Genomic DNA, 72,089 nt, shown 5'->3' with positions numbered 1-72,089 from the left:
GCTGATGTTAGGAGTGAAAGCAAAGAAGACATATTTGGAGGTCCTGATGACGTGGAAGAAGGTCTCAATGGGAGTAGGTAGAAAAGTAGTTATAAGCTGGAGGGCTTCCCTGGTGGCGCAGTGGTTGAGAGTCCGCCTGCCAATGCAGGGGACGCGGGTTCGTGCCCCGGTCCGGGAAGATCCCACATGCCGCGGAGCGGCTGCGCCTGTGAGCCATGGCCGCTGGGCCTGCGCGTCCGGAGCCTGTGCTCCGCGACGGGAGAGGCCACAGCGGTGAGAGGCCCGCGTACCGCAAAAAAAAAACAAACAAACAAACAAACAAAAAAGTAGTTATAAGCTGGAAAGAAGAGGTCCAAGGCCATACTAACGGAGTGGGTGGCTGATGGGGTGCAGAGGACAAGGGTCTAAGTTATGGGGTCAAGAACCCAAGGTTAAGGTGTTAGATGGGTCATCGACTTGGCTACTGAAGTCCCCCAGGATATTGGCAGGACTTATGGTGAAGAGGAAGACTGTGATTGTGTACTAAAGTCCTTCATGAAGGGTGGTGATTGATGTGTAACTGCAAGGGTGGTAACTGACAGCTAAGAGGAAGGGGAGAAGCTGTCATGCATGATGTGAGGGGAGGTGATAATTTTTGGCAAGTGATGATGGGGAGCACAGAGGACAAAAACTCCCTGTCCTGATTTTGAGCTACATGACAGTGAGAGAATGAACAGTCTCCCCTTGTGAGGGGTGTGGGAAAGTATTTGCAGCAGGGGTCTCCCTTAAGGCAAGGTAGAGGAATTAAGCAAAGAAACAGATAAATTCATAGAGGATTTGGTGTATGGAGCAGTATTTCCATAGAGCTCAGTTCATGGGTTTAGATGGGGTAGGGTAGGGATGGGATGGGTCAAGGGTCCAGAAGTACCAAGCAGAAGGGAAGAGAGAATGGATGGCCAGAGATGCGTTCTTTGGATATTCCTGGTGAAAATGCAAGCTGGGCTTTCAGTTAATCCCTTTGAAAAGAGGGGGCAGTGGGCTTCTAAGACTTCTCTTAGAAGATGTTGGGCTGAGCAGCTGCAATTTCTGCGGTCACTTGGCCTTGGGTGGTGTTCTTCTAGGCTGCAACCCTGCAGCCAGGGCATTCAACGTTATAACCAAAATTCCTGGCTATGATTGGTTTCAGCTTTTATATCCTACCACCATACTTGCTTGTCATAGTTGGCTGGGTTCTATAATAATGCAGTCATACACTTCCATAATGTTTAAAGCTTTTAGAACAATTTCCAAGGTACTTTCAGTCAAGTACATGATCCCATATAATGCCATGCATTTTACTTTTATAAAAACAAAACTTTGCTCTTATGGTTTGTTCACAATTAAGGCTGAGAAAAGAGAATTTTATTTTGGGTTTATAATTTCTGTTAGACTAATTGGTTTGTCAAGTGGAAACAAAAAACACATTGAGGGGGGTTAAGATTTGAAAAATAAGCTTGGGGAGTGAGAGGCAAGGTGTTCCCCTTGTCAGTTTTCAGTGACTCTGAATGGGTGAAGTTGAAACTAATTTAAAGCAGGTGGGTCTTCATGCTGTTCTCTAGACTTGATGATGGCTTCCCGCCATTCTTTATTTTTTCACTTTTAACATAGTGTTCCTCAGTGCAGGAGTCTGTATTCTCTCATTTAGCTTTGTGACTCTTTGAGATTGGGTGGAAGTGGCAGATATTGTGGACAGTTAGCTGGTAGTGTGAAGCTCAGTTTTGGCCTTGGAAGTAGCAAAAAGAGGTAGAAAGGGCATGAAGTGTTGAAACTTAGCGTCTTACAGATGCTCAAACTTGAGTAAGCTGCACAACAGCTCCTGAACCCCATTTTCCTCCCTGTTAACAATGAAAGTTATGATACCCATTTACCTGGAATAAAATAGACATTGAATAAATGTGAGGCTTTCATTTCTTCCTCTTAGCTGAACTGTTGTTTACACTTGGCACTCAAGTGAAGTTTGAAAGTGTAGGAAGGCTGTAAAGAGGTCTTTTGCCCAAGGCAGACTAGCCTTGGTAGTGGGCAAGTCTTAAATAATGTGACTTATTTTATTTTACATGTTCTGGATATACTGATACTAGTTTGGGCAGTTAAATGTTTATAGAGAGCTGACATTTTATATCTTTGTAACTGTATTAAAGTATACAAAACTATATTAAAGTATACAAAATTAAATGAGGGTTTGACAGTTGATGCTGTCTACCAAGAACCGAATCATTGGGAAATGCAGAATTGTTTAGTCAGATGAAGCAAAGAATTTTTGGGGATTTGTCATTGAGATTTTCTTTTTATGGGAAGAAAAAGGAAATAATTCTTTGTAGTTTGAATGGTCTCATACCACCAGGTATATTTGTGTAGTTGCATTCTCTCTCCTTTCCTTGAGCAGACACACTGATTATCAAGTGCTCTGTCATTGCATACAGCATTTTGATTAAAGGGTCTTTTATATTGTTCATCTCCTATCTCATAGACTAACTCAGTGTTTCTTACAATCTCTTTAAGAGGTTTTACAGATATCGTGAAAAGAAGACTCTCAGAGAGTTGCTTCTTTTTAAATTTCCTCTGTTGATTGTTTTATAGTTATAGAGTTACGGTTCACAGTATTTTGGTTTTTTTAATGGATTCTTATTTCTTTAAACAGGAACAATGAATTTGGAGGAAGAGTTTTCTCAAGCAAAATGTTGGTCACTTTATGGAAACTTTATGGAAATATTTATGTAAATCTAATACCTAGAATGTGCCTAAAGAAAAATCCATTGATACCATTAAGATCAATGTATTTTCCTTTTCCTTCTGTTGATAAGTCTTACCGGAATTTTCACACCAAGATTTCTGAGTGCTGTATTTGGAGGATTCTTTCATCAACTTGGCACAGATAGAAATGTCATCTTGACCTTGTTTCTGAAGGATGTTTTAACCTCACTAATTAAGCAATCCCCATCACTATTCAGTGAAGCTCTCTTGAGAGTGAAGGGCCTTTGATAGGTAAATTCCCTAATTGGATAGGACCTCTCATCATGAAACAGTCATAACATGTTGATTATAGTTTTACCATTAGGAATTCCATTGCTTAACACAAATGGACTATAACAAGAACTTGATTAAACTAAGTCAATTTTAGCCTGGAGATATTTGGAACCATTGAAAAAAGAACAAGTAACCTTAGTAATCCAGGAGTCTGTGTAAAGAGGATGAGCTTTTGATTCATGATAGCAAAATATTGTACAATAGAGTTTGGGTTTGAATATAATAGCAGTCCTCCAATGATTGCTAATACTTCTTTTCCCTGTCTCTTAAATTACATTAAATTTTTAAATTATGAAAATATTCATGAATACGCAAAAGAAGAACTGTATAATGAATTCCCATGTACCTCACTGAGCTTCAGTAATCACCAGCTTTTTTTTTCAATCTTCTGTTATCAATCTTCTCCCTCTTTTTTGTTTGTTTGCTGGGATAATTTAAAGCAGATCACGCATGTATTGTTTCACCCATAAACACTTTAGTATTCACCTCTGTCAATCTATTTTTATGCTGCTAAAATAACTATAAATGCTAAAAATTACATAGTGCTTTATAGTTCCAGCCTGCCTTATTTCATTAGGTTATCACAAAAATTTGATCAGTATTATCATCACTGTCGAGGAGATAAAAAAAAACCAGAGGTTTTGAGTAGTTAAATGACATTCTCAGGGGCAGCGGGTTTCAAACCTGGGTCTCATAAATATTTCAGTCAGTCTTATACTCTTGTGCAGATGTGACCATACCAAGTAAAAGCTATCCCTTGGGTATTTGACTTCAACTGCTCTGGGCAGAGGCTCCCTTCTTTTGGTCTTGTGATACCTGTGGACCAACTAAAGAGTGTGAGCATAGCCAGAGGGAAGTGGCCTTTGGAGATGTGTATTAAACATGTCTTTTTATTCTGATGTTTTGACATCTGGGGCTTTGCTGACCCTGGAGACACTGCCTTTCCCAGGGCTCTAATTCCTAGACATAGTAAAGGACTCACTTGCAAGTGCACCTTTCATAAGCAAACCAACCAGTCCAATGCCCACGTTCCCCAACCACCTCCTTTACCTAGCTCTTACACTCCAGGCCACTATCTGCCAGTCGTAATCTCCCCCAGGCCATGTACCTGACAACTAGGGGCAGCCCCTATGCCCTAGAATCCACCAAAATTATTCAATCCAGCCAATCCTAAACCTGCTTGCTCTGTCTCACCATTCCTTCCAATGAAGACCACAACAAAGGCTCTTACCCACATTTTCCCCTCATTCCTTTGCCTCCTGACACTGGTACTTCCCCATGTGGCCCAGTGTGGTGTGGCATGCTACTTCCTCTTGGGAACTGTGAGTATAACAAACTCTCTTTTCAATGGCAGTCATCTCCTGATCTGCTGGCCTGGCCATACGTGGATAATAATAAAACCTGCACTTTAAAACAAAATGGTTAAGGCTGAGTGAAATCTCTGGGGCTTAATATCAAGGCTTGTTGCTGGAAGATCTGACAAGCTTAGTTGGAAGCAAGTGACAGTCCTGGGTCAGGTAATTGGGTTGGAGATCAAACTCTAAAAGCAATAGGGGACAGGCAATGAGGTCAACAACATGTGAAAGAAATCGTAATTGAATGGCAATAGACAATCATTCAGTTATCTTGCTGGCTTCCCAAGGTGGGCTCAATTCCAGGGGGAATTATATTTTTTCTTAGGTATCAATATCATCTCAAATACATTCCCCTAGGACTATAAGAAGGCAGTGTTCCCTCACACCCTGTTGTTGATGCCTCCCCAGTATTTCTTCCCTTAGACCACCATTTCTGCTGGTCCTGCATATCTCATCCAGTCTTGCACTGGTCTACAGTGAAGGGCTATATCTGAGGCTCTCAGTACCTGACTACCTCAAGTGTTTCCTCTTCTCTGAGACTCTAGTTTTCAAGCTAACTCTTACATTTCCAGCTCACTTTCCATCTCAGGTAGAATTTTATTTTATTTTATTTTTTTTGCGGTACGTGTGCCTCTCACTTTTGTGGCCTCTCCCGTTGCGGAGCACAGGCTCCGGACGCGCAGGCTCAGCGGCCATGGCTCACGGGCCCAGCCACTCCGCGTCATGTGGGATCTTCCCGGACCGGGGCACGAACCTGTGTCCCCTGTATCAGCAGGCGGACTCTCAACCACTGCGCCACCAGGGAAGCCCTCAGGTAGAATTTTAGATCAGACACCATAGACCCTTCTAAATCCAACATCCTCATTTTACATATGAGGAAACTGAGATTCAGAGAGGTAAAGGACTTGTCCTAAGAACGTAGGCTGCAAAAAGGTGAAGGCCTTTTGTTACTAAGATACACATTATTTTACTATTCTGATAATTTTTGGTAAAATCTGACTTGTATTTAATATAGATCATATCTCACAATAACAAGTTCTAGTGGACGATGAGTTACTTGGCTGTAGCACAGTCAATATAATAAATATTTAAATAACTGGGAACTTATTTCCTTATGAAAACATTCTTATAATAGTTTATGTCATATTTCATTATAATACCTGCACTGTATAATATGTTAGGTTTTTTTTATACAGCAGGTTCTTATTAGTTATCTATTTTGTACATATTAGTGTACATATGTCAGTCCCAATCTCCCAATTCATCCCACCACCACCCCCCCCCCAATATGTTAGGTTTTGTCCTTCTTTTTTTTTTTTAAGATTTTTTTTTGATGTGGCCCACTTTTAAGGTCCTTATTGAATTTGTTACAATATTGGTCCTATTTTATGTTTTCGTTTTTTGGCCACGAGGCATGTAGGATCTTAGCTCCCCGACCAGGGATCGAGCCTGCACCCGCTGCATTGAAAGGTGAAGCCTTCACCACTGGACCGCCAGGGAAGTCCCAGGTTTTGTCTTTCTGACTTTGGCTTACATACACACAAATATAGTCATAAACAGCCACAAACGCACAACATACACACACCCCACACCTGAATACTCACTTTCCTATTGCCTTAAAAAACCCCAAAACTCCTTAACTCAAATTAACCTATATAGATGGATGGGGCAATAAATAGTTCATGTGTTAAAACCCTTCACAATAACTCATTCATTTTAATATGAATTGATTTTGAAATAATGTCCTAAAAGTATGCTGTCAGTTTAAAGAGGTATTTTATTATTTTGTACTGGTTCTGGGAAATATATGATTAAAGCGTCATTATTCAGTAATGAATTCACTTATCCAAGATATAATCATGGACTCAGGGCTCATATGCCTGTGCTAACTACTAAAGTGACCTGGGTGTGATTAGGAAGATTCCTGAGGTCAGTGATTCGCAAACTAAAGGCATGAGAATCACCTGGGGGTGCTTGTTAAACCACAGATGTCTGGGCTCCACCCTCAGAGGATCTGGGGTGGGCCCCAGGTATTTGTATTTCTAACAAGTTACTGCTGGTTCAGGAACCACATTTGGAAGGATGCTGCCTTAGGTAATCATTCAACTGAAAGTCATGCAAGAAGAGGGGCTGGTGTGAGTTCCCTGATTCCTTCAGAACCAACTCATGGACTTGCAGTCTTATACCAGGTAGACAGAGTTATTACTTACTATCTTCCCTGTGCCCTTATTGTGACCTGAAAGGAGGATGCTCCTAAAACCCATGCAAGTAGTAACTCAAGTCACATAAATATGTGTGAAAAATACACCAACAGTACCTGCTGCTGGAACAGACACTAATACCTGCAATCCTTAATGCTTTAAAACAATCAGGTTTTTCATGTCCTGTAAGTTGAGGGTGAGGGGTGGTTCCATATTCTTGTGTACTATTAATTTGTAAGAAATGTGAAAAATTTTTTATAAATCTCCACTGTCGTGGATCATGGCTGTCCTGTAATTTAGGTATCACTAACACATACTAAGGTAGTGCTGCTTCTCCTGTAAGCTGCCTTTGACCATATATGCTGTTGCTGATTTTAATGTACCGATATTGTTGATCCTTATTATTCATGGATTCCATATTTAAGAACTTGCCTACTGGATGAAATTTATTTATAACCCCCAAATCAATACTCACGATGCTTTCCTGGCCATTTGTGGACATGTGCAGAGCAGGGACAAATTTAAGTAGCCCAAGGTGTATGTTCTCAGCTGAGATCCAACAGGGCGAGGCTTTGCCTTCTTGTTTCAGCTCTCATACTGTAAAGAAGTGTCCTTTTCTTGGTCCATTTAGTGCCATGTTTTTCACATTTTTTTGTGCTCTTTATTAGTGATCTTGCTGTTTAAAATGGCCCCCAAACATAGTACTGAAGTGCTGGGTAGTATTCCTGAGGGCAAGAAGGCTGTGACGTGCCTTATAGAGAAAATATGTGTCAAATTAACTTTGTTCAGGCATGAGTTATATTGCTGTTGTCCATGAGTCCAGTGTTAACGAACCAATAATATATATTAAATAAGGTGTCTTTAAACAAAAGCACACAAAAAACAAGGTTATGTTTTGATCATTTGACAAAAATGTTATGTTCAAACGCTTGCAGAAACCTAACCCTGGTACCTCCCCTAGGAGCAGTGGTTAAGTATTTGCTAATGAGTGTTTGCAGCAGCTTCATATAACACAGGAGGATCAAGGGGCTTGGATTTACTGAGGATACCATGCTCAGTAGTGACTTTTGTTCATCTGTTGATTAAATTTAACAATTCATTTCATGTTATCAGCACCATATGTTCACTTCTCATGAAACATTAAAATGCAGACTTTCCACCATGAAGTAATGCTCTGAAGTGTGCATTTTAGGAGGGAAAGAATCCCAGAGTACCTGTGTGATAGAAAGGGTTTGGACACTGGATCCTTTCTTCTACTCAAAAGAAGAAATATTTGAAACTGTTTCCCTGAGGAAACATTGCTATTTAGTTAAGGAATAGGTAATAGATCTAAAAGTCAGCCCATTAACTGGATCCTTTGCCACTTTTCTAACTGAGCTAAAATTTACAATAATTCAATAAAACTATTGAACAAATGAGAGATAATGATAATAGTTATTATTTACTGAGCCCCTTCCATGTTCTAGGAACCGTACAAGGCACTTGTTACACACGTTATTTCATCAGCTTCCCATCTTCCCAATGCTACTTGTGAGAAGTAGCATTGTCCCCAGTTTACAGATAGAGTCATTGAGGCTCTGGAAGTTGAAAGAGAAATGATACAGGTCACAAAGCTAGTAAGCCTGGACCCAAGCTTGCTGTTTTCCCCCGACTCCATCCCCCTTGGCTTCCATCTATGTGGAAGGAGAAGGGAGTCTGACTTCTCCCTCAGATATGATTAGCCAAAAGGTGATATGACAGTGGGACAGGCTGATTTTCACAGACTGAATGTTGATTGCAATTCTGTGAATTTGGAGTGGACAGTACTTCTGGCTGAGAACAGACTGTTATCATGCTTTTTGATACTGGTTGACTGGAAGCCAGTGAAAGGATATTCTGACATAAGCAGTTGAATTAAACATTTTATGTTCTCAATTTTCCCTTTTACCAGGTTCACCTTGGGCTCTGAAGTGTTCTTGCCTTGAACACTGCTCTGAATGAAGTACTGAGAGAAGAACAATACTTCATTTCTTCTTTTTAATCAAAATGTCATGTCCTTGAAAGGAATTCTCCTTTAAAAGTTGACAGTCCACTCTTAACTTGCTTTGGGATGTATTTAGATATATTTGGGGAAGTCTAGCACAAACTCAAAATTCTGGAAAGAAATAAACTCTCATTCTTAGTCTCTTTTCACTCAAAACAGCAAACTCACACAGCAACAATAGCTTAATCTTACTCAACTTCTAGGCATTTACTTCTAATCCTTGAAGAGCTCCTAAATTAGCATTATGTGTGCCATGTTAGATTACTTGATATCTTAAATAAGAAGATGGATGCCATATAAGGGCAGAGCCTATTGCTTAAATTATTTGAGCCTAGTATAATAAGTGTTGTATTACGATCATATTGGAGGTTCCTTAGTTAATCTAGGCACAATATGGGATAAGCACTTCCGTGACTCTCTGATTTATATATTCAAATGGGGATTCTGTAGATTCTGTCACAAAAACAGACATGCAAGAGTACAGATTTGGAGCCCAGCCCCAAAAGGTGTTTGGGGCTCTAGGTATTGATCATGAAGCAAAACACTGTTCCTTGCATGTGGTCGGTGCTCTGTAAATTTATGTTAACTTAATGACTGGGTTGAGACCAGGCTATGAAGGCTATACCACAGTAAATTATGTGTCAATTGAAATTTTGTGAATCAAATACCATCTTTTTATTTTATTATTATTATTTTTTTGCGGTACGCGGGCCTCTCACTGTTGTGGCCTCTCCCGTTGCGGAGCACAGGCTCCGGACGCGCAGGCTCAGCGGCCATGGCTCACGGGCCCAGCCGCTTCGCGGCACGCGGGATCCTCCCGGACCGGGGCACGAACCCGCGTCCCCTGCATCGGCAGGTGGACTCTCAACCACTGCGCCACCAGGGAAGCCCTCAAATACCATCTTGAATGTGTAGTAAGAGCTTGTTATATTTAGGAACTTTGCCTAGAATTATCTGTAAAATGAATAGCTACTTCCTAATTTGCCTACTCTGTAAGTTTTACTTTTCAAAAAATTTTTTTACTGTATTCCCCACACTATTCTCATTTATTTTGCCATTGGAAGTTTGTACCTCTTAATCTCCCTTACCTATTTCTCTCCTTCTCCCACTCCCTCCCCTCTGGCAACCACCTGTTTGTTCTCTGATGCTGTTTTGTTATATTTGTTTATTTGCTTAGTTTTTAAGATTTCACATGTAAGTGAAATCAAACAGTATTTGTCTTTCTCTATCTGACTTATTTCACTTAGCATCATACCCTCTAGGTCTATCCATGTTGCCACAAATGGCAAGATTTCATTCCTTTCTTTTTCTTGAATTTTTGAATTTTTATATAGCAGGTTCTTATTAGTTATCTATTTTATACATATTAGTGTGTATATGTCAATCCCAATCTCCCAATTCATCACACCACCACCACCACTGCCCCACCCCCCTGCCACTTTCCCTGCTTGGTGTCCGTACATTTGTTCTCTACATCTGTGTCTCTATTTCTGCCCTGCAAACTGGTTCATCTGTACCATTTTTATAGGTTCCACATATATGTGTTAATATACGATATTTGTTTTTCTCTTTCTGACTGATATCACTCTATATGACAGTCTCTAGATCCATCCACGTCTCTGCAAATGACCCAATTTCGTTCCTTTTTATGGCTGAGTAATATTCCATTGTATATATGTACCAACCCTTCTTTATCCATTCATCTGTCGATGGGCAGTTAGGTTGCTTCCATGACCTGGCTATTGTAAATAGTGCTGCAATGAACATTGGGGTGCATATGTCTTTTTGAATTATGGTTTTATCTGGGTATTTGCCCAGTAGTGGGATTGCTGGGTCATATGTTTTTTAAAGGAACTATTTTTAGTTTTTTAAGGAAACTCCATACTGTTCTCCATAGTGGCTGTATCAATTTACATTCCCACCAACAGTGCAAGAGGGTTCCCTTTTCTCCACACTCTCTCCAGCATTTGTTGTTTGTAGATTTTCTGATGATGCCTATTCTAACTGGTGTGAGGTGATACCTCATTGTAGTTTTGAGTTGCATTTCTCTAATAATTAGTGATGTTGAGCAGCTTTCATGTGTTTCTTGGCCATCTGTATGTCTTCTTTAGAGAATGGGTTGTTTGTTTTTTTAATATTGAACTGCATGAGCTGTTTATATATATTGGAGATTAATCGTTTGTCGATTCGTTTGCAAATATTTTCTCCCATTCTTAGGGTTGTCTTTTCGTCTTGTTTGTACTTTCCTTTGCTTTGCAAAAGCTTTTAAGTTTCATTAGGTCCCATTTGTTTATTTTTGTTTTTATTTCCATTTCTCTGGGAGGTGGATCAAAAAAGATCTTGCTGTGATTTATGTCAAAGAGTGTTCTTCCTATGTTTTCCTCAAGAGTTTAATAGCATCCAGTCTTACATTTAGGTCTCTAATCCATTTTGAGTTTGTGTATGGTGTTAGGGAGTGTTCTAATTTCATTCTTTAACATGTAGCTGTCCAGTTTTCCCAGCACCACTTATTGAAGAAGCTGTCTCTTCTCCATATGGTCATAGATTAGTTGACCATATGTGCATGGGTTTATCCCTGGGCTTTCTGTCCTGTTCCATTGATCTATATTTCTGTTTTTGTGCCAGTATCATATTGTGTTGATTACTGTAGCTTTGTAGTATAGTCTGAAGTCAGGGAGTCTAATTCCTCCAGTTATGTTTTTTCCCTCAAGTTTGCTTTGGCTATTCGGGGTCTTTTGTGTCTCCATAAGAATTTTAAGATTTTTTTGTTCTAGTTATGTAAAAAATTCCACTGGTAATTTGATAAGGATTGCACTGAATCTGTAGATTGCTTAGGGTAGTATAGTCATTTTCACAACGTTGCTTCCTCCAATCCAAGAACATGGTATATATTTCCATCTGTTTGTGTCATCTTTGATTTCTTTCATCAGTTTCTTACAGTTTTCTGAGTACAGGTCTTTTACCTCCTTAGGTAGGTTTATTCCTAGGTATTTTATCTTTTTTGTTGCAGCGGTAAATGGGATTGTTTCCTTAATTTCTCTTTTTGATCTTTTGTTGTTAGCGTATAGGAATGCAAAAGATTTCTGTGCATTAATTTTGTATCCTGTACTTTACCATATTCATTGATTAGCTCTAGTAGTTTTCTGGTGGCATCTTTAGGATTCTCTATGTATAGTATCATGCCATCTGCAAACAGTGACAGTTCTACTTCTTCTTTTCTAATTTGTATTCCTTTTGTTTCTTTTTCTTCTCTGATTGCCATGGCTAGGACTTCCAAAACTATGTTGAATAATAGTGGTGAGAGTGGGCATCCTTGTCTCATTCCTGATCTTAGAGGAAATGCTTTCAGTTTTTCACCATTGAGAATGATGTTTGCTGTGGGTTTGTCGTATATGTCCTTTATTATGTTGAAGTAGCTTCCCTCTATGCCCACTTTCTGGAGAGTTTTTATCATAAACGGGTGTTGAATTTTGTCAAAGCTTTTTCTGCATCTATTGAGATGACCATACGGTTTTTATTCTTCAGTTTGTTAATATGGTGTATCACATTGATTGATTTGCATATATTGAAGAATCCTTGCATCCCTTGGATAAATTCCACTTGATCATGGTGTATGATCTTTTTAATGTGCTGTTGGATTCTGTTTGCTAGTATTTTGTTGAGGAGTTTTACATCTATGTTCATCAGTGATATTGGTCTGTAATTTTCTTTTTTTGTAGTATCTTTGTCAGGTTTTGGTATCAGGGTGATGGTGGCCTCAGAATGAGTTTGGGAGTGTTCCTTCCTCTGCAGTTTTTTGGAAGAGTTTGAGAAGGATGGGTGTTAGCTCTTCTCTAAATGTTTGATAGAATTCACCTGTGAAGCCATCTGATCCTGGACTTTTGTTTGTTGGAAGATTTTTAATCACAGTTTCAATTTCATTACTTGTGATTGGTCTGTTCATATTTTCTGTTTCTTCCTGGTTCAGTCTTGGAAGTTTACACCTTTCTAAGAATTTCTCCATTTCTTCCACGTTGTCCACTTTATTGGCATAGAGTTGCTTGTAGTAGTCTCTTATGATGGTTTGGATTTCTGCAGTGTCCATTGTAACTTTTCCTTTTTCATTTCTAATTTTATTAATTTGAGTCCTCTCCCTCTTTTTCTTAATGAGTCTGGATAAAGGTTTATCAATTTTGTTTATCTTCTCAAAGAACCAGCTTTTAGTTTTGCTGATCTTTGCTATTGTTTTCTTTGTTTCTATTTCATTTATTTCTACTCTGATCTTTATGATTTCTTTCCATCTACTAACTTTGGGTTTTGTTTGTTCTTTTTAGTTTCTTTAGGTGTAAGGTTAGGTTGTTTATTTGAGATGTTTTTTGTTTCTTAAGGTAGGCTTGTATTGCTATAAACTTCCGTCTTAGAACTGCTTTTGCTGCATCCCATAGGTTTTGGGTCATCATGTTTTCATTGTAATTTGTCTCTAGGAATCTTTTGATTTCCTCTTTGATTTCTTCAGTGATCTCTTGGTTATTTAGTAATGTATTGTTTAGCCTCCATGTGTTTGTCTTTTTTATGTTTGTTTCCCTGTAATTGATTTCTAGTCTCATAGAGTTGTGGTCAGAAAAGATGTTTGGTATGATTTCAATTTTCTTAAATTTACCAAGGCTTGATTTGTGACCCAAGACATGATCTATCCTGGAGCGTGTTCTATGAGCACTTGAGAAGAAAGTGTAATCTGCTGTTTTTGGATGGAATGTCCTATAAATATCAGTTACGTCCATTTTGTTTAATGTATTACTTAAAGCTTGTGTTTCCTTATTTATTTTCATTTTGGATCATCTGTCCTTTGGTGAAAGTGGGGTGTTAAAGTCCCCTACTATGATAGTGTTACTGTTGATTTCCCCTTTTATGACTGTTAGCATTTGCCTTATGTATTGAGGTGCTCCTAAGTTGGGTGCATAAATATTTACAATTGTTATATCTTCTTCTTGGATTGATTCCTTGATCATTATGGAGTGTCCTTCTTTGTCTCTTGTAATAGTCTTTATTTTAAAGTCTATTTTGTCTGATATGAGAATTGCTACTCCAGCTTTCTTTTGATTTCCATTTGCATGGAATATCTTTTTCCATCCTGTCACTTTCAGTCTGTATGTGTCCCTAGGTCTGAAGTGAGTCCCTTGTAGACAGCATATATATGCGTCTTGTTTTTGTATCCATTCAGCCAGTCTATGTCTTTTGGTTGGAGCATTTAATCCATTTACATTTAAGGTAGTTATCGATATGTGTGTTTCTATTAGCATTTTCTTTATTGTTTTCAGTTTCTTATTGTCTTTTCCTTCTTTTGTGTTTCCTGCCTAGAGAAGTTCCTCCAGCATTTGTTGTAAAGCTGGTTTGGTGGTGCTGAATTCTCTTAGTCTTTGCTTGTCTGTAAAGGTTTTAATTTCTCTGTCGAATCTGAATGAGATCCTTGCTGAGTAGAGTGATCTTGGTTGTAGGTTTTTCTTTTTCATCACTTTAAATATTTCCTGCCACTCCCTTCTGGCTTGCAGAGTTTCTGCTGAAAGGCCAGCTGTTAACCTTATGGAAATTCCCTTGTATGTTATTTGTTGCTTTTCCCTTGCTGCTTTTAATATTTTTTCTTTGTATTTACTTTTTGATAGTTTGATTAATATGTGTCTTGGCATGTTTCTCCTTGGTTTTATCCTGTATGGGACTCTCTGTGCTTCCTGGACTTGATTGATTATTTCCTTTCCTGTATTAGGGAAATTTTCAAGTATAATCTCTTCAAATATTTTTTCAGTCCCTTTTTTTTCTTCTTCTGGGATCCCTGTAATTTGAATGTTGGTGCATTTAATGTTGTGCCAGAGGTCTCTGAGACTGTCCTCATTTCTCTTCATTCTTTTTTCTTTATTCTGGTCTGCAGTAGTTATTTCCACTATTTTATCTTCCTGGTCACTTATCCATTCTTCTGCCTCAGTTAATCTGCTATTGATTCCTTCTAGAGAATTTTTTATTTCATTTAGTGTGTTGTTCATCACTGTTTGTTTGCTCTTTAGTTCTTCTAGGTCATTGTTAAACATTTCTTGTTTTTTCTCCATTCTATTTCCAAGATTTTGGATCATCTTTACTGTCAGTACTCTGAATTCTTTTTCAGGTAGACAGCCTATTTCCTCTTCATTTGTTTGGTCTGGTGAGTTTTTACCTTGCTCCTTCATCTGCTATGTTTTTCTCTGTCTTCTCATTTTGCTTAACTCACTGTGTTTGGGGTCTCCTTTTCACAGGCTGCAGGTTCGCAGTTCCCGTTGTTTTTGGTGTCTGCCCCCAGTGGGTAAGTTTGGTTCAGTGGGTTGTGTATGCTTCCTCGTGGAGGGCACTGGTGCCTGTGTTCTGGTGGATGAGGCTGGATCTTGTCTTTTTGGTGGGCAGGACCGCATCCGGTGTTGTGTTTTGGGGTGTCTGTGACCTTATTATGATTTTAGGCAGCCTTTCTGCTAATGGATGGGGTTGTGTTTGTGTCTTGCTAGTTGCTTGGCATAGTGTGTCCAACACAGTAGCTTACTGGTTGTTGAGTGGAGCTGGGTCTTCACATTGAGATGGAGATCTCTGAGAGAGCTTTTGCCATTTGATATTATGTGGGGCCAGGAGGTCTCTGGTGGCCCAATGTCCTGAACTTGGCTCTCCCACCTCAGAGGCTCAGGCCTGACACCCGGCCCGAGCACGAAGACCGTGTCAGCCACACTGCTCAGAAGAAAGGGAGAAAAAGAAAGAAAGAAAAATAAAATAAAATAAAGTTATTAAAATAAGAAATTAAAAATATATTATTAAAAATAAAAAAATAAAAAGGTAATAAAAAAAAAAGAAAGAGCAACCAAAACAAAAAACAAATTCACCAATGACAACAAGTGCTAAAAACTATACTAAAAAACCCTCCAAAACCAAAAATGGACAGACAGACCCTAGGACAAATGTTGAAAGCAAAGCTATACAGACAAAATCACACAAAGAAGCATACACATACATACTCAGAAAAGGAGAAAAAGGAAAAAAATATATATATATAAAAAAAGGAAGACAGAAACCAAATCAATAAACAAATATACCAATGATAATCTCTAAATACTAAATTATGTTAGGCATAAAACCGGAAACAAATTAGATGCAGAAAGCAAACCCCAAGTCTACAGTTGCTCCCAAAGTCCACTGCCTCAATTTTGGGATGATTCATTGTCTATTCAGGTATTCCAGAGATGCAGGGTACATCAGGTTGATTGTGGAGATTTAATCCTCTGCTCCTGAGGCTGTTGGGAGAGATTTCACTTTCTCTTATTTGTTCGCACAGCTCCTGGGGTTCAGCTTTGGATGTGGCCCCGCCTCTGTGTGTAGGTCGCCTGAGGGCATCTGTTCCCTGCCCAGACAGGATGGGGTTAAAGGAGCATGTGATTAGGGGGATCTGGTTCACTCAGGCCGGAGGGGAGGGAGGGGTACGGAATGCGGGGCGAGCCTCTGGCAGCAGAGGCCGGCATGACGTTGCAACAGCCTGAGGCACGACGTGTGTTCTCCCGGGGAAGTTGTCCCTGGATCACGGGACCCTAGCAGTGGTGGGCTGCACAGGCTCCTGGGAGGGGAGGTATGGACAGTGACCTGTCCTTGCGTACAGGGTTCTTGGTGGCTGCAGCAGCAGCCTTAGCATTTCATGACTGTCTCTGAGGTCCGTGCTGATAGCCGCGGCTCATGCCCGTCTCTGGGCAACCCCAGTCCTCTCCCTGGGATCTAAGCTCCAAAGCCCGAGCCTCAGCTCGCAGCCCCCACCCGCCCCCGCGGGTGAGCAGACAAGCCTCTCAGGCTGGTGAGTGCTGGTCGGCATCGATCCTCTGTGTGAGAATCTCTCTGCTTTGCTCTCTGCACCCCTGTTGCTGCGCTCTCCTCTGTGGCCCTGAAGCTCCCCGCCCCCCCACTCTGCCACCTGCTATCTCCACCAGTGAAGGGGCTTCCTAGTGTGTGGGAACTTTTCCTCCTTCACAGCTCCCTCCCCGAGGTGCAGGTCCTGTCCCTATTCTTTTGTCTCTGTTTTTTCTTTTTTCTTTTGCCCTACCCAGGTACATGGGGAGTTTCTTGCCTTTTGGGAAGTCTGAGGTCTTCCACCAGCGTTCAGTAGGTGTTCTGTAGGAGCTGTTCCTCATGTAGATGTAGTTTTTTTTGTTTGTTTTGTTTTGTTTTTTGCGGTACGCGGGCCTCTCACTGTTGTGGCCTCTCCCGTTGCGGAGCACAGGCTCCGGACACGCAGGCTCAGTGGCCATGGCTCACGGGCCCAGCCGCTCTGCGGCACGCAGGATCCTCCCGGACCGGGGCGCGAACCTGCGTCCGCTGCATCGGCTGGCGGACACTCAACCAGTGTGCCACCAGGGAAGCCCGTAGATGTAGTTTTGATGTATTTGTGGGGAGGAAGGTGATCTCTACGTCTTACTCCTCCGCCATCCTGAAGCTATGTCTAATAGAGATTTTTGGCGCTTCTGCCTATAGACTTATTTTCAAGAATTTGTTTCTTTGAAGTATAATTTATGTTGGTAGAATCATTGAGAGTGATTCTCTGGCATCAGTATTTTTTATTCATCATGTCACAGGTGAAACTAATACATGGCCAAGGCTGTGAATCATTTTTCAGGCCAGTGGTTCTCAGATTTTTTGTGCATCAGGATCACCTGGAAGACTTGTTAGATTGGTGAGCCTGACCCCTGGAATTTCTGATTTAGTGGTTCGGGGTGAAGCCCCCCAGATTTCTAACAATTTCGCAGGTGATGCTGCTGTTGCTGCTGCTGGTCCGGGAGCCATCCTTTGAGAACTTGTGATTTCGGTTATAGAGATCCCTTGTCCTGAAGGAGGCTTTTTGACTGCTGAGATCTAGGTAAACATTTGCTTAAGGTTATCAAAATTCCATGCCCATAATTTTGACAAATTCTGGGGTGGGATTTACGTGCTCATGTTCCCTCCTGTCTTCTCTTGCCTCCTGGGCTCTTCCTCCCTTTCACATGATCAGTGTTACCTCTGCCTCTTCTTCTAGTTCATTTGTGAGCAAAACAGACTTCAGCAGAAATGTTTCAGGTACCGTAGGAAGGGCTTATAGCACTTTCACAAGTTCTTCCACTGGCTCCCCAGCAGCCTTCTCACCTTGAGGGGTCCAGCCTCTCTCCATTTTTCTGTCGTCTCTCTTCTCTCCACTGTCTTCCTTGTTCACTTTTCAGGAGCAAGAAAAATCCATCCTTGTCTATGAAAATTGGCAGAACTATTACATGTTATTCTGCAGATTCTTTTCTCTTGCAAGAGTCTATCAAGGTATTACCCCAGGGACTTCCCTGGTGGTCCAGTGGTTAAGAATCTGCCTTCCAATGCAGGGGATGCGGGTTTGATCCCTGGTCAGGGAACTACGATCCCACATGCCACGGGGCAACTAAGTCTGTGTGCCACAACTACTGAGCTTGCGCACCTCAACTAGAGCCCGCATGCCACAAACTACGGAGCCCATGTGCCACAAACTACAGAGCCCATGGGCTCTAGAGCTTGTGCACCACAAGTAGAGAAGAGAAAACCCTCTTGCCACAACTAGAGAGAAGCCCGCACAACACAACGAAGAGCCCGCATGCCACAACTAAGACCCGATGCAGCCAAAAATGAATAAAGATAAATAAATAAATCTTTTTTTTTTTAAAATAAAGGTATTATCCCAAACTAAGATGGTTCCCTTCTGGGAGTAACTCTGGTGCCAGATGTTAAGATAATGATTACTTTTACCTCATTATTATTAAATACACATCAAAATGATAACACTGTAACAATTATCTGGATTTATCTACTTTTACCATTTTTCTCAGAATCTCAGAATGAAACTCTGACATCTTTAAATCTTTGCCCCTGTCATGTTTACTTTTTTACTTTATTTTTATGGTCTGGAAATTGTATTAGGTGTGTTCATCGTGTGTGTTTCTGGAAGGTCCATTTGTAGCCTCAGCCTGGTTGGGAAGGCGGGACCAGTAGGTGAGGAACAATAGGGTGGGGTTAGTGGATATGCAGGGCCAAGGTAAATTTGAGGGTTGAATTTTTGTAAACTTTGTAAAAAGTGCATTTCACAATCTATTCCAATAACCTTTTGTCCTCTTCCTTCTTTCCAGGGTTTGCTCATTGGCTAATTATTGTCATATTAGTTTGGAATGTGTGAAATTCAGTTTCTGCAAGAATGTCACCCTGGATGTGGTTAAAAAACTTTGTAAAAACTGTCAATGGTAAGACAATGTTGATTTTGCTCACTTGTGTCTCTTTCAGTCCCAAATGCCATTATGAAGTGAAGAGGAAACGTGATATTAGCTGTGCATTGGTTTGTGCTTTATAAATCCTTGTGGTTGTTTCCATTTTATTAACAGAGTTCTAGCAATCATTAAATATTTCTCAGAAAATAGCTTCTGGTAACTTTATTTAAGACTAAACCAAGGTGACTCATAGCAGACCGCTGTGGCTTCCCCTCCCTTGGTCCTAGCTCCCACTTGCCTCCTTCCTGGGCTGCTCATGTTATATGGGGTGTGTAGGCTCGGCTGCTGCCCTGGAGGAACACAGTGGCTAGGATGGGGTTGGGCTCAGTAAATTTTGTAAACAAACAAATAAATGTACCTAGGCCCTGAATAAAAGACAAAAAAAAAAACAGACGAAACCAAGCTTTCATGACATCTCAAATGTACTTTGGAATTCATAGAAAAGTTCAGAAAAAATATTTGGAAAATTTAAATGAAATACCTTTCAGTTATTTTGGCCTCTGTCCTTGGAACACCATTTACGAGAATTATACAAGCTAAGGAAATAAAAAGATTTCAGGAGTCACCAGAGTTGAAGCTACCATTTCAAGTGTTCCATATTTCAAGAATTATTTTATTAGTCCTAGTCTACTCTCTGAAATCTGAGCTCTTTGAATGAAATCTAATTTCATTTGTGTAATAATCTTTCATGAAATGGGGGAATCCATAGAACAAATAGGGGAGTACATAGAACAAATACTTGTATATGGGGCCCTGGAACTTTTTAGGTTTCAAAACAAACAACATATTGGAATAGTCTGGAATATTGGAAATCCCTTTTGCCAATTGTAAATATCTTATAAAAATTAACTAATAATTTGTTTATTACTGGAAGACGTGAATTGAGAGCTTAAAAGACAATGAAATATACATTATTTTAAAAAATCATCTCTAAAGGTATTGCATTCTCAACAAATGTGTTGGTAGGCAAGATTCTATCTCATTGTACGGTGTAAATGTGACCTCTTACTTTTTCTTTTTATAAAGCTAACTTTTCATTTTATTCACTCATCTTCTATAACATTAAAGACTTACAAATTAAGGAATACATGTAACATTAGAAATTCTGATTCTGTATTTCTAATTACTACATTAGTAAAAGATGAGTATCTTAGTTCATTGCTAAGCTGAGGCTCTTGGGTATTGGTGAAAAGAGCCTTATTTGAATATCTCATCCTTTGAATTCTGAATTATATAATGCTTTCCAGAGGAATAGGAATGGTTTTAGAATTTTATAGATCTCTTTCTGACTGATCTTTCGTCTAATTTTGTACTTCGGGAAATAGGAGCTTTAATCTTTTTTGGTCTAAAAAAAGGGATTAATATTTTAACGTCTTATATAGAATTGGGAACAACTTTCATGTCACACAGAAATGTATATTTCTCCATTATTTTGCATGAATATAAATGTATCTCTGATATAACAATGCACACATTGCATTCCCTAGAGCTAAAAGTAATTTTTGAGTATTTGAGATAAAATTCATAGGCTTCCCTAGGAAAAAATTCATTGTGGTCTTAGAACATCATCTGCCTACTGTTAGAATACAAGTTTTGGAAAAAGTTGAGTGTGTCCTGAGCAGGTCTAAAATAATTAGTAAATTGCTAACAAGGAAATATTGACATAATTATCATTCTAATATTACCGATATTAAAATGAACATAGCTTCCTAATAGCTGTTTATAATTATTTATAATTTATAAATCCTGCCTACTGTCAAAAAGGCTTTGGGACTTTTTATGGTTAAACACACACACACACACACACACACACACACACACACACACACACACACATACATACAGCTGAGCAATTCACAATTATACTAAAAAAAAAATTTGATCAGAAACCAACTAGAGAAAGAGCAGAAATGGAACCAAGGTCAAACTGAGTCCCTCAGTTTAACACTAAACATAAGCTGAAATCACTGGCAGGGAAATAAGATGGGAAACATCATGAAACCTTGGTCCTTTTTGCCTTCTAAAAGGAGGCTTGGCAATTCTTCATTAAAGGGAAAATTAATACATTCTAAGCAGAATTTATCATAGGATTCTTCTAAATTGCTGAGGAATCGAAAAACTTAACAACCAGACAAAATTGCACAAGGTTCTGGTCGGTTGGTATTTTCTTATTTTAAAAAATGTTAAATAAGTTACCATTAATAAAATTTGTGCATTCTTCCTTTATCCTATCACCATTCCCTTGTGATGACTTTAATTCTTCTCCTGTAAGTTGAATTATTATGTTTTTATTGGGTTTGAAGAATTTTTAGAGGCACCGAAGCTACCAGCTGTACCATCACTTCTGACCTGTGCAAAATAAAAGCTTATGAAAGAGTCAAAGTATTTCACAACACATCTGCCCTTACCTGCTAATGTTTTCAGGAAAATAGCATTTCTAGCAACAAAGACTTTGAAAATATACTTAGTTAAATATGCCCAGAAATTTTCCCAATTAAAATAAGATACAAGATTTTTTGAAGTAACCTTACTTTATTCAGTATTTTGAGTCATAGATTGATCAATAATACAGACATCACTTTAAGTTCTGCCAGCTGTAGATATAAATTATTTTAAAATTTAGATGGAGATAGGTAAGCAAGAGGTAACTGCACATGGAATTTTGACATCTCATACAAAAAGAATGCATTTTGCATGCCAAACATCTCTGCCCTCTCCACCCCTCTAAATAATGATAAAGTTTAAAAGTACAGAATTTTAAGTGTTTGCATTTTCTTGCTTGCTTGTAATGCATTTAAATTTTTACCCGAGATTACTACGGTACATTGCAATCTACTTTTCTTCAGTCACTCAATGTATTATGAGACAAGAATAAGTTGGATAACTCTGAAAGGAATATTTTCTCTCTTATAACTCACAAATATTTAATTGTATACACTCTGGTTTTATATGTACTACAGTGTACTACAGCAATGTCAGATGTGTTGATTTCAGCAGGACTTGTGTCAGGGCATTGCAGTGTCTTCTAGGTAGCCCATGTATTCCATAGGGCCCTTTCACAAACTGCAGACAATGCCACACCCTTAGACTTGAGTTACTGTGGAGAATATTCCATGCCAAGGAGATAGTTGTGCACTGCCTTTAGCTGTTTCTGGATGCTAAAATAGAAAATAAATGCCTCCTATTTCTTTTTTCTCCTCTCTTTCCTCTAATTTTTCAAAGTAGTAAATTAGATTATGTAATCTTTGCCTTCCCCTGAGTATATTTCTAGGGATATTCAAAAGCATTCTTTAGTACCTTGTGAGGTACTTTAAACACTTAAAAAGACGAAAAGCAACCCAATAGGACTCCTTTAAGAATCTTTTTATAAGCTGAAGAGTCCTTTCAAAATGTGAGTGATTCCTCAATAGAACAGACTACAAAGTCCAGAAATAAACTCAAATACGTACAGGAATTTATTATATGCTAAAGGTGGTATTTAAATCCATGGCGAAGAGATTGTTGTATAAATGGTGTTGAGACAACTAGGCAGAAATTCAGAAAAAAATAAAGTTGAATCTACAACTCACACCTGACCCAAAATAAATTCCAGATGAATCAGAGTTTTAACGTGAAAAATAAAACTGTGAAAAAGACTAAAAAAGAAAAGAAAAAAGCATTCCTGTGGCCTGAGCTGACATAGTACATGCTAAGCAATGTCCTTGTAAGCGACAGGTCATAATGAAATTGTGGAAACTTTGGTCGGAAAAGCAGGATCCAACTCTTCCCCTAAGGCTGGGAAATGGTTTGGTTAGGGAGAAGTGAAAAAGCTAAAGGATGTTTAGTAGTTACATTTTGTCATGACAATAGGGAGCTATCAAGTTAGTCATGTAATCAAGTGTGGCATATTTGGGGGACAGGAGGAGCCCTGATGGAGACTAAAGCAGAAATGTTTGTATATACAGTATAAGGTGGGACCAGATTGTAGAGGATTTTGGATGCCCAGATGAAGAGCTTACCCTTGGTTCTCTTTTTACTGGGACACCTCTAGGGATTGATGAGCTTGGGTGCAGGCTTTCTCAACCTCAGGACTACTGACATTTTTGACCAGATAATTTTTTTTGTTATGGGTGGCTGGGCCTGTGCATCATAGGATGTTTAGCAGCATCCCTGGCCTCTACCTACTAGATACTAGCATCTCCCCCTTTTCAAATTGTGACAACCAAAAATGTCTCCAGATATTGCCAAATGTCTCCTGGGGAACAAAATTACCACTGACTGAGAAACACTAAGCTCCAAAATGACAGAATAATTGGTGTTTAAGAAGGACTGTCCAGCTGTGGTTGTGTAGAACGAACAGCAGGTTGGCAGGACAGGAGCCTGAGAGAATGTGTTAGAGGCTAAGTATGGTATATTATTATAGTAAGGGCCTCCAATAAAGTACATCTCCCTGTATTCATGACCTTGTATAATCCCCTCCTCCATTGACTTAGAGCTTTGGCCATGTGACTTCCTTTGATCCATGGAATAGCAACAAACATGACACAAGCTGAGGCTTGAAAAGCATTTGTGCATTGGTCCTAAACCTCTTGGAACACTGCCACCATGTGACAAAGCTGGTGTGAGCCTCCTGAAGACACATGTCCAGCTAACAGCCAGCACCAACTTCCAGATGTATGGGTGAGGCGCTCTTAAGACCACACAGCCACAGTAAAGCTACCATGACTATACGATCCCAGGCAAGCCAGCAGAAAAACCACCTACCTGAGCCCTGCCCAAGGTGATGGCAGTGAGATTATGCAAATAAAATGGCTGCTATTTTAAATCACTAGGTGTTTGTTGTGTTGTTATGATAACTGTTGTGATAAATGGAGTAGATTAAAATCAGTGGAAATGAGAAGGTGTGTACACAGACTTTTGGAATAATCCATGTTTCTTGACGACTCCTCAGTGAAGGGGCTTATTGAAAGGACAAAGCAGGTCAAAGAATATAAGAATTTAGAATTGAGTGCAAAGGTCAGTGTGAGTTAAGGAAGGAAGTTGCAAGAGCAGTCTTCAAGAAAGCATTTCTGGCAAAGCAGTCAAAAATATTAACTTATCTATTTTGAAAAATACAGATATTTATTAATTGCTAACAGAATGATAATAATATTTCAAAGATTCAGTTTAATAAGTATATCTGAAAAGCTTTAAAGGCATTACCGAGGTAATAAGTGGCATTACCGAGGCCACTTTTTACTTTATATGGAAAAATCAGTCTTTAGAATAAACAGGAAAACACATAAACCCAAAATCAATAACAATTTTTTATTGCACTAATAATAAAATTCATTCCAATGTATTAGCTATCTACTTGAGCAGAACTATATTCACTTAGCAATTAGATTGCTAAGACCAGGGCTTCTTAATAGAATGCCTCTCATAATTGACTAGTTAAATTTACAGATGGCGAATATCAGTGGCATTTACAGCTTGACGGATGCTGTGAGTGTTGACCTTATTTATTGTACTATTCAAGAAGAAACAGTTCTTCGGATGTTTAGCATTTAGCTTCCTGTTTAAGAACATCAGCGTGAAGAAATGTGTCAGTCAAATCCTCTATTTTTATGACACTGAAAACAATCAAAGTAATAAGCAATAGAGAGAATTCAGAATGAGAATAAATGGAATACAGAGTCATTACTAAAAGAAATGGAAATAAAAAAGTCTAAAAAGTGGAGGGAACTGATGTGATAAAGTAAAAATAACCCAAATGCATTTTCACAAGCTATGAGAATCACCAAAGGGAGCATAAGTCATAGGACAAAGTGAGGGTCTCTTGAAAATAAGACGAGATTTTTTAAAAAAAAGAATAAAAATGGATGAATTTTAAAGATCTTATACCCATTAAGCAGCCAGTATTAAAGAAACAATAATAGCACTGTTGAAATTAAGATCAAAGAGTAACATACATCTGCACATATAATTTCCATAAGATTTGTTTAAAAGCTACCTCAGTCCTTGTTTAAATATTGCTGCCTGTCAAGGATTTTGGTTATTAATTTTCTCAGGTTTTGGAGACAAGAACTGTGAAAAATTATTTGGATTTGAGGATCTGGAAGATCTATGTGATTCCTAATGTGCATTAACTAGTTGGATCTTAATGTTGGACGGACATGCATTAAAGAAAACCAGTAAAATCAGAGAATGGGGGTCTTCTGGTAAATCTTGTATATACAGAAGTTTACCAATTTTCCGGAATCAGAAAAGAATAAAATACACATAACGTTAACCAATTTGGAATCCTACCCCTACTTTCCTTTCCCCTTTCTGTCCAGTTAGCTCTCTACGCTCCTGCCAGCTCTAGACTGACCCGAGTAAACACTGTTTACGCCGAAGAGCCTACTGCTTCACTCTCAGCTCCGGCCGGACCCCCCAACTCCAAGAGCCCCAAACTCAGGCTCCAGAGCTCCGCACGGGAAGCACAGCCGGGATCCCGGAGGCGTGGGAACCGGAGCTGGGCGCTCCTCCTCCCCGCCGGGAAGGCGCGTGCGGCCGCGCCGGGGTCTCAGTCGCGGGCGGGCATTTTTGCGCGGGGTCAGGGGCGCGCTGGCACCGCTCCAGGGCTGGCAGAACGCGAAGCCGCGTCGGAGCGCGCCGTCCCGACCCACCCAGGCGCCTCGCCCCGCCCGGAAGTTCCCGCCAGTGGCCAAACCAGCCCGACGCGGCTCCCGGGGTTTAGCAGGTGGCTCCGGACTCCCCGCTGTCGCCACAGCCGGGGCGGACCGCGTGCCCCGTCGCGCCCGGAGCCCTTTCGGTTGGCCCCACTAGGCGGGACGGAGGCGGACGGGGACCTGGAAGAGCTAGCCGGGTTGCGCTCCGTCTTCGTCGCCTGCGAACCGCTCAGGGAAGCTGGAGCGCGAGAATTTCAGCGCGCTGTGGGCGGAGCTGCGCGTGCTGCCGGCCGACGCCGAGACCGGCTCCGGAGGCTGGAAGCCGACCGCGACTGCGCCTCACCTTCCAGGAGTTTGCGCTCGGCTTCCGCTGGGCCGGCCGCAGGGGACGGCGCCTTGGCTGGGGGCCGCGAGAACCAGGCGGGGTCCGACCCCGGGGGCAGCGAGGAGGACGAGGGCGACAAGGACGCGGCGGCGGCTCTGGCCGCCTCCTGGGACGCAGCGAGCCCTGGCTAGGCTTGGCAGAACTTCCAGGCACGACTGTGGGACGAGGCCAAGTTCATCCCCAGGTGCGTGTGTAGTTTGGAGGGCGGGAGGTGGCGGTGGTGTTTTCTGTCCTCCCAGGGGCGCTGCCATCTCTTCCTCTTACACTGTGGAGCGTGCAGCCCTCCTAGTCTCTATCTGAGTTCCTTTTTCTCCATTCACCGACTCGCTTTAACTTCCCCAAGACGAGATGCCCTAGCGTTAAGGAAAGGGAATGCGTTCAGAGTCAGAGTTTGGGGAGAAAGTTTTACTTGCTCATATCTGAGCCCTGCGAAGGGCACTTTGTTAGTTATACAGGCCAAAGTGAAATCCGCAGCGTCCGGAGAATCTTCCCAGACACTGATTTAGGAGCGCTCCCACTTCTCAACGACTTGATTACGGCACCTTCTACTCCAGGCCTCCTGGATGCACCTGAGCGGCACCTGAGCCATGACCCGAGCTGTTAGCCAGTTTGGCTTTCTCTATAGCAGTTTTTGTACTCCCTGTTTTCCTGCTACTACATAGAAAACAAGACATTGTTGTGCATTTATATTGCTGCACACAAATATTCATTGATGCCTACAATTTTACAAGCTCATTTGTTTGATTTTCAGAATTAAACAGGGTCGTAGACTTTCTTATTTCTGGTTGATGCAGAAATTTAGACCTAAAGGCGTTAAGGGACTTGCCCAGTTAATAAAAGAGCAGCATTTAATCCCAGATGTTGTAAACTGAGAGTGAAAACTCTCGCTTTTTATATCACAGAATAAAATGATAAAATCATGAAAAATAAACTCTCTACTCTTATGGCTCCGACAGAAATAACATAACATCAGGTTACTTAATTCTCAGGCGAAAGGGGATGGCTGCAGGTTTAGGGCATAGAGGGAAAGATAGTCGGGTTTTATTGAGATTAATTTCCATCTATCTCTGCCAGGAGTCTTGGTATGTCTTGAGCTATTTTCACTTCTTCCTCAGGCGCTACAGGCATGTTAATACTATAAAATGGTTTTCTGCTCTCTGGATTTCCGTTGAAATTTTATGGATCTCTGGCTGTCATTATCAGGAAGGTCTGAAAGGCATCATTTTAGTTGGCAGTTCACATATTTGAGACATATGACTCAGAAAAGGAAATAGCCCTGGAAGGCAGCAGTGGCCTGGCTCACCCATTCACTGCTTAGACCTGCAGGGCTGGGAGTCCTCACTTCCTCCTCCGGACAGCCTCTCCGCGCAGTTTGGAGAGTTCGAGAATACTGGGCATAGAAAGTGGCTCATTGCAGTATAAGATGGATTGTGTGGAGAAAGTGTGTGTGATACCCATCTTTTCTATTATTTACAAATGAGTGAAAATGCAGTGTCTCCACCAAGGAAGTAGAAAAATTTAAACTTTGCTATAAGCCATATATACTTCGAATCATCTTTCATGGGTAACTTGGTTTAGGTCCAGCTAGTTAAAAAAGGTAACAATATTAAGAATAAGGAAAGGTAAGCCCACACCACATTTTACACACACACACACACACACACACACACACACACACACACACACACACACTGAACTACTTTTCAGAGTTGTCAAGTCTCAGCAGCAAATATATGACACAACCTTTAAATGATCAAAATGACCTTCTTAGGATCAGCATACAAACCAGGACTTAATATCATTGGTGACATTATTATTATTACCACAATGCTTTTCCAACTCTTCAGAAGTTATTAAATTTAATAGCACCAATGTCATCTGGTAGACTTGTGTCCTAAGCCCCACCCCCATCTTCTGCGAGATTAACAGGTACACTATTTGCCTTCCTGTGCTTGTTCAAGTGGAAAAGGAATAAACTGAGTTGCTTCATCTGATTGTTCACATGGCAGCCATCAGCTGTTTGGTAAATTGGGTTGCTTCTATTCCATGTCCTCATACAGCTGTTCACCTTCCCTTCCTCCCATTCAAATGTGATAAAAAATCTTTTGTTATTGACAGTGCTGTTGCCATTATTTCAGCCAAATTAATCCTGCAAACATCAGAGTGCCTGTTTTGTGCCAGGCACTATCTTATGTACTGTCCTAGGTCCCTGGAGACAAAGAGAAAGAGGAGACATAGTTCATGCCCTCAGGAAGTTCATAGGGTGGGTTAAACATTTCTCAAAACTTTCATCGAAGAAGTTGTAAAGGCAAGAGAGTTATTTGCAGGAAACACCGTGGATTGTGGGCATAGCCTGACACACTGCCCACAAGTAGGAGCTTTCTTTGAAGTCTTGAGTTTTTATCTTAAAAAAAATCATGCATTTGTTCATTTTACTCTAAATATATTGGGGCTTGTTTTAATCTAAAATGTTATATTTCCTTTCAAGGGGAAAATTGTCTCTCTGGGAAGGTGTGCCATTTCATCTGGTGGCTTAGTTTCCCACCTGGCACTCCATCTTCCCCCAGGTGACCCTGTCCCATGCCTATCCTAGGAGGATTCATGTACAGTTTGAGGAGAACAGATATCAGATAGTATAAGAATGTTTGGTTCCTGTAGAGGCAAAACGTGGTGGTGGTTTCCATTTCAAAGATCATTCAAAAAAAAATCAAACAAAAGCAAAAACAAAAAAAAACCCCAAAACAAAAACAAACAAAAAAGATCATTCAAGCTCTTAGATCAAAATATTAAGCAAATTTGGGTTAAATTCCTCAGTTATCAATAATTGCGATATTAGAGAGAAAATAACATTGCATTGGGAAAGAATAAAAATGGTCTCTGGGATGTGTTAACACATTCTTAAGTTCGTTTTCTCTTATAATACTGAGGGACTCCTTTCCTTAAAGGCTGGGGACGGGAGTGTCCAAGTGACCTGTTGAGTTGGGCAGGTGTGAATGGTCCAGAGGGTCAGGATGGGCCGTCACCACTTCCTAGTAAGCTAGAACTAGGTCAGCCAGCAGGTGAAACCAGAATGGGCAAGAGGATGTAGCTGTGTAAGAGAATTCTGGAAGGAGGATTGTATCAGGCCAAGAAAAATCCATAACGTGGGGAGAGGATGTCTGGGGAGAAGCAGAGAGCAGACTTGTAATAACCTAGTCTAGCCAGTTTCTGGTGCCAGGGACATTCGCTTGGTGAAAGCAAGGTTTGTACCCAGTACAATAAGTGTACTCAATAAATATTTGCTGAATGAATCAAATAAGCCCGTGTTCTTTGATTCCTTGCTTCGTATACTGAGAATGCAGTTAGTTCATGCTGTGTGTGATCCCTTCATTTCTTTTGTTGGTTCCCTCCCTATACTTTCAAGTTCCTAGTGAGCACTGGTGTGTTGTGAGATTGGCAAGGAGAGAAGGGTGTAGGGTGTGTGTGTGTGTGCGTGTGTGTGCTTGTGTGTGCACGCACGCACACATTGAGCATTTGACTGAGGCAAGGGCATAACAGGAAGTCATCTCTCTCCTCTAATCAGAGCTGAAGCTTTTCAGAGTTTTCTCAGTTCCATTTGTGGTGATAGCGATTGTCGTTTGTGGACTGATTCACGTTGATAAATTAACTTGGAACCCCGCATTCTTAGAAACAGAAACACAAGGGTCCAGCTGGCACTGGAACCACAATGGGTTTGTGCACGGGCACTGGTTGTGCCACAATAGCCAGACCAGGGACAGACCCAGGGTGGGTGCATCTAGTGTAACAGGGGTTAGTGTGATTGGTGACCTGCCAGACAGGGCTAGGGTGGGATTCGTTCAGGTGCCAAAATTGGACCCATGCGGTCAGCTGTTTCACGTGATTTACACCTTTTCTACACACACAATGTTGAAGAGGACTCTTTTGTTGAATAATTTAGAAGCAAGAAACTTAATGGAGAAGGAACCAAAACTACCCATGTGTGACCTGTATATGGGTTGTCAAAATGGTTTACTTCAGCATGTCTGTACAACTATAAAGATGATGACTAAAATAGAGAGGAAAAGGACAACAGTTGAGCACCAATCCCACTTCACTAGATTTTTTAAAACACATAGCTACAAGTACACAGAGGCGTGGTTTCAGCATCGGTCAGCGTTTCCTTTACATTTCCCTTTCTTGGGTTCCACTTTAGGGCTTTTCCCTCTGATCATCTTCTTTTGCAATAGTGTAGTTGCTTCATAAACCCACTTTACCTACATGATGTGGTGCTTTGCAAGATGAGAACGGAAGAGAGGAGAGGTGGACGCAAAGAGAGAAATAAACACAGAGAGTGACCTGGAGACACAGAGGGAGAGGGACAGGGTGAGAGGGGGCAGAAGACGAGCAGACGGATGGAGAGACACTGACTGATTGATTAGTGCCTCAGTTTCCCTTCCCTTCCCACTCAATGAGAACGGCCCCGAGGCAGCTTGAGATGTGAGAGTTAAATCAGCTCTTCTCTGGTTGATCTCAGCTCTTGAGTATCTTCCAAATGTGAGCATCTGGGTGCTTTGGACTGTGTTTGTAGTGTTTGAAGATAAATATTCTTTTTTCACTCATACGGCCAGTAATATCTTGTGCTCTCCAAGGAGATAAAGATTTGTTTCAGCCTTGAGGCATGATGGTGGGTTGAGCCTCGGTCCTGGAAGAGTGTTTTTTTTTTTAATACAGTATTTATTTATTTAAAAAGTGTATTTATTTAAATTTATTTATTTTTGACTGCATTGCATCTTCGTTGCTGCGCTCGGGCTTTCTCTAGTTGCGGCAAGAGGGAGCTAATCTTCGTTGTGATGCACGGGCTTCTCCTTGTGGTGGCTTCTCATTGTCATGGCTTCTGTTGTTGCGGAGCACAGGCTCTAGAGCACAGGCTCAGTAGCTGTGGCACGTGGGCTCAGTAGTTGTGGCTCATGGGTTCTAGAGGGCAGGCTCAGTAGTTGTGGTGCTCCGTGGCATGTGGGATCTTCCCGGGCCAGGGCTTGAACCCCTGTTCCCTGCATTGGCAGGCGGATTCTTAACCACTGCACCACTGAGTGTTTTTGACTGTGTGTAATGCTTTCCTTTGGCCCTGGCTTTGGGGCCTATCAGTGTGCTAGCCACAGGCTTTCCAGAGATTCTCTGCCTTTTATGCATTCAGAACTGGAGATATATAGAGACAGATGCATAAAGATCTATCTATCTATATCTTTATCTGTATATCTCTCTATATATCTTTATTTTCTAATTGTTGCTGGCTTGTTGCTTTTTGTTTTTTCCCTTCAGTATATCCTCTGTCACAATTATGTGTGTCATTACTGCTGAGTGGGAGAAGCCTACCTGTCTATGAAAACCACAGCCTATCTTGAACCTTCCAAACCTTGCGCCTGGGCCTGGCAGGAATCTGTGTGTGGCTTAGTTTTTCTGAGCTCTGCTTCCTGGTGGTGACCCCTTCTCGTTCTGATATTTGAGTTTCATCTCAAGATAGTAACTTCTTTTTGGCCTCCTGGCCCCAGAAAGGTATTCTGGCCTGCTCTGACCCTCAGATCTCACTGTTTGTTCTGAGCTTTGCTGTCAGATTTTGATGAGAGCTTGTTTACTCTGCCTTATGGTGTGGACAAAAAAAGAAAAGCTTAGGGGCTTCCCTGGTGGCGCAGTGGTTGAGAGTCCGCCTGCCAATGCAGGGGCACGAGTTCGTGCCCCGGTCCGGGAAGATCCCACATGCCGCGGAGCGGCTGGACCCGTGAGCCATGGCCGCTGAGCATGCGCATCCGGAGCCTGTGCTTCGCAACGGGAGAGGCCACGGCAGTGAGAGGCCCGTGTACCGCAAAAAAAAAAAAAAAAAAAAAAAAGAGAAAGGCTTAAAATGAGGTATCATTGGAAGACTACGCTCTAAGAGCCGCAGACTCTTCTCTGGCTTGGCTTTTAACCTGAAGTTTTCATTTACTCCTATCCTGAATCACTGTTCAAATTCATAGTCATACTACTCCTGTCACTTTGAGCATGTAAACATCTTTACCTGTTTCTCAGTTTCTTCCCAGGTTACATGATCTTATTTCATTTGTAAAATAGAAGTAGTTGAAACAGGCTAATGTGCTGTGAATGGAAGCTTAGAGGCTGACGGTGGAGAGAGCTTTTAGGTGATGGGGAAGGTTAGGATGCTGTAGTGATTCAGATGTCTGCTTTCTTCTCCTAAGAGGGTATATACAATATGCCTTCTTGCTTCATGTGTAGCTTGGTAAAGCTTAGGTAGGGCCTGACTGCGGTATATTGTTGGAAGGAAGAAATGGGAAGAGATTATTTATCATGATACTTGGGCTTCTCCTATCTGACTATTAGTCTCATACCATGTTGTAAAATGGGAAGTAAACACTGTTTCCCAGAGGAAAGTTGTAATGGTGGAATGACACATATGATTTCATTGAAATTAGTTCCTCAAAAAAACAGTTTCATGGGACTTCCCTGGTGGTCCAGTGGTTAAGACTCCGTGCTTCCAGTGCAGGGGGCAGGGTTCAATTCCTGGTTGGGGAACTAAGATCTGACATGCCGCACGGCCCAGCCAAAAATTTAAAAAACAAACAAAAAAACAAGAAAAACAGTTTCATTGCTTCAACTGGTAAGTGTTTGGGGTCTTCCAAATTATAATTGCTTTTGTCAGAGTAATTATAAAAAGAGGAAAGTGAATTTAAACCTTAAGGCCTTCATTTGTATGTCTTATAAAGATATATAGGTGCAGTAGCTCAGACATGTTTCTTTAATTCCCTCAGTGTTCATGTGCCTGCCAGTGTCCCAGGCACTAGAGTGACCCTGACCTTCAAGAAGCTTACTGTTTCACCTTTTAAAATACCTAGGAGTTTCTAACACCTGAAGGACCTGGGATGCAGTATAATAAATGGAAAAATACCTCTGGTCACATCCTCGGACTATGGACATTTCATGTCAAGAATGTTTCTCCAATCAGGGGCCCTTTGGGTCTTGTATGCTTGGGAGTCTTAGAAGACTAACCATTTTTGTTTTCATTTTATGTTATCATTATATGATAATATAAAACAAATTATTTGGAGCACATTTGCAATCACCTGGATGACGCTTGCATGACAGATTTGGCTACAGCATTTCAAAACCTGCCTCTTTGTTTCAGACTGGTTATGCGGCACCCACAGCCCCACTTGTCATGGGCTGATGAGGAAGGCACAGCAGTGGGCTTAGTAAGTGATGTGTCCATGTAAAATGAAACTGATTGACAACATAGAGTGTTGGAGTCTCTGTGTTCTCAATGGAAAAGTGATGTGTAAAATGAAACTGATTGACAACATAGAGTGTTGGAGTCTCTGTGTTCTCAATGGAGAAGTGATGGGGAATGGGGTTTTGATCTTGTAAATGTAACTGAAAAGTGCAGCACACAAGCTGTGTGTCAGTGCCTACTGACATTAGCTGTGGGGATGTAGTTTCAGTGGAAGTGCATCCCTTGTTGGATTAAATGAATGTTGTTAATTATCATTCCATTGATTTTCAAACGTGTGTTGGGCACATTAATGTTTTGGAACTATAATTAGTTTATATCTGTTTATGTTTGTTCATAGTTCGTAACATGATATAGACAATATTTACGTCAACTCTGCAATCCATAGGGGATATTTTCTTTAATAAGGTCTACATGTTAGTCAAGTGTGAGAAATACTGTTCTAAAAGGACTTGAACTCCTCAAGAACTATAAAAGATTGAAAACATTAGTTTCTCCATTTTTCATTACTTATTGATCTTGTCCATCATTTAAATTGAGGGCAAAAATATTGTGGAAGAAGTTCATCTTAAATCTGTCCCAGTCTTAAGGATCATTTTTGTCATTTGCCCACAGAAGAAGCTCTTTGTGCTTTTTTCCTATGTCATTCATTTTAATTACTTCATTTAAAAAAGATTTTTTTTGTATCCACATGTGCCTGGGACTGTGCTAGGAACTGGGTGCTTAAAAATCATACCCAGTCGAAAATCAAAGTTTCTTGGCCAGCTGCTCTCTCTCCAGAGGCACCAGGGAGTGTAATGAATGGGAAGAATCATGAGGTGGATGGTCTGGGTCCAGGTCTCACTGGGGGTCGGAAATCAAGCACACCTACTAAATTCAGGCAGTATTTTTCCTCTCTTCAGTAGAGACATTATCTCCACTTATCTTGTGTGGTGATGATACAGTTTCAACAAGAGAGATTCTAGGTCCTGGTCAGATTATCTTCAGGTTCCCATCTTCACCATCCCGTGGGCTGTGACTGATGTCACGGAGAGGGGCTCACAAACTCAGAGGCCTCCGCGGCCAGGCAGGTAGCACTGACCCGATAGAATGGAGTTGGGGCCCAGTAGCAGCCTCTGCTTTATCTGCTGGGGGGACGGACAGATGCTGACAGGCAGGATATAGGCCCAGTGTTGCCAGCGATGCCAGCTTATAAAGGATGGGGAAACATCCAGCTTTTAAGTAGAAATTTCTAATTTTGCATACTCCGTGAGGTGGGAAAGATACCATTTCCAGTTTGCAACCCCTGTTTCCTACCTGTGAATATGCCCTGGTAAATTCAAGTGTCAGTTGTGATCCTGCCCTGAAGGTCCGTGAACGTGTGGTTCCATGGTGCCCTTAGACCTTTAATCATGTTACTTCTTCCCCTTTCAAATTTGTGGGATCATATTTTGACCCAAAGATAGTCTATCTTTACTCTCTTTTTTGCTCTTGGATATTCTTGTCATTTCAGGGTTACCTTGTTCAGGCTCAACAGGTGGTGCTGTACAATATTTTCTACCTCCAGGTTATGCTGCCCTGATAGGTGTGTCCTTGAGGGAGGAGGGCTGAGCTCTGAAAGCACTGAGATATCCAGAACACCTTTTCCCCTGATGTCTTTCCTTCTCTTCATTTGAAGCTGGAAGTACTTGTCTGTCACAGTTTTAAGACAGGTAAAAAAATTAATTGGAATGGAATGATTTCTGATCAAAAATAAGGGAATTTAGTGATGAGAGGTCATATTTTCTGGTACCACAATGGTGTTTCCTTTCATTGCTGGAATATTTTGTCCTTCAGACAAAAAAATTTTTGAGGAGATGAAAAGATGCTCACCATCACTAATCATCAGAGGAATGCAGATCAAAACCACAGTGAAATATTGCCTCATACCTGTTATGATGGCTGTTATTAAAAACACAGAAGGTAATAAGTGCTAGTTAGAATGTGGAGAAATTGGGAACCTGTACACTGTTGGTGGGAATGTAGAGTGGTGCAGCCACTATGGAAAACAGTATGCAGGTTCCTCCAAAAAATTGAAAATAGAACTACCATATGATCCAGCAATCCCACTTCTGCATGTATATCCAAAAGGATTGAAATCAGGATCTTGAAGAGATATCTGCACTCCCATGATCATTGCAACACTATTCACAATAGCTAAAAGTTGGAAATGGCTGAAGTGTCCCTTGACAGATGAATGAATAAAGAAAATGGGGTGTATACATACAGTGGAATATCACTCAGCTTTAAAAAAAAGAAGGAACTTCTGCAGTATGTGACAACATGGGTGAACCTTGAGGACATCATGCTAAGTGAAATAAACCAGTCACAGAAGGACCAATAATGTATAATTCCACTTACATGAGGTATCAAAATAGCCAACTCTTAGAAAGTAGAATGGTGGTTGGCAGGGGTTGGGGGATTGGGAAATGAAGAGTCGCTGTTCCGTGGGTTAGAGAGTTTCAGTCGTTCGACGTGAACAAGCTCTAGAGATCTGCTCTGCAACAGTGTGCGTGTAGGTGACAGTACCGCACACTTACAAGTTTGTCAAGAAGGTCGATTTCACGTTATATGTTTCTTAACCACAAGAAAAGAAGAACTATGGAAATATGAAATTTCTTTTTTATAGAGATAAGAAATTTGGATAGCTACAAAAGCTCTGTGTCTTGTAATTTTTGTCAGCCCCAAATATAGGCTCCGTCAAGAGTTTCCCCTTAAATGTACTCATACCTGTCCTTTTCAGGTGACCAGGCAGAAATACTCCAGTTAAAGAGACTCTGAGAGCTCCATCCCCGCCCCCTGCCACCTCCCCACACTGGTAGCAACCACTCTCTTCAATTTCTTTTTTTTTTTTTAATTTCAATTTTTAAAAATTTTGGGGGGACATTCTGGGGAATGTTCAGCCATGATACCCTCTTGTGATCACTTACAACTACACAGTTATGGAGCACGCTCAAGTGGCCATTTTGTCATAATGGTATCTCTGACCTAGAGTGTTTTTGTTTGCTTGTTTGTTTTAATGTCTGGCTAGAAAACAAAAAAGTGCAAGTGAGTTATTCATTTTGAAACCTGAATGCAGTGGTGGAAGTCTCCCCTGCTGTGAGCCACCTGTAGCTGCCTGGTCCCGAAGTGGAGGGTCAGGGGGGTTGAGGCAGCATGTGCTGGCTTCTTGCCCATCTCCTTAGGCGTGGTGGCCGCACAGTTCATCCCCTGATGTGACACAGTCACGGTGTAATTCTTGCTCCTATAGAGCAGAGTTACAGTCTGCTCTGGCTGAGGCAGAAGAATTTCTGAGGAGTCAACTGACATTTGCTTAGAAAATCCGTGTTTTAGGACATTTGTATGTCATGTTTTCTGACAGACATGCTGTAAACTAGTGTTAGTGTTGGTGATGCAAATACTTTTTCTTTTCCTCCTTGGGGATCTGTTGGCATAGCCTGTACTTCAGTCTGGCAGATATGAGTAGCTTGGGGATGTTAATGAATGAATTATAGCGCATGCATTTTTGCTCTAACGTAGTATGTGCATTCCAGAAAAACCTAATATTCTGCAAACACACACAAGACATATATAAAAAAAAAAGTAGGAATGGGGCTGACCTCTCCCTATCTGTACAGCTTTGCAACCAGAATACTCAAAAACAGTAGCAATCCTAATAAGATATAAGCACAATAAAAAAAAACCCTACGTTACATTCTTAATAGACAGAGACATGCAGCAGTCCAGAATACCAGTCCGGGATAAACTGTAGATGTTTTAAACAGTGAAAATATAGGATTTTGCAGTTTATTTATTTATCTTTTTACGGTGAAGGTAACTTGATGGATGGAGGTATAAGGATTGTGGCTGCCAAGTTACGGGAACAAGGACAAAATGAACAAACACAAAGCATGTGGAATGTCTGTGTCAGGAAGAAGTCCCCGGGGAGTGGGCACTGTGCCTAGCACTGGGTTCACTTGCAGCCGGCTGCCTTCAGTGGCGGTAATAGGCTTGCGTTGGGTGGCTGTTACTTGGGCGCAGAGCACTGACATGCTGGGAAATGCAACTTCCACTTCTGCATCTCTCACCTATTGACCTAGGGGACGAGCTAATTGATGCTCTAGGAACATGTACTCTGTCTGAGCAGTCCTAGTCTTGAGTACAAATTCATGGGAGGCTAAAGGAAGGCACCGAGCCAGAAATGAGCGTTAGATTGATTCCATGTGTACAGATCTGGAGGTTTTATATTGGTCTAAAAAGATAATGTATTGCCTCTCTCCTAAAAGATTACAGTGAATAAGCTGTCTTTGGACTAATAAAATCTGTCCACAGAAGTCCTCTGATCTAGTAGACAGGCTGTTACAATCCTAATGAGCCCTGTGAGAATTAAAATGTTATATTATGTGAGCATTTGGGCCCTTAAAAAGTGACCTATTCTGTTGAATGATATTTAAAATTAAAGTTCTCATTCAGCAGCTGAATAAGAATTCAGTTCTTCTTGAGTTCAACTTATTCAACCAAGTAAGCTGAATAATCTTACTCAGCTCTTTTAAGCAGTGCTAACATATATTTACTGTGAAGCCGGTGTATTTGTTTATGTGATTAACTCCAACGAAAGTACAATGACATAACCCATTATGTTAGGGTTCTCCAGAGAAACAGAACCAGTAAGATATGTGTGTGTGTGTGTGTGTGTGTGTGTGTGTGTGTGTGTGTGTGTGTGTGTGTGTGTGTGTGTGTGTGTGTGTGTGTGAGTGTATAGAGGCGGGGGCTGGGGGTGGATTTATTTTAAGGAATCTGCAGGCTGGGCCGGTAGGCGGAGACTCAGGGAAGGCAGTGGGCTGGCAAAATTCCCTCTTCCTTGGGGATGATCAGTTTTCATTTAAAGGTCTTCAGCTCACTGGAAGAGGCCTGCCCACATTATGGAGGGTAATCTGCTTTATTCATCTCATGTACAAAAGACCTTCACAGCACCGTCCAGACACGTACAACCAAATATGTAAGCACTGCAGCCTAGCCAGGTCGACACATAAAATTAACCATTGCAGCTACTAAATAAAATGTTTTTCAGATACTCTGTTTTCGAGATTCCCTATGTTACGGGAATGTTTTGGAGAGATCAGAGAGCATTTCTTTCTTTTTTTTTTATTGCTTCCATCTTATAAAATACACACCAGAAAATTTTCAAATATTTATTTGAATCTGGGAAAAATCCCTATACATATGTTATATTCCCCTTGTACCCCTTCCAAATGCCTAAACACTTCAAAACCACATACCAAGTTTCTGGGGAGGCTTTAAAGTTATTAACATTTTTCTCTCTGCCAGGAAAAGGCTTGCCCTATCTGTATTCATGGCTCTGAGATGCCCTGGGAGAAGAGGGCTTACTCACCCTGGTGTCTACCCCTCCATTCTCACCCTACAACCTCACTCTTCATGAAAATATTCGTAACTGCAAACTGAGCCCCTCATGGAAGAGACATCTTGGATCTAAGCAGCCTCTCAGCCATCTGGCAAGTCACACCAGCACTTTACATTGCTGCACTTTCCCAGGCAAACTAACTGCTTGATTGCTCACTTCCTTTCTTTCTTTCCCTTCTTCTCCCTCCCTCCCTCCCTCCTGTAAGTGCTACGGGAAAGGCACTATGCTAACAAGTCCAAAGGTGAAGTTTTAATGAGAAATGGAGCAAAACTCCCTAGAGTAGGAGCAGGTTTTTACTTTACTGTCCCCAACTACTAGTTTTTGTCCCTGAGTTGGTAGAGCTAATAGGGACGCAATTTGAGAGGCATTGGGAAGCCACGAGTGTTCCACCAGATATGAGTCCTAAAACTTCCATGCTCATATTCCCGGGATGAGGCATTCCTCAGCACCCAGGAGCTTGGCAGGCACAGGTTTTAAATCACGTCTTTGCTCAGGCTCTGCAGCTCGAGGCCTCACTCAAGCAGCATTGGCCACACCTGGGAGTTTTTCTAGACCTGCGGGCTCTAGGTCCCACCACAGACCTACTGAGGCATCTGCATTTTAACGGGATCCCTGGGAGATTTGTGTGTGTATTAAACTCTGCTGAGGAAATGAGAAACGGGGAGGGCGTGGTGTGTGACCACACTTGGTCGGGAGTTGCTTTTCAAAAGATAGAAAAGCCCCAGAAAGAGAATGTGGAACTGAGGGAGGAAAGATAAACATCATGTGCTTCAAATTTTGCCTGGGGTTGCCTCTGGTTACTTGAAATCTGAATTGTGAAGTGTTCATGATTGGATTTACCACGAAGACAAGAAATTTATACTTCATCAAGTATACTGTGTAATATTTTGTGAATGTGTTCTTCAGAGACAAATACACATACAGAAAAGGGCACAGAGCTTGGTGTACAGCTTGCTGAATCTTTCCCGATGGAATGCTCGTGTATTCAGCATCCAGGTCAGGAAACAGCATGTTACTTAGAAGCTCCCGTGCTCCCTTCCAACCAGTCACTACAGCCCCTCCCTGACCCCCCAGGCACGATCTCTTGCCTGCTCTTTTCCTTACTCCATGCGTTTGGCTTCTTGCACTCGACATTATGCTTGTGAGCTTGTTGTTGTAGATCTGTCATTTCCATTGCTGTAGAGTATTCACTGTGTGAAGATATCACAATTCATTTATCCATTTTACTATTAATGGCCATTTGGGTACTTTCTACTTTGTGGCTGTCACGTAGAATGCTGCCATGGGCGGTCTGTCACATGTCTTTTGGTAAGCATATGGAGTCCCCCAGTGCCTTGCTTTTAATAACTGTTTGCAAAATACCTTCAGCTTTCCTTGCTAACTCGGGGTCATCATTATGAAGCCGAGTTTCATCCTGGACTGTAGTACAGTGATATCCTCAGGATTTGGGGGGTGGTAGTTCAGCTTGGCTTTTTGAGTTCCTGTGTGCATTTTCTGTTTTTGCTGTCAGGCTGCCAGGTTACAATTTACTATTGTTGGTTCTTTCTTCCTTCCTTCCTGAGTACCTTCGTTTGCTGAAGACTCAGAAAGCAAAATGATCAGATATACTAGAATTGAGTGTTAAACCCCCTTGAATGTAGTCCTGTGCCAAGGAGGGGTGTCTCACAGGGTGCTGTTCGTCCTTTCCTGACTTTCAGTCTTCTTTTGGATTCTTCATGGTGCCAGATATGTGAGTTTCAGATGACTGGAGTGCTGCCATCATTTTGAAATTGGTATTTTTTGCAGTTTTATTCCTTTTCTGTTTTTATGTATATTTTAACTCCTTTCCCCCTTTTGTTCATTTTGAACGTTCCCCAAAGCAGACACTGTAGTTCTAAATTATCTTTGTAGAAATTATGTCATTTAGAAAGGTAAACACAAAACATGGATATATAATATTATGAATACATGTGAGAAGTAGGCGTCTAACCAAGAGTGGGCATAGTCTTATGCTGATATGAAGCCATAAGCAAGATGTGGGCTTGCACCTGTGTCTTCGGCTCCCAGCCCAATGGTTGGTCATTGAGATTATCTTTAATGCTTTTTCTTTTTGAGTCTTGGGAAAATGCTACAAAAACTGTACATGGAGGTAAACAGATACTGCTGCTTTGTGGGTTCTCCTTGTCCACTCAAGCAGATTATTGTAATAACTTTATTATGGCTCCTTCTTTAGTACCACTTGCATTTAAAGAAGCCATTCAGCATGTATTTCTGTTTTGTTTAGTAGCTTTTAAGCCAGTTGTACTGCCCAAAAGGGATGTTATCCACAAAGGTGAGAGAGGGTAGCTCATACCTCAGGGAACCAGAACTGGAAACCAGTGAAGTTCTGGGATGAAAAATGTAAATTGAGATAAATGTAAATACACAGCTGACTGAAATTGCTTTTTCCTTATCTGATGAGCCAGTGAGTTAAGTGGTGACTCAATTAAGAGAAGACTGACTTTTTTTGTTGTTATTAATTAATTAATTTATGTATTTGGTTGCGCCGGGTCTTGGTTGTGGCATGCAAACTCTTAGCTGCGGTATGCATGTGGGATCTAATTCCCTGACCAGGGATCAAACCTGGGCCCTCATGCGTTGGAAGCGTGGAGTCTTAACCACTGCGCAACCAGGGAAGTCCCAAAGACTGACTTTTCTTTTCTTGGATCTCCTGAGGGGTTGAGGTCAGATTCCTTCAGGAGATAGTGTTTGCAGATCTGAAGGTTGTTTGCTCTTTTAGTGGGCTGTAGCTCTGGGAGCACAAAAGTGGACTAGTTTTCAGGGCAAATGATCCTGGTATAGTGTGAAAAAGATTTTAATAGGATTTTTGGCTACCTTCTTTTTTTTTGTTGTTTTTTTTGTTTTTTTTTTGTTTTGCGGTACGTGGGCCTCTCACTGCTGCGGCCTCTCCCGTTGCGGAGCACAGGCTCCGGACGCGCAGGCCCAGCGGCCATGGCTCACGGGCCCAGCCGCTCCGCGGCATGTGGGATCCTCCCGGACCGGGGCATGAACCCGTGTCCCCTGCATCGGCAGGCGGACTCTCAACCACTGCGCCACCAGGGAAGCCCCGGCTACCTTCTTTTTAAAAGCACATTCCAGAAAATCACCCTTCGGTTCTTTAGAAAATCAAATGAAAAAGTAATTAAAATTTCCTGCAGGTTTCTGGGGAAGCAATGAAGTGGAGAGTATCTCAGGAAACTTCTACCATGTGGAAAATACACCCCAGGCATCATTGAATGAGATGGTGTCTCAAAGGGTTTTAACTGTTGAAATGTTGAAATTGAAGATGTCAACAACATTTTGTTTTAAAGGGGAAATGTGTTGAAGAAAATTTGTAAGAAAATCTCTATAATTTTGCTTTAGTTTGATATTTTTTGGTCTATCTGCATAAAACAGAGAGACTGGAAAACGATTATTGGTTTATCTTTGTGTTTGAAGGTTAGGTAGCAGGGTAGGTAGGTAAAAATCAATGATTTTTCAATTAAAAGTAGATCAAAGACTTCTTTTTGTGAAATGTTTTTTGTATAGTAACTAAACAAACTCTACATGTGTACAGATAGTTTTAAGATAGTTCAAAGACATCATAGAAAAGAAATTCTCATTTAATTACATGATTTTTCAGAGCAAACTCTTGTAACCTTTGAGAAAGACTTTTAAGAAGGCCAGAGCAGGTTGTACACAATCTCCAACAGATTTTCTTGCCAGTATCATATATACTCAAGTGTAAGGTTAAGATTTAACTGTTGAAGAAAATTCGGCTATAGCGTATGCACCCAACAGTTATTCTTCCACAATATCAATAATAATATAGTTAAATGCCAATCATGCAATAGTTAGTAGTAGGTGTTCAATATATATTAAATATGAATTCAAGAAATACATTTGCTGCTGAGTGAACAGATAGAATGTACTTATATCCCAGAATATTCTAATTTTAGGAGAGGAAATGAGCTCTTTACTGGTACTCATGATTCTATGGTACATTAAGACGTCATTGGGAGATTTAGAAAGACAAGCAAGTCCTTACCTTCTGTAGAAGCTGGTGGTGGGTAATCTATGTTACGCAGGATTTTAAGTCCATTTTCATCTACATAATCACGTGACTTAATTTGTGGGGACTTACATACATATAATAATGTTTATAAACTTAAACATAAATATTCTTTTGTTAAAAATGCATCCTAGTTTGTTATTGAAATATATTTAGGATTCACAACATTGTTTTCGCCATTCAGCCAGAGTTCCGATTTCAGTAACCTCGCCCCATAAAAACACAAATCTGAGGTGGAAGAAAACGAAGGGATCTCTGCATATCAGAAATATTAGTTACAGATCCCTGCAGGACAGACAGTTTCTCCAGCTGATAATTTTTTAGTCTTTTCAGCTTTCTTAGTGTAGTTTATATAGGAAATATTGGGCACCTCCCCCATTCGAAACAATGTAAAAGGAGAAGAAGGAAAAATAAAGGAAGGAGAAGGCAACCAGCAGGTTGAAGTGGAGCGTATGCTCTTGCCTGTAGATTTCAGATGCAATGTGTTGTGCTTTCTAGAATCTCTCCTTTCTCACTGTGTTCAGAAGGGGATTGACCCTTTTCAGCTTGTCAATCAGATTTCCCATCGTTTGTCTCCTTCCTGACCCTGTGCCCGGCAAGGGTCCCCTGCTCCTTCCTCACCACTGTGTTCTTTACCCTCCCTGCAGCAGAGTCCTTCACCTGCCTCAGATCCAGTACAAAACGCCGCCTTCTTCACTTCACCTCCCACTGTGTCCTTCCCTGGGCTCCGACCTCATTTATTCATTAATGCAGGATCTGTTGCTGGTCAGATCTCTGGGTGCTGCAGGGGGTATGGAGACTGATAGGGTAACTGGGAAGATAAACATCCACAGAAAACTCAGTACACAGAGCTTCAGATAAAATGTGGCAGGGGAAGGGATTTCTTGTTGAATCAGGGCAGGCAGGCAGGCCTCATGGAACAGGTGACTTTTGGGAGAGACTTGACTGATGTGCAGGGTTTGATTTCTAGATAGGAAATGCAAAGAGTTTTGGTTTTGATCAGAGACTGATATTAAAATATACTTTGAGGGGCTTCCCTGGTGGTGCAGTGGTTGAGAGTCCGCCTGCTGATGCAGGGGACACGGGTTCATGCCCCGGTCCGGGAAGATCCCACATGCCGCGGAGCGGCTGGGCCCGTGAGCCACGGCCGCTGAGCCTGCACGTCCGGAGCCTGTGCTCTGCAACGGGAGAGGCCACAACAGTGAGAGGCCTGCGTACCGCAAAAAAAAAAAAAAAAAAAAATATATATATATATATATATATATATATATACTTTGACTAGGGAGGGATAAAGCTGTTTCCCAGCTCTTCAGTCTCAAAAATTGAAAAAAAAAAGTAGTTAAGGGATGGGATGATGTGAAGTCAACCAAGATAATATATTTGTCTCCTCTGTTGAAAATTTATGTATTATGTGTTGGGTGCTGTGCAAAATATTTGAGGACAGTGAGAACATAAGAGGGTTTAGAAGATGGGACGTTTGAAGGAAATGAGATAGGAGAGTAGAGTGGCCATAGAAATGGTTCTCCAAACCAGAATTTTCTTGTGAATAAAATGAGCGGAACTAATTTGACAGTGTCTTTGAAGAGTAGAAATATTTTATTTTGATGAAGTCCAATTTGTCCATTTTTTCTTTCACAAATCATGCTTTTGGTGTTTAAGAAATCTTTGCCTACCCCAAGTTTGCAAAGATTTTCTCCTATGTTTCTTCTATTAAGTTTTATTTTTTTAAGTTTCACATTTAGGATCCATTTTGCAAGGTATGGATCAAAGTTCATTTTTTTGCACGTGCATATCTAATTGTTTCAGCCCATTTGTTGAAAAGACTATCTCTGCTGGATTGCTTTTGCACTTTGTCCAAAATCAGTTTCCTGTATTCGTGTTGGGTTTATTTCTGAGCTCTCTGCTCTGTTACATTGATTGAGTTGTCTGTCTTTATGCCAGTGTTACAATGTCTTGATGACCATTGCTTTATGATAAGTCTTAAAATCAGGTAGTGTTAGTTCTTCAACTTTTTTATTTCTCGAAGTTGTCCTGGCTATTTTAAGTCCTCTAATTTCCATAGAATCACGTTGTCAGTTTCTAAAAATACCCCAAAAAACAACAACCCCCAAAACTAAAAAACAAAGCCTGCTGGGTTTCTTTCTTTTTAATATTTATTTATTTATTATTTATTTATTTAGGCTGTGCTAGGTCTTAGTTGCGGCATGCATGTGGAATCTAGTTCCCTGGCCAGCGATCGAACCTGGGCCCCCTGCATTGGGAGCTTGGAGTCCTACCCACTGGACCACCAGGGAAGTCCCCTGGTGGGGGTTTGCTTGGACTTCAATTGCATCTAAAGATCAATTGGGGAAGAATTGGCATCTTAATAATAATAAATAATGAACAAACCTGGTATATTCTCCATTTATTTAGGCCTTGTTACACTCAATTCCAGTAGTTATAAACTTAAAACTTTATTTGAATACTGCACATAGGATATAAATTTCCATAATGTGTTAAGAGAAAAAAAATTCCAAGGTATCTGGACTCATGAGAGCTTCAGCCCCTGACCTCCTGGGGTGCCCTTCTGCCATTCTCTGCACCAGGGGTGACACATATGAGAAATACCAGCCTAAGGGGCAGCACATGCATAGAAATTTGCAGGTGATGTGATTTGAATTTAGATAAGGTGTAAGCGCTTGGAAAAACAGTAAACCCACCAGGACTTCCTGAGTCCTGATGACATGATAGGATTCAGGCAAGCACTGGGGCCCTTGGCTGTGCCAGTAGCTTTTAATTAAGCACAACAGTAATTAATTAGCTGGTTAATTGATGTGTTACAGCCCTCTTACCACAATTGAGTAGTGGTCATAGAGGTGTCACCCCAGGTGACGCGTATAAGTAGGTTGCGAGATTCCTCAATTCGTTCACTCTTGTGGGTTTCCATTATGGAAGTACTGGGCATCTAAAGTTTGGTTACTCCCCTTATCTCTTCTCACCATCTCTGTAGGAGACTTGGGATCAGCCTTTTTGACGCAAAATGTTTCTCACCCACAGGATTTTGAAGAACCTATTTAAGTGAACAAAATCTTTCTTTTTTTTTTTTCTTTCAGGAAAAATGCAAAGCTGAGGAAGCCCTCAGTGACCTCAGACTTCAGCGTGAAACAGAAGTGGGAGATCTACAGTGACAATAAAGAAACTCAGAAAGGTAGGTATGTGGCAGCTGGACTTTGAGGGATACCGTCAGTATCTCAGTGTGTCTAAATTATTAGCAACTAAAAATATATGGAATCATATTGAAGCAGCAGATGGATCAGATTTCAGAATCAAATTGGACTCCTTGGCAAAAAAAAAAATTTCTTTTTAAGGCACCTCATTTCTGTTTCTGTTTCTAAGGGCAGCTTATCTTTTGCATAGATCTAATAAATATTTCTGATCCCCTGAACACTTGTCCATCAAACCTCAGTTTTCTTTCTTTCCTTTCCAGTTTTCTTTCCTTACCAACCAAGGGCCCTCAAGTCCCGGGTCTGCTTATGACAGTAGGGAAATGGTCTTTCCTTGTCATGCAGCCCTACACCCAGCTTACTACAAGGTACATGTATTCAGTGAAGGTTTATTAAATGAAATGAATATTTCTCTTCTCTGTGGAAAGTTCCAGATCTAGAGGATCCCTGATGAGCAAGAAGTAGGAGAGAACCTGCTGAAGTGAAAGCAAAGGTGTGATTGGTTTTGGCCTTTGCTCTGTTTGGTTTCTAAAATGAGTAGGGTCTGTTTCACTCTGCTCTGCTGGTAGATGTTTAATAACAACAGGCTCTGGAGAGGGGAGGAAGGGAAGGAGGGATTTGTAGCACTTGACGATTTCCATGGTATAAATACTCCTGCCGTTACCGATTTCACGCTCCCAAGTCAACATCACTGAATACAGAGTTTGGGAAGAGATGCTTAAAATAAATAGCCTCTCACCTGCTGGTACACACTGTCTCCAGCACAGTACTGGATTCACCTCCTGCATGTGGATGGTCTCCATAACTAATGGAATTATCTTAGCTAAAATGAAAACGGGTGCTTAAAAAATAATCATCCATGAAAGTGGCATTGTGCAATTTGGGCACACCACTTTGCTTCTCTGATTGTTCATATGATAACCTTTAATGCTTCTTCCAGTATTTGTACTGAATGAGATTGACAGTTAACTGCATTTTGTGGGTTATTGCTATTTAAACCTCTGGAATTATTAAGAATTCTCCCCATATCCTTTTTGGAAAATTATTATCAATGTCAACCTTATATTTGATTTCCACAGGTCATTAGACCATACATACTAAGCTTTTATTACAGAATTTGAATGGACCAATCCTTTGCTTTATGCTAGAGTCACAGATTCTCCTAGCCACTGTCTTTACTTATTTCCATGTCATCCCAAATCTTAGACTAAGAGAATGTTTGCAAAAAGAGACAGAGTTTCTTGCCCTGATACAGCATATGATGAAGACCAAACAGGCCCTGAACAGTGAGAGTCAGTAGTGACGAGACCTGAGTCCTTATCAAGACCTGCCAATTTCTGCCTGTAATACATGGGACAGTTGACTTCCTCATTTTGATCATTAGCTTCTCATCTGTAAATGGGGATTAATAATAAACTGTCCTGTCACCCTAATAACTAACATTTTATTGATTTTGTAGTTTATGAAGCTCTTTTTCATAATTAAAAAAAATTCAATTCTCAAACTTTCTCTGAGGAAAGTGCAAATTCCCCACTTTTATGGATGGGAACAATGAGTTCCAGGTTTAATAACTTGTTCAAAGTCACTCAGCTAATAAGCAATGGGTTGTCTTTCTGTCTTTACACGGGTGGTGCTTTCACATTTATACCAGACTTCCTGCCTGCCTCTTAGGGTTATCCTGTAAGAGAGTAGGAGATGATTTATGGGAGAGCATGTTAAAGGCTGTAAAGAACTATACAGAAGTTTACCAATTTAGTATAATTGTCAACACCTTATGCCACTGGTTCTGAGAAACTCATTTCTTTCTCTCCAGTCATTATTCCTATGCCACTCAAAAGAGAAGGTTCCCAGCTTTGTGGTCAGATGAATCCCCTTTATGTACTGCCAGTTCCAAGTTTTGCTACCTCTTAATTGGTTTTGTGTTTGGTTCATGACTTTCTTGTAAAATTGCTTATTTCTCTTGGATTCTCTGGTTGAGTTTTTCGTTTCTTGTAAAAAGAAACTGCCATCTTCATGATATCACTGATACCTTGCAACTTACTTATTCTTTGCAGTGCATGGAATTTGTTTTTTTCTCCTTGAAAGTACTAATTTTGGAGTCCAGGAAATTTCTATTCTTATTGGACTGATTGCTTTGTAAACTTGCTACCCAGATGTCATCTTGGAATTTCAGATCATTTTAGGTAGCTGATGTAGCAAGTAGATCTGTTTACCTCAAGGCATCTCCTCTGAGAGATGGTCTTCCTTGGAGCTCTGTGTGTGAAGCTGGCTGTCAGACAGGGGACCCCGATTACTAGGTGCATGGGGTATGGATGTTTAGAGAGAAGCCTTAGCTTTCCTTTTGGGAATCATTCAGTTATTTTTAAAAAGACAAACCCTGTCTTGTTGCATTTGGAATCAGCTCTGGCTTATCTGCTCTTCTTTCCTAGAGTAAGAGCAGCTATGGGCTTGAGAGGCAGTGTGCCTTAGTATACAATTTTAATCTCTATTTTCAGCCCCCCTTCTCACTCTCTGGGGTTCTGCATGACCAGTTGTCTCTTCTTTGTTCTACAGTAGGACCTTCAACACACATCTTCTGGACCTCCTTTTCCCCAACTCTCTTCTCTTTGTCAGCACATTACCATCCAGTTTCCTTTTTCCAGCAATGTGTTTAAATCACTTTACTGCTGATGGGCCCCTCTTCCATTCTTTTAATTTTTTAAAAATAGATCTTTATTGGAGTATAATTGCTTCACAGTACTGTGTTAGTTTCTGTTGTACACCAGAGTGAATCAGCCATATGCATATACATATCCCCATATCCCCTCCCTTTTGAGCCTCCCTCCCATCCTCCCTATCCCACCCCTCTAGGTGGTCACAAAGCATTGAGCTGATCTCCCTGTGCTGTGCTGCTGCTTCCCACTAGCTAACTATTTTACATTCCGTAGTGTATATATGTCCATGCTACTCTCTCACTTCGCCCCAGCTTCCCCTTCCTACACCATGTCTTTTAACTTTTATTGGCTTATTTCCTTTGGAATTTCATATTAATGAGGTCTCAAAAGGGAAAGAAGACAAATTCATGTATTCTGTCCACCGTATTGAACTGCAAGCCTCCAATGATTATTTTCTTCCTTCCTTTTTGTTTTTAAGAAACAATTAAACTTAAAACCTTTTGCACAGCAAAGGAAACCATAAACAAAACGAAAAGACAACTTACTGAATGGGAGAAAATATTTGCAAATAGTATGACTCATAAAGGGTTAATATCCAACATATATAAACAGCTCATATAACTCAACATCAAAAAAACAAACAACCTGAGTAAAAAATGGGCAGAAGAACTGAATAGACATTTTTCCAAAGAGGAAATGTAGACGGTCAACGGGCCCATGAAAAGATGCTCAACATTGGTAATCATCAGGGAAATGCAAATCAAAACCACAATGAGATATCACCTGTCAGAATGGCTGTCATCAAAAAGACCACAAATAACAAATGTTGGTGAGGATGTAGAGAAAAGGGAACCCTCATACATTGTTGGTGGGAATGTAAATTGGTGCAGCCATTCTGGAAAACTGTATGGAGGTTTCTCAAAAACTAAAACTACCATATGACCCAGCAATTCCACTCCTGGGTATATATCAGAAAAAAACAAAAACACTAATTCGAAAAGATACATGCACCCAGTGTTCACAGCAGCATTACTTACAATTGCCAAGATATGGAAACAACCTAAGTGTCCATCAAAGAAGGAAGGATAAAGAAGATGTGGTCTATACATACAATGGAATACTACTCAGCCATAAAAACGAATAAAATTGTGCTATTTGCGGCAACATGGATGGATTTGGAGGGCATTATGCTAAGTGAAATAAGTCATACAGAGAAAGACAAATACTATATGATATCACTTATATGTAGAATCCAAAAAATACAACAAACTAGTGGGTATAACAAAAAGAAGCAGACTCACAGATATAAAGAACAAACTAGTGGTTACCAGTGGGGAGAAGGAAGTGGGGAGGGGCAATATAGGGATAGGAGATTAAAAGGTACAAACTATTAGGCATAAAATAAGCTATAAGGATATATTGTACAACATGGAGAATATCGCCAGTATTTTACAATAACTATAAATGGAGTATAACCTTTAAAAATTGTGAATCACTATATTGCATACCTGTCATTTATATAATATATATCAACTATACTTCAATAACAATTTTTAAAAAAAACTTAAAATCATCTTGTAAATTTAATTTTATTGCTTTTGTGGCCTTACTGGATTTTATCTTGTATATTTGTTTTAGTTTCGTCGTTTTTCTAAGAACTCTAGCAAAAATATAACTTATTTTATATTTTTACATATTGTAATGAAAATACTCTTTGGGCAGATAAGAATAGTTTACTTTTATTTTATTATTTTTTTTCATAAATTTATTTACTTATTTATTTTTGGCTAGGTTGGGTCTTTGTTGCTACACACAGGCTTTCTCTAGTGGTGGCAAGCAGGGACCACTCTTCATTGCAGTGTGTGGGCTTCTCATTGAGGTGGCTTCTCTTGTTGCGGAGCATGGGCTGTAGGTGCTTGGGCTTCAGTAGCTGTGGTACACAGGCTCAGCAGTGGTGGCTCACAGGCTGTAGAGTGCAGGCTCAGTAGCTGTGGCACACGGGCTTAGTTGCTCTGTGGCACAAGGGATCTTTCTGGACCAGGGCTCAAACCCGCGTCTCCTGCATTGGCAGGCGGACTCTTAACCACTGTGCCACCAGGGAAGCCCTTGTTTTTTCTTTTTTAACATCTTTATTGGAGTATAATTGCTTTACAATTTTGTGTTAGTTTCTGCTGTATAACAAAGTGAATCAGCTATATGTATACATATATCCCCATATCCCCTCCCTCATGCGTCTCCCTCCCACCCTCCCTATCACCCCTCTAGGTGGTCACAAAGCACCGAGCTGATCTCCCTGTGCTATGCAGCTGCTTCCTACTAGCTATCTATTTTACATTTGGTAGTGTATATAAGTCAGTGCTACTCTCTCACTTCATCCCAGCTTCCCCTTTCCCCTCCCCGTGTCCTCAAGTCCATTCTCTACTTCTGCGTCTTTATTCCTGCCACATCTTCTTTATCCATTCATCTGTTGATGGACACTTAGGTTGCTTCCATGTCCTGGCTATTGTAAATAGTGCTGCAATGAACATTGTGGTACATGTCTCTTTTTGAATTATGGTTTTCTCAGGGTATATGCCCAGTAGTGGGATTGCTGGGTCGTATGGTAGTTCTATTTTTAGTTTTTTAGGAACCTCCATACTGTTCTCCATAGTGGCTATATCAATTTACATTCCCACCAACAGTGCAAGAGGGTTCCCTTTCCTCCACACCCTCTCCAGCATGTATTGTTTGTAGATTTTTTGATGATGGCCACAGGGTGACACATTTCTAATTACCTGTCATTTCTCACCATGTTGATTAGGTATGTGACTCCCAGAAAAATTCAGTTGGCCTTTATTTTGTCTTGTGCAACCTGAGAGAATGTATTCTTCCTGTGTCAGTTCTTCAAGTATTTGAAGAGAGAAACCATTACAGCTTAAGCCGAGTGCACTGACCTGAATGTTTTAAGTCTCACGTCATCAGTTGCCTTTCTCATCCAGGTTCTTGGCATCCCTTTTTTAAAAAAAAATATTTATTTATTTATGGCTGTTTTGGGTCTTCGTTGCTGCACGTGGGCTTTCTCTAGTTGCAGCGAGCGGGGGGCTACTCTTCGTTGCAGTGTGCAGGCTTCTCATTGCAGTGGTTTCTCTTGTTGCAGAGGATGGGCTCTAGGCACATGGGCTTCAGTAGCTGTGGCATGCGGGCTCAGTAGTTGTGGCTTGTGGGCTCTAAAGCGCAGGCTCAGTAGTTGTGGTGAACGGGCTTAGTTGTTTTGTGGCATGTGGGATCTTCCCGGACCGGGGTTCGAACCCATGTCCCCTGCATTGGCAGGCAGATTCTTAACCACTGAACCACCAGGGAAGCCCTTGGTATCCCTTTTCAGTAGAGATGTTATCCAGAAATGGATACGCTGTTCAGAATATGGTCTGACCACATTAGAGTAGAAAGGTTCACATGTTCTGTATACATTTTCTTAATACAACTTGAGATTGCATTTGCATCCTGGGCATTCTAATTCTCTTTGTATCAGGAAATAAAGATGGTGATTTTTAGAAGATAGCTTCATTTATTAAACGTTTGATTTAAATGTCTTTATCTTAATTGATTGTTGCATAGAATGAACGATATTGCTCTGAGGATTTTATTTCCCCTGATGCTTAATTGTGGAATACGTTGTGGCTCTTGGGAAGAATGAGATTATCGGTCTTCTTGATTCTATTGCTGTCTGATTCCACTGCTGTGTCATCTTGAGTATCGCCAGCCCTTAGGTAGCGGTCCTCTCCTTTGTCACCCGGTCATCCCACTCTCCCTACACGGGTGAGGACTGCAGCTTGCTGGCCCTTTGTGATCCCATGCGGAGGATGAATTGTGATGTTGACAGCCTGCCCGAGAACAGCTTGTCTACCCTGAAAGATTCCGAGTATGACTCGGAGGTGGAGTACAAGCACCAGAGGAGATTCTGAAGGTTGCAGAGCTTGCAGGAGAGCTTTGGGGGTGATACTTCAGACACAGATGTGAGCCCCGAAATCACTGCTCTCCTAGGCCTGATCTTCAGTAGAAATACATATATCACCCTATTTGACCTTTATCTGTCATGGGCATTGTTTTAAAGGTCATACATGTGAAACACAGGAGAATGTTTTTCTCTACTAAGTTAGGGAAAACTCTCACAGGTTTCCTTTTGAGGCCACTTTGTTCCATAACAGCGTTGACTGTAGATTCAGGTGCATATTTTTCTTCTTTTTACTTCATGATGTATATGTGTAATGAAAGACTTTGCTTTATAATGGCTGACTTTTTAATAAAAAAACAGGTTCCTGACATAAGGGATGAAGGTGGCTCAGAAGGTGTGGCTTCCATCCTGGATTAGAAGCCCGAGGGGTCTGCTAGTGAAGGCCACGTTGTTATTAGCTCCTCAAGAAAGCCCATCTCGGCCCTTTCACCACAGGCAGGTGGCTTTGGGGGCACTTTTATTCATGAACACTTCATTTTTGTGCCATCTAACTTACTAGGAAGAAAGCTGGCACTACCTTTGTCATCCACTGTGGCTTTCTTTCCCTAGATGGACATGGTGGATGGTAACCATAAATCCTATGGCTTGCAGAAGCCTTACAAGATTGTGCTGGCCGGGGATGCTGCAGTGGGGAAGCCAAGTTTCCTCATGAGACTTTGCAAGGATGAATTTTGAGGGAGTACAGGTGACACCCTGGGTATGGTTCCTTTGTCAGTGGATAATGGGAAAAAGACCTTCTTTACCTTGATTCTGTTTTCTCTAGGAATTACATACACAGATACATGGATCTCTCCCTTTCTCTCTCTCTGTACAATACATATATATATAGGTAGGTGTGTGTGTTTGTCCTTGTCTATAGTCCTCCTCTGTTTTGGCTAAGGCCTAAATTTGGGAAAGGAAGACTAACAAAGGACTTAGGTATTTACTTACCCAGCGAAATCAACCAAACCAAGTTTAGAGCCAGAAATGACAGATTCATTTATGCAGCAAGCATTTCCTGAGTCCTGCTGGGAGTCACATACTGTTGTAGGAGTACGGGCACGCAGTAAACAAAATCGAGGAAGTCCCAGCCTGAAAGGAACTTACATCCAAAGGAAGGAAATGGATGAAAAGCAAATTGAAAGAATGAGGTTTGGGAGAGGTGCACTTTTACACAAGGTGCCCAGGGAAAGCCTTTCTGATCGGGTGTCATTGGATGTTGATAAAGTGATCTTACTGATGGCCTTTTTGCCATTACGTTCAAAATCATGGCTGGGTGTATGTTCCCTCTCCTCCTTCACAACAGAATATATGAATAATACCTCTCAGAACAAGGAAAAGGTAGTGTCATGGTTTCTCAAATTTGCATAATAATTAGAAAAAGGACTTGAAAATATGCAAATTATAATTTATTTTTCTTCATCTAAAGAGTTCTTATTTTGATAACCAGAAGCGTTAGAACAGATTGACTACCCTCTTCACAAGGGGTGTCTTTTTTTTTTTTTACATCTTTATGGAGTATAATTGCTTTACAATGGTGTGTTAGTTTCTGCTTTATAACAAAGTAAATCAGCTATATATATACGTATATCCCCATAGCTCCTCCCTCTGACGTCTCCCTCCCACCCTCCCTAACCCACCCCTCTAGGTGGTCAGAAAGCACCGAGCTGATCTCCCTGTGCTATGCTGCTGCTTCCCACTAGCTATCTATTTTACATTTGGTGGTGTATATATGTCCATGCCAATTTCTTCATCCCAGCTTACCCTTCCCACTCCCCATGTCCTCAAGTCCATTCTCTACGTCTGCGTCTTTATTCCTCTCCTGCCCCTAGGTTCTTCAGAACCATTTTTTTTCTTTTTTATATTCCATATATATGTGTTACCATACGGTATTTGTTTTTCCTCTTTCTGACGTACTTCACTCTGTATGACAGACCCTGGGTCCATCCACCTCACTACAAATAACTCAATTTCGTTTCTTTTTATGGCTGGGTAATATTCCATTGTATATCTGTGCCACATCTTCTTTATCCATTCATCTGTTGATGACACTTAGGTTACTTCCATATCCTGGCTATTGTAAATAGAGCTGCAATGAACATTGTGGTATGTGACTCTTTTTCAATTATGGATTTCTCAGGATATATGCCCAGTAGTGGAATTGTTGGGTCATATGGTAGTTCTACTTTTAGTTTTTTAAGGAAGCTCCATACTGTTCTCCATAGTGGCTGTATCAATTTACATTCCCACCAACAGTGCAAGAGGGTTCCCTTTTCTCCACACCCTCTCTAGCATTTATTGTCTCTAGATTTTTTGATGATGGCCATTCTCACTGGTATGAGGTGATACCTCATTGTAGTTTTGATCTGTATTTCTCTGATGATTAGTGATGTTGAGCATCCTTTCATGTGTTTATTGGCAATCTGTATATCTTCTTTAGAGATATGTCTAGTTCTTCTGCCCATTTTTGGATTGGGCTGTTTGTTTTTGTCATATTGAGCTGCATGAGTTCCTTGTAAATTTTGGAGATTAATCCTTTGTCAGTTGCTTCATTTGCAAATATTTTCTCCCATTCTGTGGGTTGTCTTTTTGTCTTGTTTATGGTTTCCTTTGCTGTGCAAAAGCTTTGAAGTTTCATTAGGTCCCTTTTGTTTATTTTTGTTTTTATTTCCATTTCTCTAGGAGGTGGGTCAAAAAGGATCTTGCTGTGATTTATGTCATACAGTGTTCTGCCTTGTTTTTCTCTAAGAGTTTTATAGTGTCTGGCCTTACATTTAGGTCTTTAATCCATTTTGAGTTTATTTTTGTGTATGGTGTTAGGGAGTGTTCTAGTTTCATTCTTTTACATGTAACTGTCCAGTTTTCCCAGCACTACTTATTGGAGAGGCTGTCTTTTCTCCATTGTATATTCTTGCCTCCTTTATAAAAATAAGGCGACCATATGTGTGTGGGTTTATCTCTGGGCTTTCTATCCTGTTCCATTGATCTGTATTTCTGTTTTTGTGCCAGTACCATACTGTCTTGATTACTGTAGCTTTGTAGTATAGTCTGAAGTCAGGAAGCCTGATTCCTCCAGCTCTGTTTTTCTTTCTCAAGATTGCTTTGGCTATTTGGGGTCTTTTGATTTCCATACAGATTGTGAAATTTTTTCTAGTTCTGTGAAATATGCCATTAGTAGTTTGATAGAGATTGCATTGCATCTGTAGGTGGCTTTGGGTGGTACAGTCATTTTCACAATGTTGATTCTTCCAATCCAAGAGTATGGTATATCTCTCCATCTGTTTGTATCATCTTTAATTTCTTTCATCAGTGTCTTACAGTTTTCTGCATACAGGTCTTTTGTCTTCTTAGGTAGGTTTATTCCTAGGTATTTTATTCTTTTTGTTGCAGTGGTAAATGGGAGTGTTCCTTAATTTCTCTTTCAGATTTTTCATCATTAGTGTATAGGAATGCCAGAGATTTCTGTGCATTAATTTTGTATCCTGCTACTTTACCAAATTCATTGATTAGCTCTAGTAGTTTTCTGATATAGCATCTTTAGGATTCTCTATGTGTTGTATCATGTCATCTGCACACAGTGACAGCTTTACTTCTTCTTTTCTGATTTGGATTCCTTTTATTTCTTTATCTTCTCTGATTGCTGTGGCTAAAGATTCCAAAACTATGTTGAGTAATAGTGGTGAGAGTAGACAACCTTGTCTTATTCCCGATCTTAGAGGAAATGGTTTGTTTTTCACCACTGAGAATGATGTTGGCTGTGGGTTTGTCATATATGGCCTTTATTATGCTGAGGTAAGTTCTCTCTATGCCTACTTTCTGGAGAGTTTTTATCATAAATGGGTGTTGAATTTTGTCAAAAGCTTTTTCTGCATCTATTGAGACGATCATATGGTTTTTCTCCTTCAATTTGTTAACATGGTTTATCACATTGATTGATTTGCATATATTGAAGAATCCTTGCATTCCTGGGATAAACCCCACTTGTTCATGGTGTATGATCCTTTTATTGTGCTGTTGGATTCTGTTTGCTAGTATTTTGTTGAGGATTTTGCATCTGTGTTCATCAGTGATATTGGCCTGTAGTTTTCTTTCTTTGTGACATGTTTGTCTGGTTTTGGTATCAGGGCGATGGTGGCCTCAAAGAATGAGTTTGGGAGTGTTCCTCCCTCTGCTATATTTTGGAAGAGTTTGAGAAGGATAGGTGTTAGCTCTTCTCTAAATGTTTGATAGACTTCACCTGTGAAGCCATCTGGTCCTGGGCTTTTGTTTGTTGGAAGATTTTTAATCACAGTTTCAATTTCGGTGCTTGTGATTGGTCTGTTCTTATTTTCTATTTCTTCCTGTTTCAGTCTCAGAAGGTTATGCTTTTCTAAGAATTTTTCCATTTCTTCCAGGTTGTCCATTTTATTGGCATAAAGTTGCTTGTAGTAATCTCTCATGATCCTTTGTATTTCTGCAGTGTGACTTGTTACTTCTCCTTTTTCATTTCTATTTTTTTTTGAATTTTATTTAATTTATTTTTGTATACAGGAGGTTCTTATTAGTTATCCATTTTTTACATATTAGTGTATATATGTCAATCCCAATCTTCCAATTCATCATTTATGATTTCTTTCCTTCTGATAACTTTGGGGAATTTTTGTTCTTCTTTCTCTAATTGCTTTAGGTGTAAGGTTAGGTTGTTTGTTTGAGCTGTTTCTTGTTTCCTGAGGTAAGATTGTATCACTGTAAACTTCCCTTTAGAACTGCTTTTGCTGCATCCCATAGTTTTTGGGTCATTGTGTTTACATTGTAATTTGTTTCTAGGTATTTTTTGATTTCCTCTTGATTTCTTCAGTGATCTCTTGGTTATTTAGTAATGTATTGTTTAGCCTCCATCTGTTTGTATTTTTTACAGATTTTTCCCTGTAATTGATATCTAGTTTCATAGTGTTGTGGTCAGAAGAGATACTTGATACAATTTCAGTTTTCTTAAATTTACCAAGGCTTGATTTGTGACCCAAGACATGATCTATCCTGGAGTGTGTTCTATGAGCACTTGAGAAGAAAGTGTATTCTGTTGTTTTTGGATGGAATGTCCTATAAATATCAATTAAGTCCATCTTGTTTAATCTATCATTTAAAGCTTGTGTTTCCTTATTTACTTTCATTTTGGGTGATCTGTCCATGGGTGAAAGTGGGGTGTTAAAGTCCCCTACTATGATTGTGTTACTGTCGATTTCCTCTTTTATGGCTGTTAGTATTTGCCTTATGTATTGAGGTGCTCCTATGTTGGGTGCATAAATATTTACAATTGTTATATCTTCTTCTTGGATTGATCCCTTGATCATTATGTAATGTCCTTCTCTGTCTCTTGTAATAGTCTTTATTTTAAAGTCTATTTTGTCTGATATGAGAATTGCTACTCCAGCTTTCTTTTGATTTCCATTTGCTTGGAATATCTTTTTCCATCTTGTCACTTTCAGTCTGTATGTGTCCCTAGGTCTGAAGTGGGTCTCTTGTAGACAGCATATATATGGGTCTTGTTTTTGTATCCATTCAGCAAGCCTGTGTCTTTTGGTTGGAGCATTTAATCCATTTACATTTAAGGTAGTTATTGATATGTATGTTCCTTTTACCATTTTATTAATTGTTTTGGGTTTTTTATTGTAGGTCTTTTCCTTCTCTTGTGTTTCCTGCCTAGAAGTTGCTTTAGTACTTGTTGTAAAGCTGGTTTGGTGGTGCTGAATTCTCTTAGTCTTTGCTTGTCTGTAAAGTTTTTAATTTCTTTGTCGAATCTGAATGAGATCCTTGCTGGGTAGAGTAATCTTGGTTGTAGGTTTTTCTCTTTCATCACTTTAAATATTTCCTGCCACTCCCTTCTGGCTTGCAGAGTTTCTACTGAAAGATCGGCTGTTAACTTTATGGGGATTTCCTTGTATGTTATTTGTTGCTTTTCCCCTGCTGCTTTTAATATTTATTTGTGTGTATTTAATTTTTGATAGTTTGATTGATATGTGTCTTGGAGTGTTTCTCCTTGGATTTATCCTGTATGGAACTCTCTGTGCTTCCTCGACTTGATTGACTATTTCCTTTCCTGTATTAGGGAAGTTTTCAAGTATAATCTCTTCAAATATTTTCTCATCCCCTTTCTTTTTCTCTTGTTCTTCTGGGACCCCTATAATTTGAATGTTGGTGCATTTAATGTTGTCGCAGAGGTCTCTGAGACTATCCTCAATTCTTTTCATTCTTTTTTCTTCTTTCTGCTCTCTGGTAGTTATTTCCACTATTGTATCTTCCAGGTCACTTATCCATTCTTCTGCCTCAGTTATTCTGCTATTGATTCCTTCTAGAGAGTTTTTAATTTATTTATTATGTTGTTCATCATTGTTTGTTTGCTCTTTAGTTCTTCTAGGTCTTTGTTAGATGTTTCTTGTTTTTTTTCCATTCTATTTCTGAGATTTTGGGTCATCTTTACTGTCAGTACTCTGAATTCTTTTGCAGGTAGACTGCCTATTTCCTCTTCATTTGTTTGGTATGGTGGGTGTTTACCTTGCTCCGTCATGTGCTGTGTGTTTCTCTGTCTTCTCATTTTGTTTAACTTACTGTGTTTGGGGTCTCCTTTTCGCAGGCTGCAGGTTTGCAGTTCCCGTTGTTTTTGTTGTCTGCCCCAAGTGGCTAAGGTTGTTTCAGTGGGTTGTGTAGGCCTCCTTGTGGAGGAGACTAGTGTCTGTGTTCTGGTGGATGAGGCTGGATCTTGTCTTTCCAGTGGGCAGGACCGCATCCGGTGTTGTGTTTTGGGGTGTCTGTGACCTTATTATGATTTTATGGAGCCTCTCTGCTAATGGGTGGGGTTGTGTTTCTGTCTTGCTACTTGTTTGGCATAAGGTTTCCAGCACTGGAGCTTGCTGGTCTTTGAGTGGACCTGGGTCTTAGCTTTGAGTTGGAGATCTCAGGGAGACCTTTTGCCGTTTGATGTTACGTGGAGCCAGGAGGTCCCTGTTGGACCAATTTCCTGAACTCGGCTGTCCCACCTCAGAGGCACAGCCCTGACACCCGGCCGGAGCACCAAGACCCTGTCAGCTGCACAGCTCGGTCAGCCATCCTGTCACGGAGTTGCCTGAAGGCCGGGCATCCTGTCGGGGGCTCCTCTCCTTGGGTCCTGGAGACACCTGAGGGGTGGCCTCCTGTCAGGGGCTTCCAGGTCAGTTGCAGTCGCCTGAGGTCCGGGCTCGGGTGTGAGTCATGTGGGGCGTTGGGCGCTCGCCTTCTCTGCTCCTGCGCGCAGCATTGGGGCGTTCAGCTGGCGTCTGAGCAGGTTATGGCTCAGGTTTACATCTGGGCCCCATGTTTACGACTGGGGGGGTTTACATCTGAGGGTTTGCTTCTGGAACCCAGTTTTACATCTGGGCCCGGTTTACCACTTGGGGGGTTTACACAGTGGGTGTCTTTGTAAATTTGTGGTTCTCTGTTATACCCTTCAAGATAACAAATTTGAAAGTTCACTTCAGTTTGATTCATAAAAATACCACAATATTTGGTTCGGTTGCTAGAGAGCGTACCCTGTATACATACACAGAGTTTACCTGCATATATACATATATACATAGACATTTATGTGCATGCACACACACAGATATAACTGAGTCCATCTAATTACATGGGCAAATAGAACATAGATTTTCCTTTTGTCTATAGATCAAATCCTTCCCCAAGTCAGCCAACCTGTGGATGTGCATCTGTGCACATGTCTGTGGTCTGACTTATAATTAGTTTGTGAAGGTTACTCCTCTTGAAGGCCAGATTCATTTCTCTCTACCTCGCTGAACTTTGGCTTACTGGCCCTTGTCTCATCCAAATAAGGGTTGAAAGTAAAAACCGATGGAATTATTTACATCATGTTCTCCATGTCCTCTTATATTTTTTTCAGAAGTTGATTTTCAATTGAAAACTCTTGTCGTAGATGGAGAACTAACAGCCCTGCAGCACTGGGATACGGCTGGGCAGGAGAGGCAAGTGCTTTCCATAATGCTTTGAATTCTGCTGAGTTTTGCACAGACAAGCCATTTAAAAAATATGTGTGGTTGACATGGCCCTATTTAAGGTCCTGTAAAGTGCTGCACCTGGTTTAGAGTTAGGACGTGGGTGGAGGTGTGCTCTTCCTCTGGTGAGCACCCCATACCCTGTGTGTGTGCCCCGTGGTGTTGCACATGGGTAGTTCTTCTCCCACCCACGCACAGTATTCCCTACCCACCACCCCCAAAATAATTTTTCTCTGATGTGCCTCTTCTTCCATCCTTCTCTGTACCTCCACATGGGATCTGGTAGCTTGCTACTGAGGCTGAAATTTTTAGAACTTATGCTCTCAAGCTATGCTCTGAGGCTTGTAGACATTCTTGGGATTGTTTGGTGGAGAAAATGATTTGCTTTTCTAAATCAGCAGCCCAGATTCTTATGTTGTTACCATTCACCAAGTCATTCTAGGCCTGGGGGATGGCTATTTCACAGTAATAGGCTGCTATTAGATTCTTCTCAATTGGGGGTTATTTTAGAAGATGAGAAGAAAGTGAGCATCAAAGAGTTGAAGAATGAGGCAGCCCCAAACTGACTGACTGATTAGAACTGTTACTTATCTGCTTTTCTCTCTTCCAGATTCAGAAGTATTGCTTAAGTCTTACTTCAGAAGAGCAGATGGTGTTTTGCTGCTGTATGATGTTACATGTGAGACAAGCTTTCTCAACGTACGAGAATGGGAAGGTACAGTTGAGGTAAGAAGTGAAAACAGAGAAACAAAAGAGTTACACAGGAGAGTCACAGGCTGTCTTGGAAAATGCACTTTCTCTTCTTTGTCAAAATGAACTTGATTAGAAGCCACTGATCCAGGCCATCAGGAAGAACTGGATGTGAGATGTGGGGTTCCCAGTGGCATCTGGCAGTACTGGTCTCTTCCTTAGTAGCTGGGCAAGTTCCCACTGAGCCAAGGACACTACTACAGTGAGCTTCTGGGGAAAAAAGATAACTTCTGTGTTTTCTTATAGATAAAATCAGAACCCCATGGGCAGTGAATGAAAATTCAGCCAGCCCAAGAAGGAGCAGCAGCTCTCACAAACAAGGGGGTGATGGGGCTGGGTGTGTAGTGTGATTGGAGGTATAATAGGGCCTCCATGTGTGCTAGAGGCATAGGTGAGATACCACCTGGGTGTGAGCTTGTGTCAGGTCCAAATTCTATAGCGTAGAGACCTGTGTTCTCGACCTTATTCTTTCTGGTAGTGATTTGGGTGATTTACGTATCTCAAAGTACCACTGAAATAACCAGTTGGTATTTTAAACATGTGTGGTAACTATCTGTGCTTTGTTTTGCTCCAGTAAGATGGTGTCTTTCATCTGGGGAGCTTTCATATCCTTTGGTTTCATTTTAAATACTTTTTAAAGTAGGAAATGATTTTGACCACGGTTAGCGTGCTACCAACAGTCATTAATAACCGTGACACTACAGTTCAAGCCATGGTTTAGCATGCTCTCCCGGAGAAAAACAAAACAAAACTGGTGGCTAATACAATTTTTCAAGTAAGTCTATTATCTATAACTTTTAACAGGCTTTAAGTGCAGTGGTGGCTGAACAGAGAACTGATTGCTCTCTGATCTCAGGTTAGCCTCTAGATTCTTCAGTTGGGCCTATTTCATACCCTGTAAATCACCAGAATGAGTGTTTTCTTTCTAACTAGAGAAGTGATTTAAGAAATGACTGGTTGAAATTGCAATAAGACTTAGACAATGATAAATAAACATGCATTTTGTTCAACTGAAATATCACGACTTAAAATTATTATAAACACAATGAAAGCATGTTGACATTTATATAATATTTTATTTCACAAAATTTCCCACATGTTATATTCATCTCTGTAATATCTGAGAAAGGAAGTAAGAAATGTAATGTTATTCTCACTTTTTATGAGAAACCTAAGGCATAGAAAGTGTATGACACTGGTTTTTGGTTATTTAGGGGTTAGGAGTAGAAGGGGAAATGGGACCTCCTGATTCAACATCGGTTGCTCCTTTGATTAAGCACCAGAGTGTGCAGCAAATTAAGAAAAAAAAATCTTTTGATGTCAAGAAAGGATCTCCAAGGTAGTTAGTGCGTAGAGGAGAGGCATCTGCTCAAGGGAACAGATGGCCTCCCTGGGATAGACCAGTGAGTTCGGAGAATCCGGTGAGAATGGATAATCCCAGCTCACTCATACCTACAGATATTTAAGATCTGTAGCAAAACATTTTATTGTTGGAACTGTTGGATTTGGTCTTCATTTTAAGACTTTGGATTATATTCAAGAAAAGGAGGCACAAAAGGCAGGGTCGGCCATAGGGTTGAAATAGCCCTTAGTGACCAGCTGTGGCCTGTGCCAGGGGCCCCATGGCCATAATTTGCTAAATAAGCACCTACATATGGTAAGTGACCTTTTTAGCTATTCGTATTACCTTTCATATGGTCTAAAAAGGAAGAAAACTGTATTCAAGATGAATTCTTGAATTTGTTATGTAGAAAAAATTAGATGCCACTTGGCATTTGACTTTTCACTTATCACAGTGAACCTTTGCCATGGCTTTACCTTTTCTAATTTGAGGAAATTGTATTGGGATGATTTATATGACCACTATAAATATGGGTAGAAACTAATGGTGAGATCGTTGGGATAAGCCAGAGGGTTGAGAAGCAGTAGAATGTCAGTGGTGAATGGACCCTCTGAATTAATAATTAATACACTTCGATTGAAAATCACTGGGTTACAAAATCTTATAATAAAATGAAGACTATTTACTTACCTGCCATAAATCAGTTATTGTTTGAATATTTACAATATTCAAACAATATTGATCTCTTTTACACATTCAAAAATATTTCTGAAATACCTGCTTTGTGTGTGTACTGGACTCGTGCTTGCAATATATCCATTAATAAAACACAGAGCCCTACCCTTATGGAGCTTGTGCTCCAGTGGGGGAGGCATAACACACAACAAACTTAAATAAAATAAGTAGAATGATAGAAAGTGATAAATGTTATGAAAACAAAAAGAGGGCTGGATAACGGGCCTTACGGTGAGGCAGGGGGCTGCAGGTAGTGTGGTCAGGGTAGCCACACCAGAAGGTGATATTTGAGTCAGGACTTGAAGGAGGTGCCAGTATGTTCCTGTATGACTTTGGGAAGGTCATTTAGACGCTCAGACCCTTGGCTTACTTAAGCGAATATATATATATTTTTTTAAGTAGTCCTTTTTTTTTAATTTTTAAAATTTATTTATGGCTGCGTTGGGTCTTCGTTTCTGTGCAAGGGCTTTCTCTAGTTGTGACGAGCGTGGGCCACTCTCCATCGCGGTGCGCGGGCCTCTCACTATCGTGGCCTCTCTTGTTGTGGATTACAGGCTTCAGACGCGCAGGCTCAGTAGTTATGGTTCACAGGCCCAGTTGCTCCGCGGCATGTGGGATCCTCCCAGACCAGGGCTCGAACCCGTGTCCCCTGCATTGGCAGGCAGATTCTCAACCACTGCGTCACCAGGGAAGCCCTTAAGCAAATATTTGATTCATGGCTTGCACGTGATGCCCCCTTGGATCCTGAGCAGTTCCCCACCGAACGCAATTACTTAACACCTTAATGGGTGGGGTGTCCAGTTTTAGGGAAAGCCTTTCATTTCCTTCTGCCCTTCGCTTTTACTTCACTCTGGTACGTTCAGTTGGAGGAAAATGGTCTGAAAAGAAAGGAAGTCGAATACAGTTTCCTTGTTCCTGAGGCTCATTTCTTGATGCTGTATCAGGTGTGACACCGAAGTGGATGAACACCTGGATGTCTTTAGGCACCGCAAAGGGTCATTCCCCACGTCTCAGTCAGGGCTGCTGTCTCTCTTGTTCAGGATCCAGAGCAAGGGTTGTCTGCTTGTCCTCCCTTCTCATCCCGCCTGCTGAAGGGGGATGTGCCCTTGCTGATCCCTTCATTTTACAGATAGGGAAGGTGAAGCGGAACCAGGAACAGACTTGCCTGACTTCACGCAGCCAGTGAGCAGCCACGTGGTGGGATTGGTGGGGTCTCAAGCTTAACCCTGCCTCTCAGCGCTTCCGCTGCGCTCGCCAGCTCCCCTGTGAGTGTCGGGGCTGTGTGACAGCGTGCTGTGCTGATTTGGGGGCATTAATCTTAAGAGTCTGTTACGTTGAGTGATCGCTCAGTGAGTCCTCGCAAGAAAAATGTTGACCTTTAGGGCCCTTGTATTTTGCTTTTGCTATAAACCAGAGAGCAGTGAGTGTGGAACTTTCAGACTCTTTTTTTTTTTTTTTTTTTTTTTTGGCGGTACGCGGGCCTCTCACTGTTGTGGCCTCTCCTGTTGCGGAGCACAGGCTCTGGACGCGCAGGCTCAGCGGCCATGGCTCACGGGCCCAGCCGCTCTGCGGCACGTGGGATCTTCCCGGACCGGGGTATGAACCCGTGTCCCCTTCATCGGCAGGCGAACTCTCAACGACTGCGCCACCAGGCAAGCCCCAGACTCCATTTTTGTCCCATTGTAGCTGAGGGAATTCTTGTGCGTTTTATACCTGAGGTAATGAAGTTGATTTGTAATCACCACTGTTTGGAGTGAAAGTTGTGGAAAATTATGTGGGCACCACAGCCGAGTAGAGTTTTGTGGTCATGCCTCTTGAGTTTTATTGGTTTGTATAGTGGCAAGGGTGATGGAATCAGTTTGGACCACCCTGGCCTTGGTCCTTCCAAGGTCTTACTTAACCTCTCTGAATTTCAGTTTTCTCACCTGGCAATGGGAGAAAGTTTGGCTCCTTTTAGAGATAGTTTGAGGTTTGAAGATACTGTGTATACATCACGTGGCACATAAGGGGCATTTGGAAATGGTAGCTGTTGTTGTCATCATCCTCATAACTTGTCCAATGTGTGACGTGTGCACAGTTTTTCCTTTTCTTCGTGGTAGGCTGCAGCCCATGAGAGCACTCCTATCGTGTTGGTAGGAAACAAGGGTGATCTTCATGACGCTGCTAAAGCAGAGGGACAAAAACATGTCCCAGGGTACCTTGGAGAAAATGGTAAGAGTGAGAGTGGGTCCACGCTGGAAGGGGTCTTCCACTTTTGTCAACCTTAGCTGAAGAGGTTGTTTGACGGACCTCCACTCAGTTTGATGGGTCTTCTGTCCTTATACAGGCAGAACTCCCAGCGCCCCCGCCCCCATGCCTGTCTGCCCCATAACTGTTGGTAACTGCACCAAGAATTAAATCCCTTAGAGAGGTAAAAGCATCAGTGATCGTTTTCCCCCACTGAGTGTCGGTGACAAAGAGGAGGCAAAATTATCCCGCCTTCCTCCTCACTCTTCCCCAGCTCCTGGAACCCTTCTCCAGTCCTGGAATTTGGGTAAAAGGAAAAGAACGGGTGTCCTATTTTGAAAACATGGGTTTGGTTCCAGAGGGTCCCTGTGCCAACGGGCAGCAGGTGGTGCTGTGTGTCACCTGGGTGAAGGGGTGAAGGGAATTGGAAGACTTGTTCTTTTCTGTAAGGTTTGTATTCAGTTGGAATAGTGTAAAATTATTTCTGGTTATGCATTTGTATAGTGGTTGGACCCTGTTTCTGTCCAGATTGTTATTGTGGGTAATGTTTTTTTCTCTCGTTATTATCATTGTATCAGAAGGCTGCATGGCCCTCTTGTGCCTTGTCTTACCCAAACAAGGAACCAGATGCTCCTTGGGTTAAATAAGAGGTTCTTACCATAACAGGCTGACCTGATGTTGCTATCGTTGCTGTCTGTCGTCAGTACCATGAAAGGACTGCTCTGTAGCATATACATGTTAACTTTAAAAAGAAGTTTCAAGCTCACTATTTAAAAAAAATATTATTTATTTATTTATTTGGCTGCATCGCGTGTTCGTCATGGCACACGGGATCTTTAGTTGCAGCATGCAGGATCTTTTAGTTGTGGCATGCGGGGTCTTTAGTTGCGACTTGCAAACTCTTAGTTGTGGCATGTGGGATCTAGTTCCCTGACCAGGGATTGAACCTGGACCCCCTGCATTGGGAGCTTGGAGTCTTAGCCACTGGACCACCAGGGAAGTCCCAACCTCACTGTTTTAAGTTGGAATTATTACTTGTTTTAAATTTTAGAACTTTGAACCAAATATGATAAACATCAAAACTAGGCAATGAAATACAGAAGAGATTGATTCAACACATATTTAACTGTATCCACCATGTGAAAAGCACTCCATTGTGAGCTGAGCAAAGGGTAGAGAACAAAGCAGACTGTCCTTGCCCTCACGTAGTTTACTGTCCGGGGCAGAGAGATATTAAACTCATGTAATCCACGTGTCCCTCTAGAGATTTCAGAATTCCTGGCTGCAGGCCAGTTTTATTCCCTCTTCACGATTTCTCAGATTTCCCGAGGTTTGCTTCCTTATTATGCATCTCTTGACCTCCACCCTCCTGCATCCTCAAAGGCAGTCTCTATTTCACCCCATAACATCCTGGCTGTGCCAGGTAGCAGCACTACCCATTTCTACTAGAAATACATTCATGTTTTTTTTTTTTTTAAGCTTTTCTGTGGATTTGGGGGCTCACGGGTAAAGGTTTCACAGTAGTCTTTGCCTGTTGTTCGGTTCTTCCCTTTCTCTCTGCTCCGGAGCACCCATCACATCCTGCCTGTATCCCACACAGGTCTGTGTCGCCCACACCCAGCCCCACAGCACACACAGTTCTCCTTTCCTAAGGGAAATTTTCTCCAGCTTGTTAGACAAAGACACACAAAAATAACTTGGTCAATTACAGCTGTGGCAAGTGCTATACTGGGAAAATACATATGTCAAGAGGTTTTATAATAGGAAAACCTAATATCGACTTTTCAGAGTTAGAAAACACTTAACTTCAAGGGAGGATTACCTAAAAATCTAGAAGGTAGGTAAAAGTCAGCCTGGTGAAGGGTGTTAGTGGGGTAGGGGATGACTTAGTAGTGGGAACAGTAGATGCATATGTCCTGAGGTGGGAGGGAATTTGGAGCATTGGGGAAATAGAGGGACGGCCAGGGTAACTTGAGCGTTGTGAGTGAGGGAGAGTGGTGACAGGTAAAACTGGGGGGTTGGCTGGGGCCACATACAAGCTAAGCCTTGTTGGCCATGTAAGCATTTCAGTATTACTTGAGAGGGATGGGGGAAAGCATTAAAGGGTTTGAAGAAGGAGAGTGGTATGATCGATGATTATATGCATAACCACTGGGGGGTTGAAAAATAGAGGACTAGAAAATGTCCATAGGTTTTAGTGACAGAGAGGCTGTTGAATCTTGATAGGAAGAGATGATAGGGTGAAGGGGAATGTGTGTTAGCTTCTGGCCAAAAGGAGACATACTTTATTTATTTATTTTTTATACAGCAGGTTCTTATTTATCCATTTTATACATATTAATGTATATATGTCAATCCCAACCTCCCAATTCATGACATACTTTAGATGGACATTTAATTCCTGAGTGGTTACCTTAAGCTATCATTTTTCTCTCTCTCAAATTATTTGATAGAGAACACTTGGTAGCACGTGTGACTCTTGGAAATAAGAACCTTAAAACATGAAATTTTGTATTACGGGTTTTTTTTTGGGGGGGGATGCAAAATAAAAATCCTCTGACTAGGAGTTGTTCCTGGAATAACTAGGCTCAAACCTGTTTTTTTTTTAAAGTACTGAAACTTTGAATTCAATTTCTTAGCTATTAGTTTTAGCATACTCAAAAGGGGAGTATTTTTATTTTATTTTATTGGTTTTAAAAGCTAACATTCCAGGAAACCTAATTAAAGCCTTCATTTAATGGTGTATTTATATTTTTTACAGACCTATGGGGCGTTACTTTGTAAAACAAATGCCAAAGATGGTTCGAATATAGTGGAAGCTGTTCTCCATCTCTCCTGGTAAAGTTTTGCCTTACATTTCGAAAACTGGATGCAGGATTGAATTTTCACTTAGCTGTTGTGTGTGCCAGATTTCTTGACCATAACATGAATCTGCATTGGAAAACACTGTCTTGTCTTTCAGTAGTGGTTGGAGAAACAAACATGGTTTTTATAAAAACTGGTAATGATGCTTGTTCACTGTGAACTTTGGCAAAATACCTTTACTGACAAACAAAGGAGATGTATCCGAGGTGTTGTTGATGTTTCTGCAAAATGTCACCACAAAGCTAATCGTTGACGGGTATGAATCACTTCCAGGAACCAGGTTTTAAACACAGGAGACTATTATGAATATAGCTGTCTATTATGACATTTTCCAAGGTAAAGGAAAAAAAAACTCAACAAAGCAAATTGTATATCATGCCGGTTGGAAGCACTTTGTTTAAATTATTACCCAGGTAATTATTAAGCTAAGTCAATGGTGTTAACAATAAATAATATTGTGGGATGTGGATTAGAATGAAAATTGCATCACTGAAGACCTTGGATTTAACTGTACTTTAATCGTTGCAGCATTCTTAGGAAATAAGAATGTTTTCTGTTAGATTTATTTCTTCTGCCTAGTTTTCTGCCACAAATGAAAAGATGATTCTTTGCTGGTCTAAAGGGATTAAATATCCAAAAAAAAAAAAAAATAGAGTAAAAAAACGTGTATCAACAAAATCCAGGCCAATGATACTTTAATTGCTGACAAAGCAAAAACATAACTTTAGGCGTGTGGTTCTTTTCCTGATCATTTGTGAGATTCTGGTTTTATAAGAATCTTAACTTTAGTGCAATAAGCTCGGTGCTACCTTAGCTTCAGGCAGGGGGTGCTGCATTGCTGTCCTGGATGAGCAGGAAAGGATGCTGCAGGTCAGGCCCTCCGCATGGCTGCTGGCTTCTGCCCAGCACGTTGGAGGAGTGTAGTGTCAGGAGGCTCAAAGTCTGATCTTAAATCTACCCCGAACAGCTGAAGAGCCTTGACTAAGTCCCTGTCTTCCTTTAGGCATTTCTAATCTGTACAGCGAGGGTGCTGAAGAAAATGATCCCTAAGGCCCTTCCAGTCCTGACAGTCTATGATTCTATATGTAACAGCCTGGACTCCACTGAATAACATAATCACTGTTTAACACTGACTTGTCTTGTGGGGTCATATTACAGTTAAATGACTCCAAAGTGCCACCGTCACACCCAGATTGCAGAATTGATTCTCTTTTTATAATCGATTCTCTATGTTACAAGGATAGGAGAGCTGGAGGCCGCTTGTGCTCTTCCCGTGTGCTCCTGCCAGAGAGTTGGCTCAGCCCGGCACCACCCTGTTTACAGTGTAGCTTCCACTCAGGTTTGTGTTTCTTTGGGAACACAAAACACCTGGGTGCAGAAGCGTTTGATAACAAGGTCACTTCTTGTGAACCATTTATCAAGGAGTTTTTCAAATGGTTGTTATTGTATTGTGGCCTGGCTTGAGCCCTCTGAGTTCTGTTAACAATGTGTTAAATATGAAAATTAGAAATAAACAAACATGTAAAGACTTTAATTTGCTTTATACTGTGCCATCAGATTTGCTTGTCAAAGTACCCAAGTCTTAAGTGAAAACGGCATAGTTTCCACAGGTAAAACTACCATTTAAAAAAGTGTTACACACCATACACAAAAATAAACTCCAAATGGATTAAAGACCTAAATGTAAGGCCAGACACTATCAAACTCTTAGAGGAAAACATAGGCAGAACACTCTATGACATAAATCACAGCAAGGTCCTTTTTGACCCACCTCCTAGAGGAATGGAAATAAAAACAAAAATAAACAAATGGGACCTAATGAAACTTAAAAGCTTTTGCACAGCAAAGGAAACCATAAACAAGACGAAAAGACAACCCTCAGAATGGGAGAAAATATTTGCAAATGAAGCAACTGACAAAGGATTAATCTCAAAAATATACAAGCAACTCATGCAGCTCAATATCAAAAAAACAAACAACCCAATCCAAAAATGGGCAGAAGACCTAAATAGACATTTCTCCAAAGAAGATATACAGATTGCCAACAAACACATGAAAGAATGCTCAACATCATTAATCATTAGAGAAATGCAAATCAAAACCACAATGAAGTATCACCTCACATCAGTCAGAATGGCCATCATCAAAAAAATCTACAAACAATAAATGCTGGAGGGGGTGTGGAGAAAAGGGAACCCTCTCGTGCTGTTGGTGAGAATGTAAATTGATACAGCCTCTATGGAGAACTGTATGGAGGTTCCTTAAAAAACTAAAAGTAGAACTACCATATGACCCAGCAATCCCACTACTGGGCATATACCCTGAGAAAACCATAATTCAAAAAGAGACATGTACCACAGTGTTCACTGCAGCAGTATTTACAATAGCCAGGACATGGAAGCAACCTAACTGTCCATTGACAGATGAATGGATGAAGAAGATGTGGCACATATATACAATGGAATATTACTCAGCCATTACAAAAGAAAGAAATTGAGTTATTTGTAGTGAGGTGGATGGACCTAGAGTCTGTCATACACAGTGAAGTAAGAAAGAGAAAAACAAATACCGTATGCTAACACGAATATATGGACTCTAAAAAAGTGGTACTGCTGAGCCTAGTGGCAGGGCAGGAATAAAGTTGCAGACGTAGAGAATGGACTTGAGGACACAGGGAGAGGGAAGGGTAAGCTGGGACAAAGTGAGAGGGTGGCATGGACATATATACACTACCAAATGTAAAATAGATAGCTAGTGGGAAGCTGCTGCATAGCACAGGGAGATCAGCTCAGTGCTTTGTGATGACCTAGAGGGGTGGGATAAGGAGGGTGGGAGGGAGGCTCAAGAGGGAGGGGATATGGGGATATATGTATACGTACAGCTGATTCACTTTGTTATACAGCAGAAACTAACATAACGTTGTAAAGCAATTATACTCCAATAAAGATGTGAAAAAAAAATAAAGTGTTACAGCCTTTAGAATGTTATATATAATGCAAAACATGTAAGTTCTTGATTTAGATTTCATAAGATATTTCCCGGCATGGTCCCTTTCTTTCCATGTCATGTCATAAAACTTGAACTAGAAGAGTTTATGGATTTGCACTGTCTGAAACAAAATTTGTTTTCGAAGGGAGGCCATAAATGTTTGGTTAACAACCTGAACTCCTCTGCTTTTTCTTGGAAAACCTCTCAATCCCAGGAAAAGTTTCTCCTAGAAATGCACTTTCCCTGTAGGGCTGATAGGAAATTCATCCCAACCAGTGTCTATTGGTAAATACATTTGCCGTCACTAGAGCCACAGGCTTTAAACATTCAAGTTCAACAGGCATTAAATCGATCAATGGCCTGAAATTTGAGAAAAACACAAAAAGTTCAGGCTGATGTATCAGCACCATTGCTGAGCCCACTGGGTGTAAACCTGTCCATAAGATTGAGTCATTCAAAATGCAGTTGTGAAGCACATGGTAGTTTTTGGTGAGGTAATTTAATTTTCCCAGCCTTAAACCTGTTTGAGTTGTATGAAATTGTATCTTCCTGATTTCCTTAAAGTGGGATGTGTCTGCATTTTTGGTAGATTAAAGAAACTGAAGTCCAGGTGAACAATATGGGTACCTGTTTTTTTCCCCTTAATATATGCTTTCAGGTTCAATAATATCTGCATA

At 40.9% G+C, this 72,089-nt stretch overlaps 1 pseudogene; it reads left to right on the top strand.

Moving 5' to 3' along the window:
* Positions 1–25,131: 25,131 nt before the first annotated feature.
* Positions 25,132–68,313, top strand: LOC101277916 (ras and EF-hand domain-containing protein-like; annotated as a pseudogene).
* Positions 68,314–72,089: the final 3,776 nt, after the last annotated feature.

This window comes from Orcinus orca, chromosome 6, assembly GCF_937001465.1.
Source record: "Orcinus orca chromosome 6, mOrcOrc1.1, whole genome shotgun sequence".
Lineage (NCBI taxonomy): Eukaryota > Metazoa > Chordata > Mammalia > Artiodactyla > Delphinidae > Orcinus > Orcinus orca.
This window is presented reverse-complemented; position numbering and strand designations above follow the sequence as displayed.